General features: G+C 36.6%; 1 protein-coding gene across 2 annotated transcripts; it reads right to left on the reverse strand.

Moving 5' to 3' along the window:
* Nucleotides 1-4,822: 4,822 nt before the first annotated feature.
* lrrc24 (leucine rich repeat containing 24) lies at nucleotides 4,823-42,089 on the reverse strand. 2 transcript variants are annotated; one of them, XM_030161241.1, is made up of 5 exons: nucleotides 41,600-42,089; nucleotides 29,805-29,986; nucleotides 28,608-28,886; nucleotides 26,301-26,469; nucleotides 4,823-6,349 (listed from the first exon to the last, which is right to left on the reverse strand). In XM_030161241.1, the coding sequence occupies exons 2-5, from the start codon at nucleotides 29,964-29,966 to the stop codon at nucleotides 5,094-5,096; spliced, it is 1,866 nt and encodes a 621-aa protein (XP_030017101.1). In that variant the 5' UTR covers nucleotides 29,967-29,986; nucleotides 41,600-42,089; the 3' UTR covers nucleotides 4,823-5,093. The 2 variants fall into 2 exon arrangements, with proteins under 2 accessions (XP_030017101.1, XP_030017100.1); XM_030161240.1 differs by having other exon boundaries at nucleotides 29,805-30,007.
* Between the last annotated feature and the right edge of the window lie 30,000 nt (nucleotides 42,090-72,089).

The following is a 72,089-nucleotide window of genomic DNA, read 5'->3' on the forward strand; positions in this document are numbered from 1 at the left end:
GCCGCATCGCTATGACATCCACGTACTGTAAAGTTGGTAGTATCCTGTAATGGAAACGGTCTCCAGGAATAAGACCTGGTATCCGAGTCGAGTCAAGTCGAGTCGAGCCAGTTCCATGTAGTGGAAACGTGGCATGAGTATGGAATAAGGATGGGAATCGAGAACCAGTTCTTGTTGAGAACCAGTTCCCAGCAGCTCGATTCCTTGGAATTGCTTGCCTGCCTGCTTAACGATTCTGCTTATCGATTCTGCCTCCGTTGCGCATGCACGATGATGTCCCACGCACGCTGCATTGTTCTGGTCAGAATGTAGCCAACATGGTGTTGAGGCAGAAACGCTCCAAAAGGACGACACCAGGGCCACTGGAACACTGTCAAAGCTTCCATTTCTTCAGAAGGGGAAAATCCCTCCAATCTGTTCAAACATTTGTCCACAGCATGCAGTTCATTTGCAGGAATGTCACGTATTTGATGCGCTACCTAGCAACGCATGTGAATCTAGCGGCAGAGCGAACACCAGGGCATCATCTGAGCCTGGTTTTGGTGCGGCTAACAAACGTCCTGCCCCCTCAAATAAAAGTTTCCGAAGGTAGGGGAAAGGAAACGAGGTGCACAACAACAAGAGACATACAGGGTGGGGAAGCAAAATTTACAATATTTTGAGGCAGGGATTGAAAGACAGTGTATGACCAATTAGTTTATTGAAAGTCATGAGAATTTATTTGCCACAAGAAAATTTACACAATAGAAAATGTTTTTATTACCTCCACCAAGGAGGTTATGTTTTTGCCAAGGTTTGTTTGTTTGTTTGTTTGTCTGTTTGTTTGTTTGTTTGTTTGTCTGTCCGTTAGTGTGCAACATAACTCAAAAAGTTATGGACAGATTTTGATGAAATTTTCAGGGTTTGTTGGAAATGGGATAAGGAAGAAATGATTAAATTTTGGTGGTGATCGGGGGTGGGGGGGCCCATTTCCAACAAACCCTGAAAATTTCATCAAAATCTGTCCATAACTTTTTGAGTTATGTTGCACACTAACGGACAGACAAACAGACAAACAAACAAACAAACCCTGGCAAAAACATAACCTCCTTGGTGTGGGGGGGGCCCACAGGGGGGGCCACTGATCAGCCTTGGCGGAGGTCTGTGCTCTCCGAGTGCTTCTAGTTCTATATGTCCTTCTTTCTCAATAACTGCCTTCACACGCTTCCTGAAACTTGCGCAAGTGTTCCTCAAATATTCGGGTGACAGCTTCTCCCATTCTTCTTTAATAGTATCTTCTAGACTTTCTGGTAATAGTTTTGCTCATAGTCATTCTCTTCTTTCCATTATAAACAGTCTTTATGGACACTCCAACTATTTTTGAAATCTCCTTTGGTGTGACGAGTGCATTCAGCAAATCACACACTCTTTGACGTTTGCTTTCCTGATTACTCATATGGGCAAAAGTTTCTGAAAAGGTATGGATAATAGTGTTAGGTATGATTATGACATCAATATATGTTTGGTTTCAAAACAATTGACGTAGTGCCTGCTGAGAAAAAGCAACTAAATGTTCATTGTAAATTTTGCTTCCCCACCCTGTAGAGGAATTAGTAAAGCGTGTTAAGTTTCACTTTGACTATACGGTGCCCCCCCAAACCGAGCCCTCCATCATCTGTTATTGTTATTTGTTCGTACTATGTTATACTTTCTGTGCAGAGATGAAAATATAAAAGACCGTCAACGCAAACACACCTGTTTTTACTCTTTTATTCCCTCACTGAAAATCGATAAGAGATCAGATCAGTCAGCAAAATCGATAACGGAATCGTTCATTTCTTATCGATTCCAATCCCTGTTAAGTATAAAGTTGGGATCAGATTTCTTCAGACTGGAAAAATTGCGGAATTATCTTTCTTAGCTGTTCTTAAAATGCAAGAACCCACCATTTCACCCAGTGCTTCTATACAGAACAAATCTGTCGCAGTGATTGTCCACGTTGTCTGAAAAAAATCAAAGTGTAAACACGCTCTTTAGTCTTGTTTCTTTTCGAGCTTTCATGAAACATCTGAGGCATTTTATAAGGTTGACAGCAATAAAAGCCAAAATAGCTGCTATTTGAAAGGATTATTGACTTTCTAAAATTGAGAATCAATACAAGTCCTGATCCTGCGGTGAAGATCAGGTTATTTGGTGTTTTAAAGCCCTTTTCCAATAGCGCTATACCATCTCAGTGCAGAAGGAGCTCTGAAAACACACCTGATAAAGAAATGCTAAGTGGTAGAAGTAAAAAAAAAAAAAAAAAAAAAAGAGAAGACTTAATGAACTGTGGACATTTCATAGACTGACCTCTACACAGTGACTGAATGCCACAGTCTTCCTGTAAAAACACGTCTTTCAGATTCACAGCTCAACTCAGGAGCTACAGGAACGAAAAAAAAAAAAAAAAAAAAGCAGACGGAGGAAATAGGATTTGACTATATAATCAGCATCAACAGCTGTGTTAAATAAACCATTTGACCTTGCTAGAAAAGACACGGTGAATCTTTTAAAATACCATTTATTACTGGATGTAGAAACCAAAGACAAAATGTACAATATTCACAGTAGAATGATTGTTACAGGTTGAATTAAGTTCACCAGTGATTCAGTTTTCGACCATGGAAATGTTATATCCATGCTCTACTGCTGCAAAGAACAGTAGAAAAGGGCATGTTAACATCAAGGAACACAATGAAATGGTAGAAATGTTAGGAAACAAAAAAAAAAAAGGCTTGTTTTTGCATTCGGAATGAACCTCTTTTAACAAATCCACCCACCCACCCCCACTCGTATAGATAATGATAATGCAGTCTCAGTAAGAGGATTGTTAGGGTCTAATTCTAACGGGATCTGCAACAAAGTGCACAAAACAGCTGTACTTCACAGTGAAAATGAGCTTCCAGTATATTTACACAAAACACAGACACAATACACAAAATGGAAAGAAAAAAAAAAAAAAAGTACAAAACATTAATTGCTGTTTTACAGTAATCCGCGTTAAGGTTGTTGCTGCTATCTGCTGCACATTTTTAGCCTCTCGTGAGGATTTGCTTGAAATGTCATAGTAACCGTTTCTGATAAGGTTAGACATTGTTAAAGGGTTGATTTATATGGAAGTAAATCTGTCTCATCAGATTTTGAATGATAAAAGCCACTGAATTTCTAGCACTGAATTTTTTTGCACTGAAATTAAGTATCTGAATTTTTTTTTGCACTGAAATTAGGTACCTGATTTTTTTTTTTTTTGCACTGAAATTAAGTATCTGAATTTTTTTTGCACTGAAATTAGGTACCTGAATTTTTTTTTTTTTTGCACTGAAATTAAGTATCTGAATTTTTTTTGCACTGAAATTAGGTACCTGATTTTTTTTTTTTTGCACTGAAATTAAGTATCTGAATTTTTTTTTTTGCACTGAAATTAAGTATCTGAATTTTTTTTTTTGCACTGAAATTACGTATCTGAATTTTTTTTTTTGCACTGAAATTAAGTATCTGAATTTTTTTTTGCATTGAAATTAGGTATCTGATTTTTTTTTTTTTTTTGCACTGAAATTAAGTATCTGAATTTTTTCGGCGTCACATGACCACCCTAACGTAACTCGATTGGCTGGCTGTCAGTTCAACTTGAGACAGAATCATTGCTTATCCTTGGTGTCCCGGTTGTGTGATCGGAATTTTTTGCTTCTGAATTTTTTGCATCTGATTTTGTTGGGTCTGAATTTTTTGCGCCTGAATTTTTTGCATCTGAATTTTCTGCGCCTGAATTTTTTGCATCTGAATTTTTTGTATCTGATTTTTTTGTGTCTGATTTTTTTGCGTCTGAATTTTTTGTGTCTGAATTTTTTGCATCTGAATTTTTTACATTTGAATTTTTTTTAATTCAAAATTTATGAACATAGTAAAATTGAGAGACAAAAAATTCCGATACTTAATTTCAGTGCAAAAAAAAAATTCAGATACTTAATTTCAGTGCAAAAACTAATCATTGCTAGAAATTCAATGGCTTTTATAATTCAAAATCTGATGACACAGATTTACTTCCATAATTTAGAGACTTGAGAATTGCATGTTTCAATTGTTTTTCCATTTTTTTTTTTTTTTTTTTACTATTTGTCTCTCTGGACTATCCTAAAGTTAAACAATCAATCAGATAAGGCTCTCTAAAAGCTCCTGTGAGGTTTCTTCCATTCCTACTTTGACATTCTTACAATCTTCAATCCTATGAAGATAACAATCTGACGCTTCAAATCACCTCTTCAAGGTAATTTCCTTTAATGTCATTAATTAAGTCCATCCACATAAAATTTTATATTAAGGCTCTTTAACCTTTTAGCAGTGGATCTCGTAGGCAGCCTGTGATCCGAAAAGGAGACTGACTAAGGAAAAGCCACTGAATTTCTAGCACTGAAATTAAGTATCTGAATTTTTTTTTTTTTTTGCACTGAATTTAAGTATCTGAATTTTTTCAGCGTCACATGACCAACCTAATGTAACTCGATTGGCTGGCTGTCAGTTTGACTTGAGATAGAAGATAGAATCATTGCTTATCCTTGGTGTCCCAGATGTGTGATCGGAATTTTTTTGCATCTGATTTGTTTGCGTCTGAATTTTTTGCATCTGAGTTTTTTGCTTCTAAATTTTTTGCATCTGAATTTTTTTAAATTCTAAATTTATGAACATAGTAAAATTGAGAGACAAAAAATTTGGACACTTAATTTTAGTGCAAAAAAATTCAGTGCTAGAAATTCAATGGCTTTTATAATTCAAAATCTGATGACACAGATTTACTTCCATAATTTAGAAACTTGAGAATTGCATGTTTCAATTATTATCCATTTAATTTTTTTTACTATTTGTCTCTCTGGACTATCCTAAAGTTAAACAATCAATCAGATAAGGCTCTCTAAAAGCTCCTGTGAGGTTTCTTCCATTCCTACTTTGACATTCTTACAATCTTCAATCCTATGAAGATAACAATCTGACGCTTCAAATCACCTCTTCAAGGTAATTTCCTTTAATGTCTTTAATTAAGTCCATCCACATAAAATTTTATATTCAGGCTCTTTAACCTTTTAGCAGTGGATCTCGTAGGCAACCTGTGATCCGAAAAGGAGACTCTGACTAAGGAAAAGCTCCTCTGGGTCTGTTGTTAGGGGTCCCTCTCCACCATCTCCTGGGTTTCTACGAATCCCCATTCCCCCTGATCTGGTCAGTGTCTGGACCATTTCATGATCTAGAAGAGCCTCCTTTATACCCTTCTGCTGGACAAACCCGCTGATCATGGGACACCTGGATGACCCCGGTCCCATCACCGGCTTGGCTCGGTTGAGTACGTACATCTCGTGGCCGTGGTCGTCGCGATACTCCTCCAGCTGCGCAAAAGTAGTAGGTCCGTCAGAGTAGTCGTTGACGTAAAGGATGCTCTCCTCCTTGCTTGAACAATAGCAGCCACCTTCTTCCTTCTGGTACTGCTGGTGGCGAGTGTAGATCATAATTAACAGGAGCACAGCGGTGAGAGCCAGCAAGGAGATGCCGACAGCGATGGCGGTCTGCGTGGCAGGACCCAGAGCGTTAAAATCCATGCTGTCCTGTTCGTACAGAGGCTCCTGACTCACGTCCAGAACCTCTGGCTGATAGAAGGAGTTGGATGAAGACGAAACAAACGAGTGTGTGTTGAGACGAGGCCAGAACTGGGATGAATAGGAGGAAGAGGACATGTTCACGGCCAGATGAAAGGTAACTTTAGCAACACCACCAGGGTTCCAGGCTTCACATTCGTAGCGACCCGCATGCGCCACTGTCACATTACTGAGGAATAACATGCCGCTGCCTGTGTCTGGGTCAAAGCTGTCCCTCTCACCTCCTTCCTCAGTGCCACGTACAAGCCCGTTGATACCTCCAACCCCTCCGACACCGACAACTTTGGTCTTACTGCTACTGGGCAGGGCCGTCACTACTCCTCCAGCTCCAGGCCTGAACAGCTCGCCGTTAGGTCCCAGTTCTTGAACGAGGCCTCGGGGCGACAGCTGGGCTTTGCCGTGGGACGCTTTCTTCCAGGTGACCTGTGGTTGAGGGTATCCCGAGGCTTGGCAGGAGACCCTGAGGCTCTCCCCCAACCGTACGGTCAGGTGGCTGGGCTCCAGCTGCACCACGGGAGGGATGCAGACCAGGCTGTTGGGGGCCACCTCCACCAGACTGAGGTGCGAGAGGCGGGGCGGTTCCGAACACATCAGACGACGCTGTTCTGCAGAACTCAGGAGACGCTGGCCATCTTCGCTGATCCAGGTCCTCAGCCAGCCCAGAGCGCAATCACAGCGCCATGGATTCTCTGGAACAGGAGACATGATGGGGTGAGTTTTCAGCAGCAAATGCAGGAAGACACATAAATGTGTTACTTGGTATTTTTATTTAACTGTTTTTACATCTTTTTAATCTATTCTTGTATTTTAGTCTATCATTTTGCTTTTTTATTCTTCTGTACCAGTGGCGGCTGCTCGTCTTTCAGACAGGGGAAGCTCATTGTCAGCTTACATCAAAAAAAAAACAAAAGTCAGGTTATTTAAACATAAATTCCGCCCTCTGTTCCTTTTTAAGAAAATGGTCAGTGACCTTATCGTACCAAGTAAACAAGAAAATGTTGAAATTATGTTAAATTGAAACGAGGAAGTACAATGAGTGTGTTTTATTTACAGTGTAAGAAATGAACAAGTAATTTCGTGGTGGTTTCTCTCTTGATTTCACAGCAGAATGGGCGACGGTATTAAACTGAACTCTGTCAGTGAAGGAGTAGATCTCAAACTAGCTGTCAATCAAACGGGATTCAGCCTTTCGACTGATCCTCCAATCAGCACGTGGAATCCTGGCGTCCAGCCTGGCCAAGCTCTGCCCACAGCTCCGCCCACAGCTCCATTCACCCCCAGAGACGCCGAGCGTCCGAGGGCGGGACAACATCGTGGCATTTATCCAATTACCGTCCAGTTTTGAGGCAATGAATAAAAACTGTTCGACTCAGTCCCACTGAAGTGCATGGACACTGAGCGTCTACGGACAAATGCACTGAGCAGAGATCGAATGAGAAAACAGCGCAACAGGAATGTATGAGAAGTGAACAACATTGAGTCTGTTGATTTGTGATAAAGCTGATTCTGAATGAACTCGTCTGTGAGATGAACGTGTTCTAAAACATTCATAGTCAATAAAATGTCAACACAACCGTACATATTTAACTATTTAATTTTTGTAATTTTAGGGGAAGCTGAGCTTCCCTTGCAGTCTATGAGAAATTGCCTCTGTTCTGTATGCCACTGTTTTAATTGTACAGTTGTTTTGTCTTTTTAATCTATTCTTGTATTTTTCTTTTCTTTTTGGTTTTTCCTCTGTTAGTCACTTTGGAAAACAGCGTCTAAATGTTTTACGTTTAAACAGTAACAATCTCAACCGAAAGTGCTAAAGTGGCGTTGCATTTTCACTTTTAATTCTGCATTTAGATGTGTATTTTGGGGGAAAATCTGCATGCAGACGGACACACAAAAGTGTGTGAAATTTACAATTCATCGATGTAGTATGGACGCCAGGTGGCTAGGTGGCATCACCACCACCAAGACCAAACGCCTACATAGAACATTCAGATCTGCACTGTTTCTTTTAAGCTAAAAGTTTTTATCTTTTTTGTCTGCTTATCTGTTTTATCTATTTATCCAATTTTTTTTGTTTTTTTTGTTTGTTTGTTTTTCTCATGCCTATACTTTTCAATGCTTCCATGCTGTAATGCTTTTAATGTTTTATGTAAAGCACTTTGAATTGTGTTGTACATGAAATGTGCTATAGAAATAAACCAGCCTTGCCTTGCCTTGCTTTGCCTAGTGCCAAATATACTTAACGCCATTAAAAACGCACAGGTCAGAATAACATGTATATTTGGAGATATATTAAATTAATTGGTTTGGGGTTACCTTCATATTAAAGAAGGAAACATTGGTCATTAGAGAATGAATTTAGATGTATCCCTCTTCCAACGCACCTGATTCAAATGATAAACCTATCATCAAGCTCTCCGGAAGCCTGATAATGACCGTTCGGTGTGTTGGAAGAGGGAAACATCGAAAACATGCAGGACAGTAGATCTCGAAGACCAGGATTGGTGACCCCTGCTTTAGACGGTGATGTGAGAGTGGAGCGTTTTTAAGATTTCCACTCTGGAATGTTTCACTTTTTTGTGTTTTCACCCCCCAAAAAATCCATCGGCATCTAAACAAAAGCCACATCTGATAATATATTTTGTCGTTTTCCCCCCTAGAATTGGCCCTTAATGTGTTGTTGTCCTTAAAGTTGATTCGACTGATATTTAAACATTCAGAATGTGATTTTATGAAATAGCATGAGGTCTTGAAAATTTACCACTAATGGAAAAAACAAATGTCAACCTCTACCTCCGCCGCTACCTCGGGCACTAATGACTTCTTCTAATTATGTTTAATTTTAATGCATACATATTATATTCACCCTGTGTCATTTAATTCTATTACAATAGCTGGAAGTGACATTAAACATTACCAAGGTTATGACTCCACTGACAGACAACAAAATGAAACAGGCCATTTATTAAAATTAACGATTTCCCTCAATGTATATGTTGTTGGAAACGTGGAATATAATGTATTTACACAAGTCACCAAAATATAACACATTGACATGGGCTTTTTAGTCATTTTCAGAAAAAAAGAGTAGCATCTCTTTTCTGAAATACATCCCTCCCCAATCCATTTAAATCTCCTAATTGTCACTTCATCTACAGTCACACAGATCTTTCGTAAACATCCTACTGTTGTAAAGTTTCATATCTTATGTAAATGAGTCTTCATCAACAGATTTAGCTATTAATCTGCATGATAATAATAACAGCAAAGATACGACTGCTTTCATCCAGATATAAACACACTTGACTTCTAAAGGGTTCAAGGTGTACGCAAAGAATTCAAAGAAGTGGAGTTTAATGAAATTCTCCAGAAATTTACAAAAACACAGTAAAAATAAGCATCTCTACTCATTAACATACACAGTCAAAAACAATTAAGACCTTCTATCAACCTTAAATTGCATATTTTTAGTGCTTGCTCGTCAGAAAATAGCTCAAGGATGCATCATTTTACTCAGCGACTTTAAATACAACTATAAAGCAGCGCCTTCATGTATTAACCCTTTAATCCCTGACGTGTCTGTGGTGAGCGTTCGGAATCTGTTATTTATTTTAAATGTTCATAAAAATTCAACCGTTTGCTCAATAGGAAAAAATTCAAAACGTGCTGATAGAATAGACAGTGTTCTTTCCATAGACATCTGAGCATGCTCAGTGCACCCCCCCACCGCCTGTGTAATGGGGGGGTAAAACACAGAGCAGTGAGTGAGACTGACTCGCTATAAAAATAGATCATTTGGGCTTTTTTGTTGGTTTTTTTTTCATTGTTTTCCTTGCATTTTTTTTTTTTTGTTTTTACTGTTGTTTTCAGTGTTGTGGTGATTTTTCTTTACTTTTTAAAATTGTGTTTTTACTGAGTTTTGTCCGTGTAACTGCTTTTTTGGAATTTAACCAGGTGCCAAAAAGAAACTGGACTGATTTAGAGAAAAAGAGCCCCAAATAAAATTCCAAATCCTTGTTGTTCAGTGTGTTCCATTTCACAGTTCATGTTCAGCATCCTAAATCTCTTATTGATGTACATTCTGAGTGCCTTATTTAGTAAAAACCTGTCAAACATCAATTCCTCTCTGTGTTTTTTTTTTCTGTTATTTCACCCTGTTTTGACCCTAAAACACCAGTAAAACAAAACCAATGAAGAAAAGGAACACAACACTGTAAAAAAAAATCTGTAATTTAACAGAATTTTCACGGTTTATTTTACAGATTTTTCCTGTATTTTTAAGATACAGGAACATATCAATGAAATGACAAAAATAGACTGTGATTTTTACATGTCAACTGTAAAATAACACGAAAAAACTGTAACTGTGAATAACCATAAAATTTCCATTTTTTAAAAGAAATTTTTTCTTTGTCACTGAAAAATAAAGTTAAAATACTTTTGCAAATATATCATAATTTCACAAATATTTATTTTCTATTTATGAGATTAAACTGTTAATTTAAAGTTTAATACTGTAAAAATAAAGAAAATATCATAAAACAAGATAAAATTACTGACAATTAACTGTAAAAGAAGTTTTTGTTCTGTAAGTTTAACCAGACTTGTTTGTTAATTGACAAATATCTTGCATAATTATGGGAGATTTCACAAGAAAAATGTTGAATAAATGTATTTATGTGAATGTATAACATGTATAAGCACTGATAAACTGTCCAAATACAGTTTTTAACAGTGGATTGTACAACTTAGTCTCATTGAAAATTATTTAGATATGTATTTATAGGTAATTTGATTGTTTTAATACATGCAAATATTCTTTATTAAACATTAAAAAGTAAAAAAAAAAAAAAAAAAGCAAAATGTCATGTAAAGTTAGGGCAAAAAACTGTATTTTAATTATGGAAAATTATTGTATTTTTATGAGATGGTTATTTTCCGTTGTTTTACAATATTTTTTCGGCACCCCAGCTGCCGGATTATTACTGTTTTTTTTTTTTTTACATTTTTTTTTTTTTTTTTACAGTGAAGCACACACTCACAGCAGCTTTTATGAACCTGAAACAGACGGTAATTCACAGCAGCGCGTTTACCTGGAATAATGTCTCAGGAATTAAAGGGTTAAAAACCAAAAGGGTGGTGGAGTTTGAATTTTTATTGACAGAAATCTTAAGAGTCTGAAGGAAAAAGGTCAGAATTTCAAGCGTTTTCTCAGAGAAATGCCAAGTTCTTGTACTTTTGGAGGGCAACATGCAATTATTGGTCGTATTTATCATCTTCCTGTTAATTATGTGGGTTTGTTTAATGATGTTTTTGTCCTCTACTCTGGAGGATCATCTCAGAGACTTAAACACTGACCTTATTAAAAGTGAGCTGAATGAGCATGAATATTTTATGCATCTTACCTTTACCCTCTTATCTATAAACCAACAAGGATAATCCATTCAGTTACAACTAGTTATTTACAATGGAGTCAACTCGGGTTCACTGTTAATGGATACGTCTTATCGTTTTCTAATTTTTTTTTTTTTTTTTTTTTTTTTTTTTTAAAGAAAGTACAGCAGTCTACATAACCCCAATACACAAGATTTCATGGGAAGAAGTTTTCAGCCGTACCAATACAGATCTAATTTATCAAACATTTATGAAAATATTTGTATCTATATTTGATAAATGTTTTCCACGCCTTCAATTTTGCAGTAAATATAAGTTTAAAAACTCTAAGCCCTGGAGCAATCAGTCCAAAGAGACCTTCTATTACAAAAAAAAAAAAAAAAAAAAAAAAAAGATATTAAAAAATTAATTACATAAATAAATAAATAAATGAAATAAAAGGTGTTTTAGTCCCAGTCCATTTAATATTAAACACTGCAAAAAAAAAAAAAAAAAGAATAATGAGAATCTGTTCAGTAAATTTCTACAAACTGCAAAAAAAAAATTACTTTTCACAAAAAGATTGAAGCTTGTAATGATATAAAAATCCCAGACTCATGAATGCATTGAAAAGAAATCGATGAATTGTTTAAAAATTAATCCTTCCTCAGGTGGAATGAATCCTTCTTAGTCATTTTCAAGGAGCTGTATCCTTAGTATAAGAACATTTCACGCTCTTACCTGAAAAGAGGTGAATGAATTGAAGGCTTTCTCTTCAGGAGAACCTTGTAGACTAATATCCTCTCTCATTGAGATCTTACAGTAGCTACAGTAATTAACCCATAAAGACCCAGTGCTATTATTATGGCCATTCCAAAATATTTTTTTTTCTCTATATTTAACTTTTCTTAAGTGATTTATCACCATTTATTATGACATTATCCTCTGTATTTTGTGTTTTTCAGTAAACATTGTGTATTTTCCTATATTTAATTTATTAATCTACTAATTTACTAATAAATTAACAAATGTTCATAAAAGCTCAGACTAAAGTTGATGGTTATTGTATGAAAAACTTGTGGGCTATTGATCTTTAAACATAATTAAGGTAGTCCTGTAAAAACTCTACCTCCAAGAATATAATCTTCATTTCCTGCTGAAATTTATGAAGACTTTATTACATTATTCAGATTTTTAAGGAAACAATGTCGATATAAACATTATCATAATGTAATTTTACTTTTTTCACTGGTATTATTTTACTGGTCCGGCCCACTTGAGATCATATTGGGGTGAATGTGGCCCCTGAACTAAAATGAGTTTGACACCCCTGATGTAGATGTTCATTATAGCTCAGTTTAACCCTTTCATGCACGAATTATGAGAACCTTAGTCAAGATTTTTTTTCTTCAGTGTTTAGCCATGAAAAAAACAATGCGATCAAGTTTTTTTTTTTCTATGGAGTTACAAAAATATCCATGCATTTAATTTTTGAAGTAAAGAAACGTGTTTAAAACCAAATATCAGAAAGTGATATGAAAACAATGAAATAAAAACATTTTTAATGCTGCTAATCTGACGTCTTCTCACATTTTAACATATTCTAATGCTAGTAATTACTCACTTCATGGAGATAAAATGCAAAAAAAAAACCTTCTTGTCTAACAAATCACAATTGATTTCCACTCAAACATGTTACTGCAGATCAGGTTTATGAAGAACAGCAAAGTTACAGTAATGATCTGAATTACAGTGTATGGGATGGTGCATAAGTGTCCACTGTGTTGGCTGATATGGAACTAAAACAACAAAATCCATGAATATACAAGAGAACAGCTGGAGAAGAACTGTCCACTGGAGTGGACAGTGCATGAAAGGGTTAAAGTTGAGGATTATTTTATTAGAAACAGAGAAAACTGAAGAAAAAGTGACTTTTAAAGCAAAATATATCCATAACTGAACATAAAACATTTCTTTGTACTTTGCACATAATCAGCATAATAATAAACTCAGAAACAAGTCCTTTTACACATCAGCTTGGTTACTTATTACACAGTATTGTGTACTATTGATTTTTGAACATAATTAAGGTAGTCCTGCAAAAACTCTAACTCCAAGAATATAATCTTCATTTCCTGCTGAAATGTATGTAGAGTTGTGCTCATTAAATTTCATAAGTGTTTTTGGAAGCTGTAGTGTATTGACATATTGATCTACAGTATAATTTGTTCATCAATTTGCCCAACTTATATTAACCCATAAAAACCCCGTGTTACTTTTGTTGTAGTTTCCATGATTTTTTTCTGTATATTTAACCTTGATTAAGTGATTTATCACCATTTACTTTATTGTGTATTTTGCATTTTTAAGTGAAACTAAAGTATTTTTCTATATTTAATGTACTGATCATGTAGATGTTCATAAAAACTCAAATGAAAAGTTGGTTATTATACCAAAAAAAAAAAAAAAAAACAAAACAGAGAAAACTGAAGAACAAGTGACTTTTTCTGTTAAATATATCATTAACTGAATATAAACCCAGTGTCTTCATCCACTGTCATTGATCCAACTCTATGGGTTTTACTGGGGAATCAATGTTGTAGAAGATGACGGTGTTTCCACGGTAACTACGGTACCTCTGAACATCCGAATGGGTCATATCTGATGACTATGAAAAGATGACAAACTGTATTTTACATCAATTATTTACATGGATTGATAGAATTAGTGGATCCACAGGTATTATTAATCATTTTACACAGGAGATGGTTTTGGTCATCGGTGGCTGTTTGGGTGTTTATGCGTTAAATGGTTGACGAAGGATATTCCAGCACACTTAGGAATCATCTCTCTCTCTCTCTCTCTCTGTTTTTTGGCTTTTTTTCCACTAATGGGCAACATATTATGTAACCACAAGTAATAGTGCTTTTGAAAAATACAGTATGTCATCACAAATATCTGTTTTGTCAAGTGTGTTCACAAAACTTCCACAGCTTTAGGCAATAACGTTATCTTTTGGCATATTTTTTGGACCTGTCTAAAGCATTTGACACTACTGATATCTATTTCCTCACTGAAAAATTCATGATGTTGTTCTAAAATAGCTGCAGGATTATCTGTAAGACAGAGAGGCATATATGTCTTCTAATTCAAATAGAGATAAGTACATTTGTCAGGTACCTCAAGGCTCCGTTCTTGGACCTATCTTGTTTTTGACATATATAGCCTATGAGATTTACAGAATATTTTTTTTTGCGTCTTTTGTTTGCCGACGACAAAGGTCTAACTGTGTCACATGAAATGTTAGTAAAGTGATTTGAGAAACCAATGACGGCCTATCTTCCACTTTAAAGTCTCTTTTACTGGAGGGCATATCCTGATTTAATCTAAGATGCATGTTTATTTTAGTTTTATGTACTTTTCTACTTCTCTTACCATCTGTGTTTTATTATTTTCCGTTTTATTAATTTCCTTTCTCAAGTACCTAGTGCTTTGAAAATTGCTCTATAAATAAAGACAATATTTATTTGCATGAACACAGAAGCTGCCAACAGGTCAAACAAGCTGTTCTTCATTGTACATAAATCTGTTGTAATAGAAAAATTGAAGATTCCCAGATGACTTTTCCTAAATTGTGTTGGGTTTCATTCTCTATTGTTAAATATAATCAATATTAAGAGTAAAACATAAAGATTAATATATCAGCATTTATAGTGATAACAACGACTGGGTCAAATTTACCCCAACACAAGTACATTTATTTTTACATCCTTTATATTTAAACATTCTAGGTGATTTTAACCCTGTAAAGCCTGAACCATTAAATCATTGACAGAAAATTCCAGTTCTTTGAAACTGGAGCCTTTACTGGTCCTTCTGAACATCCAAAACCTTTTTTTTTTTTTTTTTTTAAATAGCAATTTCCATGTATGAGTTTCAATTTTGTATCATATTTGATACATCGGGTCTCAATGCTCACAAATTGTTATTTTTGAACAAACAAAAACATAATATAACATAAACATGTCTAACAAATTGTTAATTCCTTTTCAAAATTGTCACAATTCTTCCTCCTTCCTCATTAATGACAGTCTTGTAGTGTCACTGGAAAGGCCTCTGGTGAACGAATTCCTCCCCCTGGAGGGTTATCTGTGTATTGCATGTATCTAATTGTATACATCAGGTTTTTAAAGAAAAAAATGTCACACTGATCATGTAGAGGGCTTCAAAACTCATGTATCAAATATAATATGTTTGGCATTATAGGATTTAATTTTTTTCATTTTTTATTTATTAAGATCCCCATTAGCAACTGAATCATCAGTTGCTATTCTTTCTGGGGTCTCCTCTACATTACATTACAATTTTAATTATTTACATTAATGTTACACCATTCATGCCCACACACCTACACACACACACACACACACACACACACACACACAAACGGGACATATACAACAGCCCAAAGCAATAAAAATACATAAAAAAACAAAATAAGTATAATACATTTGTACTCCTTCACCAACCAATAGCTGTCTTATACAAATCATAAGACATCTTTCAATATTATCAGTACTCTTTCTATTTCATGTCTGCTGTGTAAACAAAAAAAGTTTTAATTTCTTTTGGAAACATTTTCTGTTATTTTCCAACAACAGAAACCCTGGCAATTCATTCCATGCAACCATGGCCAGATAAAAACAGTTCGCTGTAACTGTTGTGTTCTGCCTAAAGGCAGAGCACACCGTGTTTCACTTGTTTTTGTCTTGCACAATAATTATGTTGATCAGCAAAAAAAAAAAAAAAAGTTTTCTGTGAATAATTTCTGGAGTTTGTGTTGCTATAATGTTAAGAATAAATGATAATAAAAAATATTTCAATCTAGATTTTACAGTTAACCATGCCAAAATGTTGTGCATTGTGGTTATATTAGGGCTGTATGGGCAACCCAAAACAATTCGTGCTGCTTTGTTCTGTGCAACTTGCAATTTGTGTAAATTATTTTCATTAGTATTTGACCAAACAACTGAGGCATAATCCACATGAGGGTTAAATATATATCAAGTCATTCATCAAAAGATTACGATGGATAATAAACCCAAATTAACAGTATGAACTATTCAAATATTCGGATATTTTCTTCCACCACCCACTTTCACTGACACTTCATATTGATTTCTACTGGCATCTACAATGATTAATGTTGTCAAAGATCCTTTAATTATAAAAGTAGACACCGAAAACATACACAGAGAATGATTGAATAAACTCATGTTATAACTTGAGGCCATTCCTTCGTGAAGACACTGACTTAATTAACTTCAAACATTGACAGAGAACAGTTTTCTGGGCTACAAATGGTGTGTGGGTAGAAAGTAAAGCATCCGTACAAAGATCATGAAGTCAATCAATATTTGAGCAGAGAGTTCATTATTGTTTTACATTCCTGCATTTTGGCTTCTGCATTTTTAATTTACCCTTCTATCAACTATTGTAATACATGCCCCTCTTATCTAAATAAGATGTTCCCAATCGAAAGGGAACTTTTGAAAATGATTGGCTTTGCCTCTGTTCTTTTTTTCAGCTTTTAATATGGCATTTACCAGACCTGTGACTTGTCTAAACTTAACTCATGAGGGCATCTTCTAGAATTTATTCAAGACATTTACAACTATTCCTCAAGATACTTTCATTCTCAGTAATTCCACACATCCCTTAATCAGTATTCATTGAAATCCTGGAACAATCTACTTAAACCAAACGCTACATTATCTGAAAAAGACTGAAATTTGTTGAAATTTATTTCGTCTCATAATTTTCTCTGTATTACATCTTTTAAACAAGATTTTGTTAAGGCTGTAATTTTCTTTGAATGTTATCTTGATGGAACTTTTTAAATGAGTTAAATTTTTCGAAGTGGCTATTTCCACAGTATTATGGGACTACTTTCTCATTTGTCTATTACCACAGAGCCAATCAGTGCCCTTGTTCTATCATGTGTAGACTGGTAACCTGTCACCCTGCTGCTACAGTACCATGGAAATAAGCATCGTACATGCCTTGGGCCTATCTGGTTACAGGAAAAGGACAGGGGACCAGTTACTGGCTACGTCCAGACCACAATGCTCGTGATATTTGTCTTTTGTGGATTCTTAAAGTTTCAGTTGTTTCAAGCAACAGAGGAAATGCACATACGTCACTTCCCCCCTGGGCCACGCCCCTCTAAGTCAGACCGAGTGGCAAAAACAAACCGGCTCAACACGACGGAGCATAGCAGTAACTACAGCGAGACCGGGAAAAATGTGGAATATAACATGAAATTAAAGACAATTGGACTGGACATGGATCCATACAAGCTACCAAACAACAAGTGGTCTACGAACATTGATATGTGGCAGAAATCACGTATTCTGACATTTATATGAACCTGAATTCAACGCCGGGAAAATACCCAATGCAAAGGCTGAAAGCATACAAAAGCCAAAGAGTTGATGACATCCTCGTCATCGTTAATTAGAGGATTACAGCTGGTGAGTGCTTTCAATTCAACATACTATTGTTTTTGAAGTTTTATGTCAGTGCAGACGTATTTTCTTGGCGGTGATAGCCAAGGTAAAGGCCCAGCAGTAGTGCTCACAGTTCACTACTGATTTACTGGAGTTGAACCCTTAGTATTGACCCAAGTGAGTGGATGATCTACTGGTACTGTGGAGATTTAAGTAGAGTTAACATCAAATACTTGATCCAACACAGCTACAACAGCTTTGTGCTAGAGTACCCCCTTATTTGGAAAAGTAGGTTAGCCTCAGTTTAAGCTAGTTCACAAATTATGTAGAGCACAAGGTTCAGAATCACACAATTGAAGACAAAAACGTTTCAGTTATCAAATATAGAACTAAATGACAGATGCTAACATTAAGAGCTTTACTAAGAAGTAACGTTAGCCAAAACGATATGTAATTTAAGGTATAATTTTACGCAAGAATACAACATAAATTAACGTTACCTGACACGAATCCAGGTTTCATTGTCTGGATTCCAGTTATTTCTATGAATTGCAGCGATCCATCTGCTTCTTCTGTCTTTGGCTTTAGGTCGCTGCTAAAACGATAGCTCCGAGTGCTTTTTAAACGTATTTGTGTGATCAATGGCACAACAGCTCTTCCCCATTTTTTTGACTGTTCTAAAGTTTTCTCAGTATTCAAGCCAAAGCCGCTACTCATCTCCCTCTTTCTGCCACTCAGTGGACATAACCGCGGTGACTTCCGCTAGCAGTGACGTCACGTGCATACTCTCTATATCTGCGTCCAGGTGGAAACGGGAAAACTGTGCTAAAACAATGTAATATGTATGTCAGACCTATATGTGGCGCTGTACACAAACACAGACAGAGCCTATGGCAGGATATACTCAAATCAAAGACGAATGCAGCGAGCAGGCACATGAGTTTACGTAGCATGTTCATTCCTATGCAATATTCTATGTAATGGTAGTAGGCTAGTATCGGAAGAGTTTGGTTCGGCTCGGAGGAAGATGGTGTGTTCAATGAGAAACAGACATAATATTTCGATGCAAACAGGGCGGGGTGCGGCAGCCCTATTTGTAAAGTACAGTGGACCAAATCTTGCGATACCAGCATAAAGTCTCGTGATATCTGCGTAAAGTCTGGCGATATTTTAGACAGTGCAGGGACCGAGAGGAAGACAGATATGGACCAGAGCACAAAATTACCTGGTCATGTGGTACTATGGCGTAATCGTTTCCATAAAGTGGTGTTTTGCCTATCCACATGCCAGCGTGACGGTGGTGTTGTGAGATTTTTCCGCTCTGGGACCTGCTCTCCAAAAACACCGTTTCAGGGCACCGACAACGCTGGTGTCATGTGGACGAAAGACTGAAACAATATTAAACTAGAAAAGCACTCGGAGAGCACAGACCTCCACCAAGCGCAAAAATTACCCACATAATCGGTGATACAAATCCTACATTTATTTTTTAAAATAAAATCCGCCTTTTGGATCAGATCCGGATCAGCCTTTGAAATGTGATAGAGGACCCCATTGTCAATTCCTGAGTTAAATTTCATGAGTTTTGGTCAATAATTAAGCGAGATATTGGGAAACGAAAATTTTGGCCCCATTTACCACAATGTTAACGAAAATTTCAAAGTGATCCAGAATCCAGGATTTCTTCCGGATCACCCCCAAAAGTTAATCATTTCTTCCTTATCCCATTTCCAACAAACCCTGAAAATTTCATCCAAATCTGTCCGTAACTTTTTGAGTTATGTTGCACACTAACGGACAGACAAACAGACAGACAGACAAACAAACCCTGGCAAAAACATAACCTCCTTGGCGGAGGTAACTATGGGGTGGCAGTGGCTCAGGAGGTAGAGCGGGTCGTCCAATAACCAAAGGGTTGGCGGTTTGAATCCTGCTCTGTCCTAGTCAATCTGTTGTGTCCTTGGGCAAGACACTGGTGTATGGATGTTCGGTGGTGGTTGGAGGGGCCAGTTGGCAGCCATGCTTCCGAGCGAATGAATAATGGATCAATAATGTAAAGCGCTTTGGGTGCCTTGAAAAGCGCTATAGAAATCTAATCCATTATTATTGTGAGGGCTGACGGTTCACTGAGCGAAGTTTTCTTTACTCATGCTGTAGACTAATGCCACGTTTCCACTGCGTGGTACCGGCTCGACTCGACTCGACTCGGCCTTTTTGCGTTTCCATTACAAAAAAGGACCTGGAATCTGGTACCCGGTACTAGTTTTTTGGTATCACCTCCGCCGAGGTTCCAAGCGATACTAAACTGTGACATATAACACTGCAGACCACTATTTGGTCAGACAGTTTTCTCTGTGACCCGCTGTTTTACAAAAAAACAAATGCGGAAGTGGACAGTAAATATAGCGGTACATTAATCCACATGATAACAGCCCAAAACTATACCATGGTCGGTCGAGGAGATTCAGTCTTTGGTAGGGATGCACTGATACCACTTTTTTCCAGATCGAGTATGAGCACAAGTACTTACATTTGAGTACTTGCCGATACCGAGTACCGATACGAGTACTTAATAATCCCATTCCAGTTCTTAGTTCCTTTTGTAAATGTGCTTTATTGTCGTTGTCATTAGTCTGACTGGAAAAAAGTGCTGCTACTGACATTTAATGTGTTGGAATGAGCGTTTCTCAATTAATCCACCAGGGGGCGCCGCTCTGAATTAACCATACTGGACAAATACCACGAAGAAGGGGAAAGTTTTTTGAGAAGAAGAAGAAAGTCAGTAATAACAAACATGGAGACGACAGAGGTAACAGTAATGTGATACTAATATTGCAGCGTTTTCACTGGTAAGGTTTAACAGCTCAGCTTCAGCAGGAAGAGAAAAGAGAAATGAGCGATAAGTTTCGTTTTCACTTCTGTTGGCGGCGGTCCGCACTGCTCCGTACACCCGCTGGTATTCTCATTCTGTTTATTCATCTGCCAGCACCTGGAAAACGGATGGAATGTATGCAGAGGACAGACAGAACGCTGCTTCTGTATCTGTCTGTGTCTGTAACGTTACTTGCAGTCAGCGTTACTTTTATCACCGTCATTTATTTTGAAAAATCTCCACACTCTTCACACTCCCCACACATTATTCCTGCTGCACTGAACTGTGAATGTCAAACGGCCGTAAGTGGTATCAGGGCATTTGTATTGGATGTCTTTTATGAGTACGAGTACATACACTGAGTATCGGAGCCGATGCCGATACTCGTATCGGTATCGGTGCATCCCTAGTCTTTAGTGGCCGATGTAAAAAGTCAGACGAGACAACACGCAACGAGCGAGTTTATTAGCAACTCTCTGAACAGACGACACGGAAATAACGCACCGCATCGCTATGACGTCCAGGTACTGTAAAGTCAAATAATAATAATAATAATGGATTGGATTTATGTAGCGCTTTTCTAGACACCCAAAGCGCTTTACATTATTGACCCATTATTGATTCGCTCTCACATTCTCCCTCTGGTGGTGGTAAACTACATATGTAGCCACAGCTGCCCTGGGACAGACTGACAGAAGCGTGGCTGCCATTTTGCGCCGACCACCACCAAACATTCATACACCAGTGTGGGTGGCACTGGAGGCAGGGAGGGTGAAGTGTCTTGCCCAAGGACACAACAGACTGACTAGGAAAGAGCGGGATTCGAACCACCAACCCTTCAGTTATTGGACGACCCGCTCTACCATCTGAGCCACAGCAACAAGAGGCTAATGAGTATCCCTGCCCAGGATACTACAGTCAGTAGTATCCTGTAATGGAAAGGGTCTCCAGGAATACTGAGTCGAGCCGAGCCGAGCCGAGTCGAGCTGGTTCCACGTAGTGCGTATGTTCTGAAGGAAAAATCTCCACGGTACTCCAATGTAAAAGGATGACGATAACAACATTTATTCTCTTCCACAGGCGAAATCCTTGTACAGGAGTGTTTAAAATATATTTCCTTATTATAACTAAGAACTTTTACAGATAAGTTACAGCTACGGTACAAAAACTGCGTAGCTTCAGTCCTCTTCACCGCCAGCACGACACTGACTCCTCTACTCATGCTCTAGCGCGAACATCCGGTCTCGTAAAGGGACAGCCGCACCCAGTCTCAAAGCAAATTCTAAACCAATCAAAACCTTTTATTAGCTTATCCATAACACAATATCACTCCTAAAGTTAACTACATTCTACAGTTATGAATATAAACATGAATGTAAGCATATTAACCCTTTCATGCACGAATTATGAGAACCTTAGTCAAGATTTTTTTTCTTCAGTGTTTAGCCATGAAAAAAACAATGCGATCGAGTTTTTTTTTTTCTATGGAGTTACAAAAATATCCATGCATTTAATTTTTGAAGTAAAGAAACGTGTTTAAAACCAAATATCAGAAAGTGATATGAAAACAATGAAATAAAAACATTTTTAATGCTGCTAATCTGACGTCTTCTCACATTTTAACATATTCTAATGCTAGTAATTACTCACTTCGTGGAGATAAAATGCAAAAAACAAAAAAACCTTCTTGTCTAACAAATAATTGATTTCCACTCAAACATGTTACTGCAGATCAGGTTTATGAAGAACAGCAAAGTTACAGTAATGATCTGAATTACAGTGTATGGGATGGTGCATAAGCGTCCACTGTGTTGGCTGATATGGAACTAAAACAACAAAACCCATGAATATACAAGAGAACAGCTGGAGAAGAACGTGCATGAAAGGGTTAAACATTAATTGGAATAAACAAGAATATAATTATCCTATCACTAAATACAGCTAGTGTTCTTTGGCTCCTATAATTATTATAAACTTTTGCGGATTGACATAATTTCGTTGTTGTGTGTACACCATATATCACCACGGTACTGTAGCAACAAGAGGCTAATGAGGTCATGTAACAGTATCCATGATTGACTGTGGCAACAAAATGTCATTACTGTTTATGGTCACAGTTCAAATGCTAACATCTGATTGGTTCTGTGGCAAAAGACAAATCAATATTTTGTGCCACAGTATTGTGACAGTAGCCATTGCCTTAGAGTTGCCTTATATTGCCTTTATTGGGGAGGTATTATAAAGTATTTTTGGATGTCCACCTCTCCTGCATGGTGTTTTAACTTTATGCATTTGTATGGCCTTGTTATGTGTATGAGCAAAAAACAAACAAACAACAGCTCCATATTTTAAATACTTAACATAAATAGTTGAATGCAGAACTATTTCTCATTACATTATGGACTTTTAATTAGGGCTGTAAGAAAATATCGGTTCTGCAATATATCACGATATTTCATTTCACAAATACTGTATTGATATTAAAAAGTACTGTATCGATATTTTTAGGTATTTATTCAAATGCAGATATGGTGAAGTTTTATTTTTGTTTTTCTTTATTGTTTATATCTTATTTATTAGTATTTAACACTGTTTTATTAAATAATGGTTATTTAAAGCATCCTAAAAGCAGATGTGAGTTCCTTTGTCGGGATTGCACAAAAATAATGTTATGATGTTAGTTCTGAACTAATAGAAAATGAACATTTGAACAGGATCTTCAACTGTAATATCTGTAAAGCATGATTTAAGTTTTAACACAGGAACATTTTGTGATATCGCATAAGATCCTGTTGTGATCAAATAAAAATGTGTTTAGTATTAGTGCATATTTCTGGTGTAATTCAATTCTTCCGGGAAATAATAATTAAAAAAAAAAGAAAAAGAAAAAAAGAAACATAAAAAGTTGCCTTTTTAACAGTATCATGATATATTGTGATATATCGTATCATGATCCTAGTATTGTGATTTGTATCATATCGCCAGATTCTTGCCAATACACCAAGGTTCTAATAGTTTTGGATTTTTCATTATAGTTTAGTTTTATTTAGTTTTGACTTTTTTTTCTCTAATTCAGTTAGTTTGAATTCGTTTTTAGAGCAGGTTTGCTAGTTTTTATTAGTTTTCGCTTTCCTCTAAATGCTTAGTTTTAGTTTCATCATATCTTTTCTCTTCTTCTCCGTCATATTCAAATAAATCCCAGACAGGACTCTGCTGTTTTCTCCCAACTTTGGTCTCCATGTTTCCAGGTAGAGTGGGGACCAAAAGACGACTAAACCACAAGTGATGAGAAGTGACGGATCGTGAAGTGTCGTTTTGGGGCTGCTAGCTAAAATTGCTCGAGTGAAAAAATTCGATTTCGTATCAATCTGAAATTGACAACGATGAAAACTAAGGGAATTTTAGACATAATTTTTATACGTTTTAGTTAGTTTTATAAGCACACAATACAGTTTCAGTTAGTTATCTTTTTTTTTTCTTTTAATTATAGTTTTTATTTATTTTGGTTAACGAAAATAGTCATTTTGTTGGTTTTTGTTAACGATAATAGCCTTGCAATACACACCCCTGCTTTTAATGACATAAATGGCAGTATATATTCTGTCTACTGGTTTATACACTGAACAAAAATATAAATGCAACACTTGTTTTTGCTCCCATTTTTCATGAGCTGAACTCAAAGATCTAAAACTTTTTCTGTGTACACACAAGGTTTATTTCTCCCAAATATTGTTCACAAATCTGTCTAAATTTGTGTTAGTGAACACTTCTCCTTTGCTGAGATAATCCATCCACCTCACAGGTGTGGCATATCAAGATGCTGATTAGACAGCAGGATTTTTGCACAGGTGTGCCTTAGGCTGGCCACAATAAAAGGCCACTCTAAAATGTGCAGTTTTATCACACAGCACAATGCCAAAGATGTCACAAGTTTTGAGGGAATATGCAGTTGGCATGCTGACTTCAGGAATGTCCACCAGAGCTTTTGCCTGTGAATTGAATGTTCATTTCTCTACCATAAGCCATCTGCAAAGGTGTTCCAGAGAATTCATGAAGAAGACTGTGCGAGGAAAATGGTGGTCACACCAAATACTGACTGGTTTTCTGACCCCCCTGGACCACCCAATACAGTAAAAGTGCACATTTTAGAGTGGCCTTTTATTGTGGCCAGCCTAAGGCACACCTGTGCAATAATCCTGCTGTCTAATCAGCATCTTGATATGCCACACCTGTGAGGTGGATGGATTATCTCAGCAAAGGACAAAGGAGAAGTGCTCACTAACAGATTTAGACAAATTTATGAACAATATTTGAGAGAAATAGGCCTTTTGTGTACCTAGAAAAAGTTTTAGATCTTTGAGTTCAGCTCATGAAAAATGGGAGCAAAAACAAAAGTGTTGCATTTATATTTTTGTTCAGTGTATGTAGTCTGTGATAATGTGTGATTTTTGTGAGTTCAAATAAGAGCTAACAGGGATTGTTAGAATGATAGAATTGTGGTATGAAGGAATTTCAGTGCACTTTGGTTTAATTATATACTCAGTGCCAATGAAAACGCAACTCTTGAATGTGTTTTATTGTTCCTGAGCTGCATCAATATGTTTCAGTTTCACCTGTATAAGATAATCCCAGACAATTTCTTAACAACCTGAGACGGGTTGAGCTATTGTCGCACTTGAATGAACTTGTCTGCATTCATAAGACTTGTTTTTCTCATTGCTCAGCAATGAACTGCTCAACTTAAGCAACTGTGGTCAGTTAAGCAGTGGTCATGTTCTGTATATAAAGGCAAGCTGAAAAGCACCAAAATCATTTGCAATAACTCAGCGATGCCTAGACTGACATGTGACCACAGATGCCATGCTATGGGGTTCCTGGAGGCCGGAATCTGTGCTTGGCAAGTGGCGCGCCGTTTTGGACGCAATGTGTCCACCATGGTCAGGATGCAACAGAGGCATGAAGAAACTGGCTCAACTGCAGACAGACCTCGCCCTGGACGAGCACATGTGACCACGCCCCAGCAGGATCGCTACATTGAGCTGCAGCACCTCCGGGACCGCTTTGTGACTTTCTGTTTTAGGGGTCCTTGAGTTTCTTTCTTTATCCTTATTTTTTGTCAACAAATTTGGATGTGATTTTTTATTTTTACCTCCGCCAAGGAGGTTATGTTTTTGCCAGGGTTTGTTTGTTTGTCTGTTTGTTTGTTTGTTTGTTTGTCTGTCCGTTAGTGTGCAACATAACTCAAAAAGTTATGGACAGATTTGGATGAAATTTTCAGGGTTTGTTGGAAATGGGATAAGGAAGAAATGATTAAATTTTGGTGGTGATCAGGGGTGGGGGGGCCCACGGGGGGGGGGCACTGATCGTTAGTGTGCAACATAACTCAAAAAGTTATGGACAGATTTGGATGAAATTTTCAGGGTTTGTTGGAAGTGGGATAAGGAAGAAATGATTAAATTTTGGTGGTGATCAGGGGTGGGGGGGCCCACGGGGGGGGGGGGGGGGGGGGGCACTGATTGTTAGTGTGCAACATAACTCAAAAAGTTATGGACAGATTTGGATGAAATTTTCAGGGTTTGTTGGAAGTGGGATAAGGAAGAAATGATTAAATTTTGGTGGTGATCAGGGGTGGGGGGGCCCACGGGGGGGGGGGGGGGGGGGGGGGGGGGGGGGGGGGCACTGATCAGCCTTGGCGGAGGTCTGCGCTCTCCTAGTGCTTCTAGTTACTGTATAGAAATGGCCTATGATTAATTCCAAAGAGCTTATGGAATAAAAATCCTCATCGATTTAAAAAAATTTAAGAATCTTCAAGTGTTGCTTTTTCATTGTCACTGAGTATAGCATTGGAGTCTAGATGTTTGAACTTTTATGAATTTAACCTTCACCCACCTGTCACACGGAGCACCTGCAGACTAACCAGCGGTTTAAGGGACGAGGCTCCAAGGGTACGAAGGTGATTTCTGCTGAGGTCCAACAGGGCCAGAGATGACAACCCAGACAGAGCCTGCTCCGCTAACAGCTCGATGCTGTTTTCCTGCAGGTGAAGTTCCTGCAGACGCTGTATACGGCAAAGAAGACATAAAGCAGAGTGAGTAAAAACATGAATAATGCCAGCTGGAAGAGGAGGAATAAAACTGTCAGATGCAGAGGGAAGACAACTAAATTCCACCTGAGTCAGTTTGTACAGTAACATTTACCGTATGGCAGGGATTAGTCCGACACGGTGCCATGAATTGGATTTACAGTTACAAGCATCATTCTATATAATCCCTATATTGGAGTAGTTTGCTTTGCTGGCAAAAGCTGAGCATTTTTCACTTCATGAAAAAGAATAATCCATCCATCCATCTGGTGCGGATCAATATTTTCATTGGCACTGTGATATGAAAATACATAATCAACAAATCACAAAATACTGCTTGAAATGTGATTAAATAACACAACAAAACAGGGATGGATCTCATGAGCTGTATAGTACAACCAGATATGCTTAAAATAGACATAGAAATGGAAATAGAAAGAGAAAGAAAAAGTAGATTATAGATTAATTTATCAAGGATAAGTAGATGTAAAATGTTGAAAAGGGGGGTCCTAAATTACACACAGTTGAAGTGTGTGTACCAGAGTATGTACAGTATGAATGGAAGTGTATTGGAAGGATGTGGACTGGTGAACTGTCTATGATTGACCTGTGTGTGTTTTCTGAAGGCTGCAGGTCAAACGGGTGGAAGGTTGATGTTGCTGAGGGACCAGTGTGGGCAGCAAGAAGTGTGGATGCTGATGTGTGGGATGGAATCTGTGGTAACAGAGCATTAGTGTTCACACCTTTGGCCAATCAAATGAAACGATCAGTGACCCCAACATCTGACATGATTTTGTAATTTGGCATTGTAATATTGAATAGTGTTCCATCCATCCATCCATCCATCCATCCATACAAACATACATCCTTCCATCCATCCATCCATCCATCCATCCATACATACATACATACATCATGCACCCAGCCTTCCATCCATCCATCCATCCATCCATCCATCCATCCATCCATCATGCACCCAGCCTTGCATCCATCCATCCATCCATCCATCATGCACCCAGCCTTGCATCCATCCATCCATCCATGCATCCATTCATTCATCCATCCATCCTTGTATCCATCCATCCATCCATCCATACAAACATACATCCTTCCATCCATCCATCCATCCATCCATACATACATACATACATACATCATGCACCCAGCCTTCCATCCATCCATCCATCCATCCATCCATCCATCATGCACCCAGCCTTCCATCCATCCATCCATCCATCCATCCATCCATACATACATACATACATACATCATGCACCCAGCCTTCCATCCATCCATCCATCCATCCATCCATCATGCACCCAGCCTTCCATCCATCCATCCATCCATCCATCCATCCATCCATCCATCATGCACCCAGCCTTGCATCCATCCATCCATCCATCCATCCATCATGCACCCAGCCTTGCATCCATCCATCCATCCATGCATCCATTCATTCATCCATCCATCCTTGTATCCATCCATCTATCCATCCATCCTTACCTGCAGTCCAGCAGATTGGCATTATAATATTGAATAGTGTTCCATCCATTCATCCATCCATCCTTGCATCCATCCATCCATCCATCCATACATCATCATCCATCCTTGCATCCATTCATCCACCCTTGTATCCATCCATCTATCCATCCATCCTTACCTGCAGTCCAGCAGTTTGGCATTGTAATATTGAATAGTGTTCCATCCATCCATCCTTGCATCCATCCATCCATCCATTCATCCACCCATCCATGCATCATCATCCATCCATCCTTGCATCCATCCATCCATCCATCCACCCATCCATGAATCATCCATCCATCCTTGCATCCATCCTTCCATCCATCCATCCATCCATCCATCCTTACATCCATCCATCCACCCTTGTATCCATCCATCCTTACCTGCAGTCCAGCAGTTTGGCATTGTAATATTGAATAGTGTTCCATCCATCCATCCTTGCATCCATCCATCCATCCATCCATCCTTGCATCCATCCATCCATCCATCCATCCAACCAACCTTGTATCCATCCATCCATCCATCCTTACCTGCAGTCCAGCAGTTTGGCATTGTAATATTGAATAGTGTTCCATCCATCCATCCATCCTTACCTGCAGTCCCCTGAAAGTATGATCCTGAACTCGGGTGATCTGGTTTCCGGCAAGATACAGGATCCTAAGGTGCTCCAGGCCTCGAAACATGTCTGCAGTGACCAGGTGGATTAGATTCCCATTGAGAGCTAGCTCCAGGAGCTGACCCTGGCTGACAAACGCCCCGGGCTCCACGGCTGAGATACTGTTGTTCTGGAGGTAGAGGTAATGAAGCTGGCCCAGACGAGTCAAGTCCTGAAGACGGATCTGCATTATTGAGTTGTCCTGGAGGAAGATGGTCTTTCGACGAGATGGAAGGAAAAAGAAATCAGTAAAGTAAGCACAAAATGACTGCATTAGAAAGACAGATAGTTGAATGGGATGTTTTGTTTTGTACAGAAAAGTTTGCACAGCCTGATGAAGGGCCGTATGAAGAAGAAATGTATTAACCATGAGGAGAGATTACATTTCAGTGGCTGCACCTTTAATGATATCTGTGCTCAGGGTGCTGTGAAGTGCTTTGGATGAAAGCATTTGCAAAGTGACATATGCTAATACAGGCAATATCAAATGAGCTAGTTCAGAATCATGATAATAATGACTCTGACAATACAGGTTGTGCAGGGTTTTTTTGGGTTTTTTTTTTTTTCGCTGTTCTATGGTTCAGTTCACTTGACAAATGCGGCAGAAAGTACAGGCCTGTCAAAAGTGCTTTCTGTGCTTGATCCACAATACAGGGCTGTCTATTTGATTGGTAATATGCATTCAGTGGTAATGTTTTCAAAGAAGAAAACACGGGCCATGAGGTAAAGTATGATGGACGAGATAGACCTACTGATTGAGGTTAATGGAACAATTTATGCGGGACATAATTTTCATTAATATTCATGAGCAGCAGTAATGTTGGAGGCCTGAACCCAAGAGGGAAAAGACGGTGTAATGTTGAACATCTCCTCAATAGATGATCAGAGGGTGTGCGAGAGTCACTTTCAGAGCAAGAATGAATAATTACACAGCCAGTAGCACGGCCCCTCCCTCAGGCTTACATCAAAGAGGGTCACGGTGAATTGATTAACCACAATCATTTGAGGGTAATAAGAATGGATCAGAGAGGAAGTCAACTGATGCAAAAATCACTGACGCAGGAACGGGGTCAGCTCCAATGCATCAGCAGACTGACTTATTCCCTAACTTATTGTAGTAAATCAGCTGACTGACCTCAGTTACGGGGGGAACACCCTGTGGGATTTCTTTGATCCCAAGAGATCCGCACTCCACGGTGAGGCTGTAGCATCGACAGCCGTAAGGGCATCCGAGCAAAAGTCTGGGTAAGCACGCCAGGACGATCAAGGTGAATCTGGAGATCCAAAGGAGGACCATGGTGTTTTTCACTTGTAGTCCTGCAGAGGCAAACACAAAACCTGATGAGAGAAGAAGGTGGAGAAGGGGATGAAAGTAAGCATTCCCTCAAAGTCTCAGCTGCAATAACAAAGTGACGTCTTCGCGGAAATGGATTTTCATCCTCATAGCAAAGACTGATGGGAGCTGCAGATATGCTGTGTATGCAGATGACTGAAAAATAGCGTGGAAAGACTGATAAAAATCACAGAACATAAGACTAAATTGCCTCATCCTTGGCTATTTTCCATTCAGCTGCATCTATTCAGTGCAATTGCAGCAGCTTCTATTATGGGCTTCAATTAATTAAAGATGTGATAAAAGATGTGCAGGTTGCCTCGAGGACCTCTCTCTTGTCTTTTTAATGCATGCACAAACACACACATTCTTTCTATTTCTGCCCCGTCTTTGTTTTCCACAGACACACACACACACACACACACACACACACACACACACACACACACACACACACAGACATACGTTCGTGCAAATGTGCAGCTGGGAAACAGAGGCTGTGTTTTGACCGTATAATCCTAGAAACTACATTACCTCCTCAAAACAAATCTCAAGTGGGACGTAGCAGCCAGCCTTAATCATCTGATCAAAAACATCAGCAGTGGCTGCTTTCTTCACCTAACAGCAATATCATCCTTTGATATAAACCCATCACTGAGCTACCCATCTATGCACTTTTTTTTTTTTTTATATATTTCTATACAGCCTGGAAGGGATTTATTGTTCCGCTTGAGTGTTCACATCAAAACAGCATCAGACTTGCTGTAGAATAACATGTAGCCTGGGAGTGTTTGTGGTTGTTGTTCATTGGGTACATATCACATGAAGAAATCGCAGGGTTTTAACAATAATACACGTTGAAATGTCACACTGAGCCTGTCATTCTGCTTCATTGGCAGTAGGTAGATTTATTGTGCTTCGCTGAGCTGTCTGCTTTGTACCAGGGACTCCTCATCCAGTAGAAAAGCAGACATCACATTGATCCAATTTTAAGGCTCGCATTGTTATAAAACATTCATGTGCACCCGGGCCATGTCTCCATATCCCATTAAGCTTGTCTGACTTGTAAAATTTCTAACTTGCTTAAGAAATCGGAATCGGCCAGACAGATAATTGATAGCATTTACATTCATCTCAGAGTGATGTGAAGATCATCTACTTTATTAATTATTAGAATGCATACAGATCTCATTACTGCTAAGTGATGAATAGGTCCTGCGCCTGAAATAAACTGTGACTCATAAATATTCAGTTTGGCGGATGTTTGACTGGCCTGTCAGATTGATATCAACAGCATTTCATTTGCAGAGTTATAATCCCGAGCAGTAATTTAATGCCTAAGTGCAAAAGCACCAACCAGGATCACAGTTTCAGCGGTAGGGAAGTCATTCTCACTGCTATAACACTGCATTATTAAGCAAATGAGCAATGAACTGGATTTTAATTTTGCATGTTTGATTTGGAGTGCATTTATGAGGATAGCCAGCTAGATTAATACAATGTGACCTACATAAGCTGTTCAATCGTCTTCTCTCAGCAAAAACATAGCGTCTTATTAACAAAAGCATACCATTTCCTCTCTAGAGCTCTCCAAACAACCATGGAAGGAAATTAATTATATTTCTATTGTTAGGGGAAGAAAGCACAAAAAAATGAATTTTGAAAAGGCCTTGGTCTGTCATTGAGCTTTTGTTACTTCTCATAGAGAGATGACTTTTAAATAGCTTTGACTTGTGTGAAAAGTGTCAGGAGGGAACCAGAGAAGAAGACACTTGGCTGCCCTAGGCTAAGAATACACACAGAACAGGATGCACAGTCTGATATTTGTTGTTAGAATATGAGCCAAACATCAATGCAAATGACACCCTGCCAGGTAGAGAAAATAGCTTATGCATTTCTGGGCTCAACTCAGTGTTATTCTGGCTTTAAAAAAAGTCTGAACGTCCGTGCGGCGCATTCGATGTCTAGGACAAGGCTGATGAGACATAGAGACAAGGATAAACTATGGAGTTATCACAAACGGATGCGAGACAACGACAGAAATAAAACAACTTTCAAGGAGAAGGTTTCATCAAATAACGAAGACGACAGCTTGTCTTACAGCAGGGGTGTCAAACTCATTTCATTTCAGGGGCCACATACAGTCTAATTTGATCTAAAGTGGGCCGGACCAGTAAAATGATATAAATAATAGGATAAGAATTTAGAAATAATGTCAACTCCAAAGTTTTTTTCTTTGTTTTTGAGTGAAAAAAGTCAAATTCCGTAATGAAAATGTTTACATCTACGAACCGTACTTGAACATAACATGAACGAATGTGAACAACCTGAAAATTCTTTAGTAAAATAAGTGCAATGTTAACAATATTACACCTTAGTTTATCATTTATGCATGTGCATCACAACTTACAGATCACAGTGGATCTACAAATAAACAAAACATTTAGTAAGAGGCGGAATATTGGTACAATTTCATATACTTCTCTGAAGAAATTTCAGGTTATTCACATTTTTTGCAAAAGGCTAGTCTGTAAATGTAAACATTTTTGTGTAATTTCACTCTTTTTTACACTACCACAAAAGAAAAAAATATTGTAGTTTTCATTATTTATAGGTTATTATGATAGTATTTTACTAGTTCTGACCCACTTTAGACTAAACTGACCTAAAATGATTTTAACATCTTTGATTGTTAATGTCTTCAGTGTAATTTTTGCATTTCACAAATTCATCCTAGGGGCCAGACTGGACCCTTTGGCGGGCCGGTTTTGGCCCCTGAGCCGCATGTTTGACATCTGTGTCTTACAGTATCCTCTACAATTCCACATTGCCTTCACTGTGCTGTACTTCCATCTTTTGTCATGCTGATGTGGGATTTGAGTGGTAAGAGGTCAATTTGTTCATTTCAGTCTCAGTAATCCTCTGTGGAACACACGTAATCTGCACAATCAGATGCTTGTTAGCTAAGCTGCTCTCAGCAATGTAGACGTTTTTATAGAAGGGGGTCTGCTTTGTTCAGTTTGAAAAATGAGGTCAGCGATGCATCTATTGACTGACTGAATATGTGTAAATAGGGTGATTAGGGCTTAATTTTGTGGACATAGTCGACTTCAATGCCAAAGCTGAGGTTAAAGGACAGCGGGTGAGAAGACCTGACCGTGTGCACGTCAGTCAACAAATGCCGAAGGGACTCTAATAAATCACAAACAAAGCAGCACGCTCAGCATTCGATGGCAGCGTTCAGCCTCAATCTCCTAAAACACATACACAAACGGAATCTCTGCAAACATTATTTTGAGCTGGACTCCAAAGTAGCTTGGATTTTGTTTATTTGGGTATTTCTGAAATTACTGTTTTCTCTTTACTCTTGACATACTGCTTTGTTTTCACACCACAAACCAATCATCCTCCGCTGAACAATCACAACCTGACCTGCGAATATTCACGCCATAGAAATGTATTGCTCGGCGGTGTTGTGATTGTGGTTATTGTTCCTAGGATAGTAGGTGTGAACGTGTCAGAAGTGCAGCAGACAGGCAGAGTGCTGCAGGCAGAAGCAAAGTTCACATCCCTGTGCTGCCACCGAAGCAGGTTGGCCTTATCCGTTGTTATGGTAACTCTTGTGATGAGGGAAGGTCTGCTCGTGGGGCCTGAAGGCCATGCACAGTTCCTGTGAGGTAATGTTAGGCAAACAACTCCACAGAAATAGAAGCTGTCATTTCCTCAGGAAATTGCTCCCAGGAACTTGAGCTATGTGATGACCCAGAGCTAAATCATAAATTCTCTTTTTCCTCAAATCTCTCTATCTCTTCTGCTGCGTTGAACTTTTTCCTTTCCTTTTTCTACCTCTTTTTTTTTTTTTTTTTGGTGCTTTTTACTCTCTTGCTTCCTTGACGATTCCACTGAAAGCCTCCATCATTTTGCTCCCTCGTCTCTGACCTCTTTCTTTTCTCATCTCTTGTCCTTCTGCTCTGACTGACAGGTGCTAAATCATTTGTCTCAGAGCATCCTTTTGTCCACAAATAGACTGAGGCCAAGGCACTGGAAGAACACTGTGGCACTAACCCAAGAGTAACACACTGACTTTGAGCGATAGTCTCAACCGTGCACACAAAAACACACACATATACTTAGACATGCAGAGCACGCCTACAAAGTACCACTTGTACACAAGCACTAGCCACCACCACTCAGGGACACACAAACACACAAACAGGAAGACACACAGATGCTTATGCACTCACACATCCTGCATATAACCAGTAGCAGCCATCACTCACACACCAAGTCAGATACAAACAGGCAGCCGTACACACACACACACATACACGCTTCCACATCTTGCACATTTTGCACGTGTCTTTTATTTCTTCTTCTTCTTTTTTTGTAAGCAGTAAAGGAAGCTCTGCTCAGTTAATAAGCCTGCATTGATTTCTTTATTTTTTCACTATTAGTCTGTCCAGCTGGGCCCTGCAGTCATTGATTTTTGCCATGAAAGCACATGTGTATGTTAGCAGGGGATAGATTCTGAATTGCATTTGTTCATGTCTGTCTCAGGGAGAAACTATCGGTGCTTGTTGCTTATTACCGGAATGATTGTGTGGTTGTGTCTGTTTCTGTCAATGTATGTGTGTTGTATTCATTGCCGAAGCTACTTCAAGCAGTGTCACTGTTCTGAGCAGATGCACTCTGCCACTTTTCCCAGTGGATCATTTAGTCCCTGCACTTAGACAAACTGGATAAATCTTCACTTTTAAGAGTTTAGATAATAAACTGCTGTGAAGGATAGGTGTTGCTGGTAACCTAAACTGACCAGCAGAAAATGTAAGAGATTATTTAAATAAACAGGAGGCTCCGAAACTCTGATTTTGTCTTGGGAGATATTACACTGTACGGGTGATAGCTATAATACCAGTACATTTTTTGCTTAACCCTGTAAAGCCTGAAACATTAAATCATTGACAGAAAATTCCAGTTCTTTGAAACTCAAGCCTTTTTTGGTCCTTCTGAACAACCACGATTAAAAAAAAAAAAAAAAATCAATTTCCATGTATGAGTTTCAATTTTGTGTCATATTTGATACATCTCAATGCTCAAATATTATTATTATTGAACAAACAAAAATATTATATAATCCAATCCAAACCAATTTTATTTATAAAACACTTTAAAACAACCACAGTGGACCGAAGTACTGTATAGAAGAATAAAAGCAAAATACAAATTAATAAAAGCATTAAAAACATTAAAATCAAATCAAATAAAACAAGTTAAAATATAAAAACAGAAACAAAATGTCAACATTTCACGAGTGTTAAAAGGCCGAGGAGAGCAGATGGGTTTTAAGAAGAGATTTAAAAACGGGCGAGGAGGAAGCCTGTCTGATATAACACAAACATGTCTAACAAATTGGTAATTCCTTTCCAAATTGGAAAGTTCTGTCTCCTTCCTCATTAATGACAGTCTTGTAGTGTCACTAGAAAGGCCTCTGGTGAACGAATTCCTCCCCCCTGGTGGATTATCTGTGTATTGCATGTATCTAATTGTATACATCAGGTTTTTCAAGAAAAAAAATATCACACTGATCATGTAGAGGGCTTCAAAACACATGTATCAAATATGATACGTTCACCTTTAAAGGGTTAAAGAAGTGATATTTTGCTTTTTAAAATGGTGTTATGCATTTTCAAACATTTCCCTGTGGTCTACATAAACTGTAAATGCTCTGCTTGGGTCTGAATTCTTCTTTAATTCAACTCCACAGGTCCATCTTCAGCTCTATTTCTGACTAATGACACCAGAAAAGGTTGTTTTGAGCGCTGGCCCTTTAAATGTGCATCGACCATGCCCCGCCCCCTCCAGGTTGTCGACCGTGCTTTCTGTCCCGTTCAGTCACTCGTGTTCGTTAATACAACCAACAACTGAACATTTTAGAACATATTTTCAGTTTTTACTACAACCAGTGTACTCAGAGAAATGCTCGTCGGAAGTCTTGACCTTCTATGTGCAAATGTTGTGACGTAACTAGTTAGAAATCATAACAAATTAAGCAGGAATTAAAACAGGTTGTAGAAATCCACTCCATTTTTGATAGCTTTGTGGCACCTGGAGGGTTCAAATTAAAAGTTTTTCAACTATTAGGGTCCAAATACACAAATAAATGAACCAAAGATTAATAAAAGTGGGTTTAGATAAATATGAACACTTTAACAGTAATGCAGTTACTCCCCTCAGATGGGAATACACACAAAAAAGCTCCCACCTGTACACTATTGTTGAGTTCTTTCAACAAGTTATATCAGACAACACAATCAATATCTTTTTCCCCAAGTGTGATCTGGTTGTTATATCATATACTTGCTATGGATAAAATAAATAAATAAATAAATAAATATATAAAAACCCTCCTTTACCCTTGTGACTGTTTCTTTTTCATTCTTTAGGGCAACATCTTCTCGGTCTGCAGTTGTTTTAATGCTGCGGCAACTGTACAAAAATGCAGCGTTAAAAAAATGTATGTCTTTAGAACAAAGTATTATGCATGGAAATAATATTGACATTGCACAGAAATTAAAATTTATTAAAAGCAGAAATTCAATACCACACACTGTCAGGCACTGGTTTCTGTTTAGAGGCACTTAGTAACTAACGGTTTCACGAAATTGTGAAAAATTCCTTTGGGTAATTGGACCATCTGACCATTTACTATCTGGAGTCAAGGCTCTGCATTAGAATTTCAGTCGATTTAAAAATAAGTCATTAAGGTTTTATTAATGACTTTCAAGTATTTATAGAAGCTGGAATAACTGCTAGAATTCCTGTTTATTAAAAAGATAAATATGGAGGAGGAAGCAATCCTTCTGCGGGAGAAGAGAATGATAAACTGTGTTTAGCTGTAATAGGGATTATTCTGCAATATGGTACATTTTATGCAATGAAGAAAGATAGTTACACTCTATTTTTATTCACCCTTGGAGAAGATCATTATACACAGAAAAAGCTCATTTATTTTGAATTTTGGAGTTAAAAGTTGGTAATGAATCTTGAAACACAATCCACTGGGGGCCAAAAAGCTTTGATTATTTTCATAACTCACAAAGAGTAATATATTGTACATTGAAAGTTTAAAAGGGTCAGAAAATCCAGCGACAGTGGTGAAAGTGTACAAGTATCAAATATTTAACCCTATAACGCCGAACGTATCATATTTGATACATGAGTTTTGAAGCCCTCTACATGATCAGTGTCATATTTTTTTCTTGAAAAACCTGATGTATACAATTAGATACATGCAATACACAGATAATCCACCAGGGGGGAGGAATTTGTTCATCAGAGGCCTTTCTAGTGACACTACAAGACTGTCATTAATGAGGAAGGAGGAAGAACTTTGCCAATTTTGAAAAGGAATTACCAATTTTTTAGACATGTTTGTGTTATATTATGTTTTTGTTTGTTAAAAAATAATAATATTTGAGCATTGAGACCCGATGTATCAAATATGATACAAAACTGAAGCTCATACGTGGAAATTAATATTAAAAAAAAAATTGGGGCTACTTCAAAAGGACCAATAAAGACTCCAGTTTCAAAGAACTGGAATTTTCTGTCAATGATTTAATGGTTCAGGCTTTACAGGGTTAAACAAAAAATGTACTGATGTGATAGCTATCGCCTGTACAGCGTAATATCTCCCAAGACAAAATCAGAGTTTCAGAGCCTCCAGTTTATCCAAATAATCTCTTAGATTTTCTGCTGGTCAGTTTAGGTTACCAGGAACACCTACCTGTCCCAGCAGTTTATTATCTAAACTCTTAAAAGTGAAAATGTATCAAGTTTGTCTAAGTGCAGGGACTACATGATCCAGTAACACCTACCCGTAAAAATTAGAAATTGATATTTAAAAAAAATAATAATAAAAATTGATGGTTGTTCAGAAGGATCAATAAAGGCTTCAATTTCAAAGAACTGGAATTTTTTGTCAATGATTTAATGTTTCAGGCTTTACAGGGTTAATGTTATCGAAAATAAGTCTGTGATTAAGTTATGATAGTTGAAAAGCATCAAAGACAAATGAGCAATGAGTTAAAACCTAATCAGAATGAAGCCCGAGGCAAAAGGATTTATCATTTTCACAAAAAATTGATGCATGATTACTGCATACGGGGGGTGAAATTATGTATGACGTGAAAAGTAATGGACCTATGATAGACCTCTGTGGCACACCACTGATTAGAAGTTGTCTCTGCTGCATTATCAATGTATAAACGAATAAATTTGTGGTAGGAAAATGAATAGCAGCATGATAAAGACCTAAAAATTGTGAATTGGTTGTAAGGTTTTGATATTGAAAAAGTAAAGGCTTTTGACAGCTCAAAAAAGCAAGCAATTTTAATCCAGAGAGGAACTATTGAGTACAGAAAGTGTAACTGTGACTGGAAAAAAAGCACATTGTCTGGATACTGTATTTTTTCATTTACTTTCTTTTGTAAAATACAAGCAATGGTAAATTATCCAAGATCTTGAAAATGTTCACCTACAATGGCAGCTCTACGTTCTTGGCAGGTGCACGACAAATATAACTTGTGTGTAGAAATTTACCTAATGGAAAAACGACAATTTCGCCAATCTCATTTTTCGATTAAAAGTTTTTGCGCTGGCAAGAGGTGGTTTTTCGGGTGTAGCGAAAATAGTATATCACACAAAACTGCAATGGAAAGACCTTTTTTCACAACTAGAGTCAGGTGAATAAAAAAAACCAGATGTTGACGTACGTTACAAGCGAAGAAGAAGAAACATGTCGTGATATGCGTGGACACACCAGGAAACCCAATCATTTTTAAAATTTAGTACGAGATAGAGGAGTAATATTTAATAATAATGAATATATCTGTAAATCAACACCATATTTACGTTCGTTGCCATGTTTATGGAATGACTTCTCATGTCATCTTGTGATAATAAATAAACAAATCATCGCATTTGGGATTTAATGGAAAAAACCGACAGTACGCACTTCTGTTTTTTCGACATTTAGTAAATATCGGTAAAGTTTTACGCAGATGTCCAATGGAAAAGCGACTATAGTTCACGTGTGTGTCCTTGTCACTTGTTTTATCAGTATTTACTAAACATACTGGCAGCCGTTTGAGATAAAGCTGTCACCGTTGTCCCGCTCTTTCTGTTTCAAATGAATCCCTCCTATGTGTCAAATATACCTGTCGAACACTGGCTCGTATGTTTACTTGTAATTTCTTTTGTGCATATTGCGTCTTTTCAAACGCCAATTTTCTCCGGTTTCGCTCTGTCTCTGTCTCTTTCTCACACACACATACACTGTCCATTCTATTTGTCAAGGTTGGTTGACGCAATCGATCACAGCAATTTCATTCACAGCAGCTTCATGTGACGGGCCTCAGTATTTATGAGTCAGTGAATTATGCCAGAGTAGAATGAGTGCTTTCATTAAAAAATTTTTTTTTCTTTCTTTTTTTGCTCCATTTTCATCAGTATGGTTACAACTCAGTACTCTCAGCTCTTTCTTATATGTGACTTGGGGAGACGCACTTGACAACCAATCACATTTGACGGTTGCTCAGTGTAGTTTTGTTTCACATTATAATGGACGAATGAGATGAGACAGGTTGTAAGATGGATGAAGGAGAGTCAAATCCTTCTCTATTGAGATGCAGAACCCAATTCCATTTAAATATTTTCCCCAATTTTGATAAAAGTTTTCACATGAATACATTTAAATGTGATGGCGTTTTCTTTTTAAGCTGTCGCGTTATTGCATTTTTTTTTTTTTTTTCCTACCTCCTATGTTCCAGATGAATGCATCTGAATTGTAAATATTATTCTTTTTATCGGAGTTCAATTGAAAGTGCAGGTATTATTGAAGCTGCAATAAAAGCGGTGATATTTCTACGTCTCAAAAACAAAATGAAAATGATGCTTTGATAACAATTGCTTATCACCTCCACTATATTGCATTCCTCTAATATTAAATGTGTAGTAGGAGTAGACTCATTGGATTCTCACCAAATATGATTCTTTGTTGCTATGGAAGTAGCAGCAGCAGGTGCTGACTGCAAGTGGTGGATGTCAAATTTATGTCAAACCCAGCTCTGTCATGTAGCCCATACTCTGGTTATGTGTGCAATGTAGCATATAGTCAGGAAATAATGAGACCGTACATGTAACCACCTTTCCCCCCTTCCATTCTTGTGCTTTTTCTTATTTCTGCTGATCCCTGTATCTGTCTCCGAACACGGCCAGAATCAGGGGGTTCAGTGCAATTACAGCCAAGAGAGATTTCAGTCATCATTGCCTGGCAGACAGTAGCCACTAAAAAATTAAAGATCTCTGCATGCGTAAGAAGTCAACTTGTCTGTAGGGATCTGTCCATGCAAGACAAATACCCCACCCTTGGAGTTAAACAAACGAGGCCCTATCTAGGGGCCCACTGTTTGGCTCCACACCGACTCGTGTCTAGAATAACAATTAACCAAAGGGACGTGCATTTGTGTAGAAATCTGACATTAACAAACAAAAAAAAAATCAGTCAGTAACAAACAGCACGTTAATGTAGAAGCCTTCTGTCAAATGCCACGCTCAACGCTGAGTTTGGCACGAGCAAATACTGAACAAATTATTCAATATTACACGTAGCATTTCCCATTTTGTCACTCCAGTATTTCCTTCTGGCTCAGGATGTGTGTGCTGTGCTCAGCATCGCTCTTATTACACTTCATTTGACAACAGTAGCCTCCGATAGCGCTGTGAGCTTTTAACATAAAGTGCAGCTCAGCAGAGGAATTGATTCAGTTTGTTTCTCAAATGTATTCAAAAAATTAGATTGCTGATGTTGTTGTAGTGGCACAGCATGCCACGGGCAAACTGCACATGCCTTCTTGTAAACCCTTGCAATTTTAAGGTGGGATCAGTAAGAAAAACAGCCAGAACCTTTTCAGCATTCATCATTGTATTCATATTGGGGTATAATTGCTTTTATTAGACTAACTAATAACTGGAATTGGCTTGAACAGCACTGCAATATATTCAGCCAGAGCATGTTGATTGAACTTTATGAGCTTTTCTGGAAGCTGTTAGGGGTGTTATTGCATCATAGTACATGTTTATATATCATAAAAGCTTGACTATATTGGAGTGATTCGTCAAAAACTGAGTCCAAACTAGACTTGTCTATTACTAAATACTAACATTCAGCTTGGGCTATATGAATCCAGTCTACAGCACTGACTCTCAATGTGAGGTCTGGGATTCTACATGGTACCTGGGTGTCGAAATGATGTCGTTTTATTTTATTTATCACACTGTCCATTCAACAGTGTAGATAATACATGGTCCACTCCCACTCTATAAGCTTCTGAAGTCCAGAACATCCAGTTTTTATACTTAGAAACCTCAACAAATTGCCATCTAAGACTCAGCTGTGCAAGACTGAATGTAGACAGAAGCTGACAAACCAAACAACATTTGAGAAGCCCCTGATGTTACTATCCCAGGCGCACAGTCACCTTTCCCCAACACTCAAATCTACCCCCCCCCCCCCCCCCCCCCCCCCCAAGACCTACCGTTTATTCCTTTGCGTGCTTGGACCAGATCTCAGCGGCGGTCTCCTCCTCACTTGCTCCGGCGACTTATAAGATACAATCAATATCAATGAAGCGAAAAAAAAAAAAAAAAAAAAAAATGAAAAATAGTAATATATGAATCCCACTTCAAATCACAGCAGACGGATGAGCCAGTGCATTGTTTCTCTCTCCAGCTCAGCTCCCCCTCTTTTATTCTTTTTCTTTCTTTCTTTCTTTCTTTCTTTCTTTCTTTTTTTTTTTTTTTTTCTCCCTTCACTCGCTTCTGACTGGGCAGCGGTTTAGAGTCCACAGGCTGAGCTCGTCCATTGTAATTGGACGCTGAAAGCCGGAGGAAACAGCTCGCATCTGCCAACCCTGGACGTCAGCGCGCTGATGATGGTCGATTTAGACTCTTATGTTCTGATATTGTTATGCGGCTTTGATTCGGTTCCTCCTTCTCTCCTTCTCTCTCTCTCTCTCTCTCTCTCTCTCTCTCCTTCTCTCTCTCTCTCTTTCTATCTCTCTCTGTGTGTGTGTGTTTCTCTCTATGTCTTTTCCCCCCTCAGCGTCGGATGTTATCTTCCAACAGTGACCCCCCCACCTCCTCTTCCTCTCCTCCTCCTTCTCCTCCTGTATTCTAATTATCCCTGTTTGAATCTCTCTCTCTCTCTCTCTCTCTCTCTCTCTCTCTCTCTCTCTCTCTCTCTCTCTCTCTCTCTCTCTCTTTTCCCTCCTTCTTTCTCAGGACATAAGCCAGTGTTTTTCAACCTTGGGGTCGGGACCCAAGTGGGGTCGCCTGGAATTCAAATGGGGGTCGCCTGATATTTACCTCCGCCAAGGAGGTTATGTTTTTGCCAGGGTTTGTTTGTTTGTTTGTCTGTCTGTCCGTTAGTGTGCAACATAACTCAAAAAGTTATGGACAGATTTTGATGAAATTTTCAGGGTTTGTTGGAAATGGGACAAGGAAGAAATGATTAAATTTTGGTGGTGATCAGGGGTGGGGGGGCCCACGGGGGGGGGGGGGGGGGGGGCGCAGACCAGAAAATTTCATCAAAATCTGTCCATAACTTTTTGAGTTATGTTGCACACTAACGGACAGACAAACAAACAAACAAACCCTGGCAAAAACATAACCTCCTTGGCGTGGGGGGGCCCACGGGGGGGGGGGGGGGGGGGGGGGGCACTGATCAGCCTTGGCGGAGGTCTGCGCTCTCCGAGTGCTTCTAGTTCTAGTAATTGATTAAAAAAAAAAAAAAACTTACTAAAGTGGAAAGGTTTCACTCTATTAGGATCAACATTATTCCAATGCAAACTTTGGTGCTGCTGGTGGTTCTACACCCCAGGTGAGCCTCTAAATAAGACCCTCTTTCCTCCTCATTTCAGTTTAACCCCTTCAATTCAATTCAATTCAGTTCAGTTCAATTCAATTCAGTTTTATTTGTATAGTCCAATATCACAACAAGGTTATCTCAAAGGGCTTTACAGAGTCAGTTGGGTGTAAACATCAACAGTCAAATAAACAGCAAGAAAATGAGTAATGTCCATGGCATTCCCCGTCCTTAGACCCTCCTTCTCGGCAAGGAAAAACTCTAAACCCTGTGGGAAAAGGGAGAAACACTGAACACTTGAACACTGGTTTCAGATGTTTGTGGTGCAAGATTTTATTTTATCAGTTTGAGAAAGAATAGACTGTACCACACAACTTAAAAAGGGGATTGGGAGCAGTTAATGCAGTGTTTTTGAACTTTAGGGTCGGGACCCCACGTAGGGTCGCCTGGAATTCAAATGGGATCGCCTGAAATTTCTAGCACTTGATTAAAAAAAAAAAAAAAAAATTAAAACTTACTAATAAAAATGTACATTATATAACCTAAATGTCGTATAAAATTAACGTTTAGTTGCAACATATTATAGCAAACTATTACATGATCAAAAACAAATTAATTTTAGCCAAAAAAAAAAAAAAGTCTCTGTTTTGAATGTCACCAGAAATTTGTGATGTTAAAATGGGGTCACGAGCCAAAAAAAAAACCGTTGGGAATGACATAAGCAGAAGGATGTTATTCCTGTCCGTCACACTTTTGAAATATACATGCGGTGATCTTGTCTATTCCTGGAACCGATTGTCATAGTTAAATGTAGGTTTAATTCCTGCAGCTAAGTGGGGAAAAAAACGCATAAACAGCGCAGCTTCTTCACTGTGAATGGCACATTTAAAGAGGGGCAGAGTCATTTCAGCACCACGGACAGCGGCCTTGTCTTTTTATATTATGAGAGATTAGGGCCGTGCAGATTTGATCCTCCACGCTCCGGCATTGACAGAGTGAACCTCGTCATTATATTTCCTGCAGGAGTTTGAGCAAAAGGGTGAAAAAAAAAAAAAAAAAAAACTACGAGAGGAAGTGAGTTGAAAAAGTGCCATTTCTTTTGTGACCAAGGGCAAAGTGAATTCAAGCTGAACTGCAGCCTTTCAGGATCCAGTTAAACCATATAGCTCAGCAGGCGGCCACAGTTCATTTCTGATTTTGAGGAGAGGATGAATTTAAGGAGAGGTTATAATGTATTTTCCAGCGGGTTTCTGAGGCTGTTGGGTATTGTACAGCACAAGAAAATGGTGGGTATAGTTTGTTTGTTCAGGCTTGGGGTTTCTAATCTTTACTGACGAGCCTCTGTGGGTCTGTCTGGTGATGGCTTGAACACACACTAATCACACTCACACACAGTATTTAACCCATAAAGACCCAGTGCTACTTCTCCCATCAATTTTTCCACAGTTTTTAACCCATAAAGACCCAAACAGCCACTGGCAACTCAAACCACCTACTGATGTAAACAGCTGAACCCTTTCATGCATAGTGGTCACTACAGTGGACAGTTCTTCTACAGCTGTTCTCTTGTATATTCATGGGTTTTGTTGTTTTAGTTGCATATCAGCCAACACAGTGGACACTTCTGCATCATTTCATACACTGCAATTTATACCATTACTGTAACTTTCCTGTTCTTGGTAAACCTGAACTGCAGTAACATATTTGAGTGTAAATCAATTGTTAATTGTTATTAGACTGTAATTAAGTTTTTTTTTTTTTTTTTTGACAAAATGTTGGGGTGTTTTTTTGCATATTATCTGAGTGAGTAATAATAGTAATATAATATAGTAATAGTAATAGTAATATAGTATGTTAAAATGTGAGAAAACATCAGATTAGCAGCATTTAAAAATGTTTTTATTTCATAGTTTTCATGCAGTATGTTAATAAATGCATGTTTCTTTGCTTCAAAAAATTAAACACATGGTGTCCAGCTGAGTGGACATTTTTGGGTTAGGTTCATAAAAAAATTTAATGACATTGTTTTTTTTTTCATGTCTAAAGAGGAAAAAAATCACTTCTTGCTTAAGGTTCTCATAATTCATGCATGACAGGGTTAATCCCTGTTCATCCACTTATCCTATCAATACATGTAAATAATTGGTGTAAAATACAGTTTTTCATCTTTTCATGGTCATCACATATGACCCATTTGGACGTTTAGAGGCTCTGTAGTTACCATGGAAACGCCGCCATCTTCTACAACATTGATTCACCAGTAAAACCCAAAAGTTGGATCAATGACAGTTGACGGAAACACTTATTTTATGTTAAGTTAATGATAGTTTTTGTGAAGAAAAATCATCTTTTTCTTCAGTTTTCTCTGTTTTGGATATAATCACCCTCAACTTCAATCAGAGTTTTTATGAACATCTTCATAATCGGTATATTAATTATGAAAAAAATGCCTGATTTTCACTTAGAAATGGAAAATACAAAGCATAATATTAGGATAAATGGTGATAAATCACTTTTGGGAACTGTTCATCCACTTATCCTATCAATACATGTAAATAATTGGTGTAAAATATAGTTATTCATCTTTTCATGGTCATCACATGTGACCCATTTGGACGTTTAGAGGCTCTGTAGTTACCATGGAAACACAGTCAGCTTCTACAACACTGATTTACCAGTAAAACCCATGGAGTTGGATCAATGACAGTGGATGGAGACACTGTGTTTATGTTCAGTTAATGAGAAATTAGGCTTCAGTTTTCTCTGTTTTTGATATAATAACCCTCCAATGTAATATCAGAATGATGATTAAAGTATATGGTCTGTCAATCAAACATAGGAAAATACCTGATTTTCACTCATAAAGTGCAAAAATAATTACTCTTCTTTGTCTTAATGTGCTAAGATGTTGACATGCATCTATTCATACAACTTGTCTGTAACAACTGAACACCTGTGCACTATGTTCTGGAAAACGAATACAAATATTTTTATTTTAAAAGTAAAAACACAAAACAACAAAAAGTGCAGAAATACATAGTGATAAATCACTTAAGAAAGGTTAACTAGAGAGAAAATTTGATTTGGAACTGATACAAAAGTACCTCTCTATGGCTTAATGTTTCTTAAGTGCATTACCACCATTTATTATTTTACTACCCTCTGTATTTTGTATTTTTTTTTCAGTAAAAATCAGGTATTTTCCTATATTTTATACACAAATCATGTAGATGGTCATAAAAGCTCAGAGTAAATTCAAAGGTTGATATATCAAAACAATGAAAACTGAAGAACAAAGTGAGTTTTTCAGCAAAATACATCATTAATTGAACATAACCAAAGTGTGTCCATCCACTGTCTATTTACTGGTGAATCAATGTTGTAGCCTCTGAACATCCAAATGAGTCATATCTGATGACCATGAAAAGACAACAAACTGTTTTTTACATCAATTATTTACAAGTATTGACAGGATTAGTGGATTAACAGGTATTAACCCTTTATAGGGCACTTAGAAAATACTAATATACTTAAAATACTAACATATTGGATAGAAACTCATCTGTGTTTTAACCCATACAGACCCAGTGCTACTTTTGTGACCATTCAAAAAAAATTTTTTCCACTATATTTAACTTTTTGTAAGTGATTTATCATCATTTATTGTAATACTATCCTCTCTATTTTGCATTTTTTCAGTTAAAATCAGGTATTTTCCTATATTTAATTCACTGATCATGTAGATGGTCATAAAAGCTCAGAGTAAATTCAATGATTAACATATTAAAACAATGAAAACTGAAGAAAAAAAGTGAGTTTTTCAGATAAATACATTATTAATTGAACATAAACCAAGTGTGTCCATCCACTGTCTATTTACTGGTGAATCAATGTTGTAGCCTCTGAACATCCAAATGAGTCATATCTGATGACCATGAAAAGACAACAAACTGTTTTTTACATCAATTATTTACAAGTATTGACAGGATTAGTGGATTAACAGGTATTAACCCTTTATAGGGCACTTAGAAAATACTAATATACTTAAAATACTAATATATTGGATAGAAACTCATCTGTGTTTTAACCCATACAGACCCAGTGCTACTTTTGTGGCCATTCCAAAATATTTTTTTCTCTACTGTATATTTAGCTTTTCTTAAATAATTTATAACCATTTATTGTAATATTATGCTCTGTATTTTACATTTTTTCAGTTAAAATCAGATATTTTCCTATATTTAATTCACTGATCGTGTAGATGGTCTTTTATGTAAATTCAGAGTAAATTCAGTGGTTAACATATTAAAACAATGAAAACTGAAGAAAAAAGTGAGTTTTTCAGCAAAATACATCCTTAATTGAACATAAACCAAGTGTGTGTCCATCCACTGTCTATTTACTGGTGAATCAATGTTGTAGAAGATGTGTTTCAATGTTCACTATAGAGTCTCTGAACGTCCAAATGGGTCATAGCTGATGACCATAAAAAGACGACAAACTGCATTTTACATCAATTATTTACATGTACTGATAGGATTAATGGATAAAAAGGTGTTAACCCTTTATAGGGCACTTAGAAAATACTAATATACTTAAAATACTAACATATTGGATAGAAACTCATCTGTGTTTTAACCCATACAGACCCAGTGCTACTTTTGTGGCCATTCCAAAATATTTTTTTCTCTATATTTAACTTTTGAAACTGATTTATCACCATATATTGTAATATTATGCTCTGTATTTTGCATTTTTTCAGTTAAAATCAAGTATTTTCCTATTTTTAATTAACTGATCATGTAGATGGTCATAAAAGCTCAGAGTAAATTCAGTGGTTAACATATTAAAACAACGAAAACTGAAGAAAAAAGTGAGTTTTTCAGCAAAATACATCATTAATTGAACATAAACCAAGCGTGTCCATCCACTGTCTATTTACTGGTGAATCAATGTTGTAGAAGATGTATTTCCACGGAAACTACAGAGCCTCTGAACATCCAAATGGTTCATATCTGATGACCATAAAAAGACGACAAACTGTTTTTTACATCAATTATTTACACGTATTGATAGGATTAGTGGATTAACAGGTATTAACCCTTTATAGGGCACTTAGAAAATACTAATATACTTAAAATACTAATATATTGGATAGAAACTCATCTGTGTTTTAACCCATACAGACCCAGTGCTACTTTTGTGGCCATTCCAAAATATTTTTTTCTCGACTCTATATTTAACTTTTTGTAAGTAATTTACAACCATATATTATAATATTATGCTCTGTCTTTTGCATTTTTTCAGTTAAAATCAGGTATTTTCCTATATTTAATTCACTGATCATGTAGATGGTCATAAAAGCTCAGAGTAAATTCAATGTTTGTATGTCAAAACAATGAAAATTGAAGAAAAAAGTGACTTTTTCAGCAAAATACATCATTCATTGAACATAAACCAAGTGTGTCCATCCACTTTCTGTTTACTGATGAATCAATGTTGTAGAATATGTGTTTCCACGTTCACTACAGAGCCTCTGAATGTCCAAATGGGTCATATCTGATGACCATGAAAAGACAAACTGTTTTTTACATCAATTATTTACAAGTATTGACAAGATTAACAGGTGTTAACCCTTTATAGGGCACTTAGAAAAATACTAATATACTTAAAATACGAACATATTGGATAGAAACTCATCTATGTTTTAACCCATACAGACCCAATGCTACTTTTGTGGCCATTCCAAAATGTTTTTTTCTCTATATTTAACTTTTCGTAAGTGATTTATCACCATACATTGTAATATTATGCTCTGTATTTTGCATTTTTTCAGTTAAAATCAGATATTTTCCTATTTTTAATTAACTGATCATGTAGATGGTCATAAAAGCTCAGAGTAAATTCAGTGGTTAACATATTAAAACAACGAAAACTAAAGAAAAAAGTGACTTTTTTTTTTTTTTAGCAAAATACATCATTAATTGAACATAAACCAAGTGTGTCCATCCACTGTCTATTTACTGGTGAATCAATGTTGTAGAAGATGTGTTTCCACGGTAACTACAGAGCCTCTGAACATCCAAATGGTTCATATCTGATGACCATAAAAAGACGACAAACTGTTTTTTACATCAATTATTTACACGTATTGATAGGATTAGTGGATCAACAGGTATTAAACAGTTTAGATCAGTGGATGCTTTGGGTTGATGGGGGTTGTTTGAGTCTTTATGGCTTAAGACCACTCTGACCCACATTTAGCAGCGTTTGATTAACGCCCGCGTGCACGTGTTTTCCGACTGGACGTGCACACACACACATATGCGTCATGCAGGACACCCATCCCTCGCTGCTTGCGTAAAAGTTCCCCATGCTTGAACAGGTACATTAGTTTGTGTCTAATTGCATGTCTTTGTGGTTCTCTGTGCGCCGCAGTGTGTGTTTGAGCTCAGATTTTAATGATCTCCTCCTACCCCCTCTGGGCCACGAACGAGCCTATTTCGACCCACATCAGGATAATTAACACCACACTCAAATGTCTGTAAGAGCACAGGGCTCCTTTCCCTATCTTTCCTCTCATCCCGCTGCTCTTTGCTCTCCCTTTTGGCAACAGAAGAGAAGCAACAAATGTTAAATTACATCCCAGAGTCTATTTGTATGCACGCAAAGTCGCATCCACATTTTTATTTGCACATAAATTGGTCCATAAACTTTGCTAACAAGTTGTGTTTTTCAGCCATAAAGCCAAAAGCACCTTATTAAACAGCTCTAGTGTTAGACAGTTGGCTTAACGTCATGGTTGCCAGTTTGAATTCCCGAATCAACAGGGAAATCAGTCCTCCATACTCACTCACTACACTGTCCAACTGTCTAAGTGTACTTGAACTAGCCACAGTTGCATTAGTGTTGCTCTGCTCAAAACCCTAGTCGTAGTGTGAGGTTCTCTGGGCTGTTTCCAGGAGTGTGTGTTTGTGTGTGTGTGTGTGTGTGTGTGTGTGTGTGTGTGTGTGTGTGTGTGTGCGTGTGTAAAAGGCTTCCATCCCTTTGCAGCTACTCCCACTCCCACAGGGATTGACTTTAATTAGGAATGTTCTCTCTCCCTCTCTCTCAACTTGCCTTGCAAATGAAAACACCTTTGTATCAAAGAGGGAACACATTGGATGCCGCCCTCTTCTAGAGGCTTTTCTACCTCTGCTATTGAAATGATGCGCCTTTTGCCGGCAGTTAATGCCTTTACTTTCCAGGAAATCAAAAAAAAAACAAAAAAAAAACAAAACATGAAGTTCTTTTGATTGATTCACAGCATGTAGAAAGAAAAAGCCTGTATTGAGGCCCAAAATAAAATGTACCACAAAAACACAGGCCACTTGTCAACTGTGAAAAATATAATTGTGCGTGAATCATCCATCTCTTTGTCACTAAAATCGACGGTTTGAGCTATTTTCAAAATGACAAGCAAAGATAAACTCTGATGACTTGATTCACTGTCACAGAGACAGATGGAGATGGGAGAGATACTGACTAAACCAAATTTCCAACAGGCCAGTGTAATTTCAATTTACATATTTTTATGGTGGAACATAACTGTGGAAAATCTCCATATAAATGTTTCTTAAAAATCCAGATGAGGAAAAAAAAACCCCAACATGATTTCTTTGCAATGTGTTCCGAATTAGTAACATGCACAGACAGATGCTGGGGAGATAACAGTGATTTAAAGTAAACACACACCCACACATATGCACACACACACATGCACACTCACACAAACACTGTGTAATGAGATCATCTCCCAATGAAAAGCATGCAGGACATGAAAGCTTTACAAATGGCCAAACAACAGCTGTAATGCGACAGGCAGACATTTGTTCCACTAATCACAGAGGGGGATTGTCAGATAGGAGCGAATGGAGGCTAAGCGAGACTTATGTTATCAGGTCCTGCTCCACAGCGTACACTGTAAAAAATAAACCCCGTAAAAAAACAGTAATATTCCGGCAGCAGGGGTGCTGAAAAAATATTGAAAAGTAACGGAAAATAACCATCTCATAAAAATACAGTAATTTTCCATAATTAAAATACAGTTTTTTGCCCTTACTTTCCATGAGATTTTGAATATTTAAATGAGTTTTTAATGTTTGATAAAGAATATTTTCATGTATTAAAACAATCAAATTATCTATCTATCTATCTATCTATCTATCTATCTATCTATCTATCTATCTATCTATCTATCTATCTATCTATCTATCTATCTATCTATCTATCTATCTATCTATCTATCTATCTATCTATCTATCTATCTATCTATATGTAAAATTTTCAATGAGACTAAGTTGTACAATCCACTGATAAAAACTGTATTTGGACAGTTTATCAGTGCTTATACATGTTATACATTCACAAAAATACATTTATTCAACATTTTTGTTGTGAAACCTCCCATAATTACACAAGATTTTTGTCAGTTAACAAACAAGTTTTGTTAAACTTACAGAACAAATACTTCTTTTACGGTTAATTGTCAGTAATTTTATCTTTTTTTCTTTTTCTTTTTTTTTTTTTTTTTTACAGTATTAAACTTTAAATTGACAGTTTAACCTCATAAATAGAAAAGAAATATTTGTGAAATTACAATACATTTGCAAATGTATTTTAACTGTGTTTTTCTGTGAAGAAAGAAAAAATTCTTTTGAAAAATGGAAATTTTATGGTTATTCAGAGTTACAGTTTTTTCATGTTATTTTTTACATTTAACATGTAAAGTCACAGTCTATTTTTGTCATTTCATTGATCTTTTCCTGTATCTTAAAAATACAGGAAAAAACTGTAATATAAACAGTGAAAATTCTGTTAAATTACAGATTTTTTTTTTTTTTTTTTTTACAGTGTACCAAACAGCCTCAGAAACCGCTGGAAAATACAGTATAACCTCTCCTTGAACTCATCCTCTCCTCAAAATCAGAAATGAACTGTGGCCGCCTGCTGAGCTGTGAACAGTGAAAATTCTGTTAAATTACAGATTTTTTTTTTACAGTGTACACACATATGGATGAGGACCATTGTCCATCATCCTCTTGCCTCGGCCCTCACACCTTGACAGCTGTCAGTGGTTTTGACATGTGACTTCACAGAATAAAGGGATTACACTGATCTGTGAGGGAGAAGTTATATCCACCAGAATTTCAAAAGGTGCACTGTATACTCAAAGTAAACAACGAGAACAGCCTCACAATACTGGTGGATTTATGAGTTAGGTTCAAGTCGTTTTATAAGAAATCACATTTTCTCTTCTATCTCTGCAGTAGTTTCTCTTATCTAACAGTTTTGCCCCGAAGGTTTTCAAATAGTTTTTTCCTGAGATCTCTGATTCCACCGCAATACAACGGAGTGAAAGAAAATCATTAGTAGTGCTAACGGCGCTGAAAAATTACTTACAAAACAAAAAGTCAACCGCAACATGTCTTTGTTACATGCATTAAGAGACAGAGAAAAAAAGATGAGATTTAACCCATAAAGACCCAAAGAGTCACTGGCAATTAAAACCGTTTACTGATAAAAAATGTTTAATAACTGTTGATCCACTAATACATAAACATATATTACAGTTAAATATATGTTTGTTTGTTTTTTTGTTTGTTTGGGTTTTTTTTACAAAGTTTTGACGATATAAACAGACACCTTTTGCATGGGGACAAATTTTGCCTAATTTTAAAAATGCTGAAGTGAGAGTTAGGGGTACTTGGCTAAAAAAATATATATTTTAGGGGGTAATCCACTGTAAAAAGTCTGAGAACCACTAACCTACAGTATTTGTCAATGTTTTTTATTTATTTATTTATTTATTTTCAATATCTTTTTATTTCACAAAAGAAAATCATCCAGATACAGTATATACATAGTGATACTGGGTCTTACTTTTTGCAATTCTCCCTAGTGCACTCTTCCCACCTCCCACACCAAAAGGAATAAACCAACTAAACACACGCCAAAGTAACAGGCCAAAAACAGAAAAGTCTGAATATATATAAAAAAAAAAAAAAAATCATCATCATCATCATCATCATCATCATCATCATTGGCACAATAATAACAGTAATAAGAGTAACAACATAAGCATGAGTTTAGTGACACATGCTGTGACATAAATAGCAGTACTAGGGCAGTATTCATGGTGTACAAACTCAAACTTTCTCCATACCAGAGAATAAAGTAAAGTATTAAAGAGTTGGCCACGATTATATTTATCCAAAGTCAGTTTTTCTAAAGGTAAAAAAGAAGACAATTGATCGTGGAAAATCTTAAAAGATGGAGGGGAGTCATTCTTTCAAAATAAAAGTACACATTTCTTTGCGAAGTCAGTTATCAAAATTAGTATCCTGCATTTTTTTTTTTTATGATCTAACTCCTTTTTTTTTTTTTTTTTTTTTACAAAGTTTTGAAGATATAAACAGACACCTTTTGCACAGGAACAAATTTTGCCTAATTTTCAAAATGCTGAAGTGAGAGTTAGGGGTATTTGGCTAAAAAAAAAGAAGTATATTTCAGGGGGTACTCCACTGTAAAAAGTTTGAGAACCACTAACCTACAGTATTTGTCAATGTTTTTTATTTATTTATTTTTTAAATATCTTTTTATTTCACAAAAGAAAATCATCCAGATACAGTATATACATAGTGATACTGGGTCTTACTTTTTGCAATTCTCCCTAGTGCACTCTTCCCACCTCCCACACCAAAAGGAATAAACCAACTAAACACACGCCAAAGTAACAGGCCAAAAACAGAAAAGTCTGAATATATCAAAAAAAAAAAAAAAAAATCATCATCATCATCATCATCATCATCATCATCATCATCATCATTGGCACAATAATAACAGTAATAACAGTAACAACATAAGCATGAGTTTAGTGACACATGCTGTGACATAAATAGCAGTACTAGGGCAGTATTCATGGTGTACAAACTCAAACTTTCTCCATACCAGAGAATAAAGTAAAGTATTAAAGAGTTGGCCACGATTATATTTATCCAAAGTCAGTTTTTCTAAAGGTAAAAAAGAAGACAATTGATCGTGGAAAATCTTAAAAGATGGAGGGGAGTCATTCTTTCAAAATAAAAGTACACATTTCTTTGCGAAGTCAGTTATCAAAATTAGTATCCTGCATTTTTTTTTTTTATGATCTAACTCCTTTTTTTTTTTTTTTTTTTTACAAAGTTTTGAAGATATAAACAGACACCTTTTGCACAGGAACAAATTTTGCCTAATTTTCAAAATGCTGAAGTGAGAGTTAGGGGTATTTGGCTAAAAAAAAAGAAGTATATTTCAGGGGGTACTCCACTGTAAAAAGTTTGAGAACCACTAACCTACAGTATTTGTCAATGTTTTTTATTTATTTATTTTTTAAATATCTTTTTATTTCACAAAAGAAAATCATCCAGATACAGTATATACATAGTGATACTGGGTCTTACTTTTTGCAATTCTCCCTAGTGCACTCTTCCCACCTCCCACACCAAAAGGAATAAACCAACTAAACACACGCCAAAGTAACAGGCCAAAACAGAAAAGTCTGAATATATCAAAAAAAAAAAAAAAAAATCATCATCATCATCATCATCATCATCATCATCATCATCATCATTGGCACAATAATAACAGTAATAACAGTAACAACATAAGCATGAGTTTAGTGACACATGCTGTGACATAAATAGCAGTACTAGGCCAGTATTCATGGTGTACAAACTCAAACTTTCTCCATACCAGAGAATAAAGTAAAGTATTAAAGAGTTGGCCACGATTATATTTATCCAAAGTCAGTTTTTCTAAAGGTAAAAAAGAAGACAATTGATCGTGGAAAATCTTAAAAGATGGAGGGGAGTCATTCTTTCAAAATAAAAGTACACATTTCTTTGCGAAGTCAGTTATCAAAATTAGTATCCTGCATTTTTTTTTTTTTTATGATCTAACTCCTTTTTTTTTTTTTTTTTTTTTTTTACAAAGTTTTGAAGATATAAACAGACACCTTTTGCACAGGAACAAATTTTGCCTAATTTTCAAAATGCTGAAGTGAGAGTTAGGGGTATTTGGCTAAAAAAAAAAAGAAGTATATTTCAGGGGGTACTCCACTGTAAAAAGTTTGAGAACCACTAACCTACAGTATTTGTCAATGTTTTTTATTTATTTATTTTTTTTTTAAATATCTTTTTATTTCACAAAAGAAAATCATCCAGATACAGTATATACATAGTGATACTGGGTCTTACTTTTTGCAATTCTCCCTAGTGCACTCTTCCCACCTCCCACACCAAAAGGAATAAACCAACTAAACACACGCCAAAGTAACAGGCCAAAAACAGAAAAGTCTGAATATATTAAAAAAAAAAAAAAAATCATCATCATCATCATCATCATCATCATCATTGGCACAATAATAACAGTAATAAGAGTAACAACATAAGCATGAGTTTAGTGACACATGCTGTGACATAAATAGCAGTACTAGGGCAGTATTCATGGTGTACAAACTCAAACTTTCTCCATACCAGAGAGTAAAGTAAAGTATTAAAGAGTTGGCCACGATTATATTTATCCAAAGTCAGTTTTTCTAAAGGTAAAAAAGAAGACAATTGATCGTGGAAAATCTTAAAAGATGGAGGGGGGTCATTCTTTCAAAATAAAAGTACACATTTCTTTGCGAAGTCAGTTATCAAAATTAGTATCCTGCATTTTTTTTTTTATGATCTAACTCCTTTTTTTTTTTTTTTTTTTTTTTTTTTACAAAGTTTTGAAGATATAAACAGACACCTTTTGCACAGGAACAAATTTTGCCTAATTTTCAAAATGCTGAAGTGAGAGTTAGGGGTATTTGGCTAAAAAAAAAAGAAGTATATTTCAGGGGGTACTCTACTGTAAAAAGTTTGAGAACCACTAACCTATAGTATTTGTCAATGTTTTTTATTTATTTATTTATTTTTTAAATATCTTTTTATTTCACAAAAGAAAATCATCCAGATACAGTATATACATAGTGATACTGGGTCTTACTTTTTGCAATTCTCCCTAGTGCACTCTTCCCACCTCCCACACCAAAAGGAATAAACCAACTAAACACACGCCAAAGTAACAGGCCAAAAACAGAAAAGTCTGAATATATTAAAAAAAAAAAAAAAAATCATCATCATCATCATCATCATCATCATCATCATTGGCACAATAATAACAGTAATAAGAGTAACAACATAAGCATGAGTTTAGTGACACATGCTGTGACATAAATAGCAGTAATAGAGCAGTATTCATGGTGTACAAACTCAAACTTTGTCCATACCAGAGAATAAAGTAAAGTATTAAAGAGTTGGCCACGATTATATTTATCCAAAGTCAGTTTTTCTAAAGGTAAAAAAGAAGACAATTGATCGTGGAAAATCTTAAAAGATGGAGGGGAGTCATTCTTTCAAAATAAAAGTACACATTTCTTTGCGAAGTCAGTTATCAAAATTAGTATCCTGCATTTTTTTTTTTTTTTTATGATCTAACTCCTTTTTTTATTTTTATTTTTTTTACAAAGTTCTGAAGATATAAACAGACACCTTTTGCACAGGAACAAATTTTGCCTAATTTTCAAAATGCTGAAGTGAGAGTTAGGGGTATTTGGCTAAAAAAAAAGAAGTATATTTCAGGGGGTACTCCACTGTAAAAAGTTTGAGAACCACTGATCTACAATATACTTATTTGTCAATTTGACCACTTTATATTAAGACAGTTGACTAATCTGGAGCGATAGCAGCAAATTAAGTGCAGTTAAACAGACTCCACATCTAGTTTATTGTAAAAGAAACAAAAGACAAATGCAGCTGTAACTGCAATTTCAAGCTTTTCTCAAGTCTGTGCTGTATAGAAACCACAAAGGATGATTTTTTTTTTTTTTTTTTTTGACATTTGACTGAATTCCAGTGTGTTTGTGCTTTTCTTCTTCCATCAAACCACCTTACACAGTGTGCAGGTGAACACACATACAAAGAGATAACAAGGTGCTAACAGGTAGTGTCTTCCTTTTCTTCGATATCCCCTGATGCCTTTTCATCGCTGATTTCTCAGGAAGTCCATTACTATTGCAGACGGGTATCGTGCTTCTGCACCACAATCAATACTGTTCCATTAAGGTGATGAACGGTCCGTTTCCCCAACGTCCTGCAGTCAAGACAAATTCCCGGGACCTACTGATCCAAATCAGTCAGTGTGGGCATGACAGCACTACACTGAGGCAATGTAAAGGGTAGAGAGAGAAAGTGATTGACTGGGAGAGTTTGACCAACACTTCTATCCCCACCGGAACACACCCTGTCTTTTTCCTGAACAGCAATCGATTCATACAGTGACATTTATCCTCCAAATTTAGAATGAGGGATGACTCGCACAGGGTTAAGTTTTTATCTTGTCCTCAAGTTCAATTCCAACTCGTTTGAAGATGATACGTTGGGAACCTGAAGTTATTTGGTCTGTTAATGAATGTAAGGTGAGGTGGGCCAGATGGAATTTCCATTTTTTCCAGTGTGGATAATTGTGCTTTGACTTTTGTTGAAACAAGAGCACAGTTTCACAATTTGACAATTCAGAAAATGAAAATTATTATCTTTGTGTTTGTTTTATATTTAGTTTTTTGAGCATCGATGTTACGTGGTGCGTAGTATATATATTCATGGTTCATAGTGTTCAAATAATGACAGAAGTTCAGTCAAACAATGCTCATCCCTTTTTTTTAATTTTTTTTCTTCCGATAATTCACCCCCTATACCCCAACTCCTCCAAGAACATGCAGGACACTAACCCACAGAACATTAAAATAAAATAAAATAAAATAAAATAAATAGGGGTGCCAGGCACAACAAACCCCGCTCCCTGAATGTATTTCGCCCATTATAAGTGAATGAGAATTCTTTTTTAAAAATCATTAAAAAATTGATGTAAATTTAACCAATAGGTTTGCTTCTAAAGTGTTAACAAACAAACAAACAAACAAACAAACAAACAAACAAACAAACAAACAAACAAACAATACCCCTTGCCTCCCCTTTGGGGGGTAATAATAATAATAATAATAATAATAATAATAATAATAATAATAATAAGTGGTGCCAGGCACATCAAACCCCGCCCCTTGCACATATTGTAGCGTATTTTGGCATCGATCCAGCTGATGTCAGTATAGACATAGACAGCATAGACAAATTTCAGCCATTAGAAGTAAATGCGGAAAAAAAAAAAAAAAAAAGATTTAAAAAATTCATTAGAAATTTGAACATTGACCTACTTTTCCCAAAATGTAATCACATCTATTCTGGGTCCCTGGCAATCTATAAACCAAATTTGGTAAGAATTCAACCAATAGTTTTGCTGCTAAAGTGTTAACAAACAAACCAAACCAAAAACAATAACCCTTGCCTCCCCTTCGGGAGGCGGGATAATAATAATAATAATAATAATAATAATAATAATAATAATAATAATAATAATAATAATAATAATAATAATAATAATAATAATAATAATAATAATAATAATATTGGGGCGACACGGTGGTGCAGTGGTTAGCACTCGTGCCTCACAGAAAGAAGGTCCTGGGTTCGATTCCAACACCAGTCGACAGGGGGTGGGACCTTTCTGTGTGGAGTTTGCATGTTCTCCCCGTGTCTGCGTGGGTTCTCTCCGGGTACTCCGGCTTCCTCCCACCATCCAAAGACATGCACTAATAGGTTAATTGGTTAATGTAAATTGCCCATAGGTGTGAATGTGAGAGTGATTGTTTGTCTCTATATGTTCAGCCCTGTGATGAACTGGCGACTTGTCCAGGGTGTACCCCGCGTTCGCCCCGATGTAGTTGGGATAGGCTCCAAGCGACCCCCGTGACCCTAGTGAGGATAAAGCGGGTTCAGATAATGAATGAATGAATAATAATAATAATAATAATAATAATAATAATCACAAGTGGTGCCAGGCACATCAAACCCCGCCCCTTGCACATATTGTAGCGTATTTTGGCATCGATCCAGCTGATGTCAGTATAGACATAGACAGCATCGACAAATTTCAGCCATTACAAGTAAATGGGAATAAAAAAAATAAATAAAAATTCATTAAAATTCGAACTTTTACCTACTTTTCCCAAAATGTAAAAACATCTATTCTGGGTCACTGGCACACTATAAACCAAATTTGGGATGAATTCAACCAATAGTTTTGCTGCTAAAGTATTAAACAAACAAACAAACAAACAAACCTTTGAGGGGCAGGGTACAAAAAAAAAAAAAAAAAAAAAGAAGAAAAAAAAAATTATAATTCTCTTTTGTTTTTTGATGAAAGGCTGGGATTTTCATTCAAAACCCAAATGTGTGGAGGTTGTTCCATTCACACAGTGTTCTGGCATCAACAAGGTGATACTGAAGCTGATGTGACTGTGAAAGAGAGAAGCAAACAGTTCTGCGCCAAGAGAGCACATTTCACCACCGTGTTGTCAGTAAACATCAGTGTCTTTGGACGCTTACAGGCTGACACGAAGGTTTCTTGGTGTTTAATTTACACAGGAAATGCAAAGTCACCCTTCATGATACTGGAACACAGCGGTGGATGTGTTGAACAAACCTTGGCAAAGGCAGTTCGATGTTAATTCAATAAATCAATGCTGTTATCTCGCTTTGGAAACAATTTTCCTTCGATTTAACAGCTGACATGTCCTACTATCCTTTAGCTCTCTGGAAGAAAATGCAGAGGGCCAAAGTAATTATCTGGTGACTGACAGGCTCACAGTTGAACATTTAGCTAAGCCAACAAAGCAAATTGTGCATAATGGGCCAACAAGTTAAAACCCTTTCATGAAATGTCAACAATGGGATGGAAACTGATACATGGTGTTTCAAATGCACCGGTGAATTAGTCGTTCATGTCTGTACATATTTTAACCCATAAAGATCCCAATTTTGTGGCGGTTCCCAAATGAATTTTTCTCTCTATTTAACCTTTCTTAAGTGATTTATCACCATTTATTATAATATTATCCTCTGTATTTTGCTTTTTTTTTCCCCAGTGAGAATCATGTATTTTCTTGTGTTTAATTCACTGATTATGTAGATCACAGGTGTCAAACATGTGGCCCGGGGACCAAATCCAACCCGCCAAAGGGTCCAATCTGGCCCGTAGGATGAATTTGTCAAATACAAAAACTACATTAAAGATATTAACAATCAATAGTTTAAAAATAAATAATTTTATTTCAGGTTCCATACATACACCAGACCAAACCAGAGAAATACTGTCATAATAACCTATTAATAATAACAACTGCAGATTTTATTTTTGTTTTAGTGTAAAAAAAAAAAAAAAAAAATGCCTGAAAATGTTTACATTAATCAACTATCCTTTTACAAAAAATGTGAATAACCAGAAGAAATATGAACATGTCTTGAGAAAAGTAAATGCAATTTTATCAATATTATGTGTATTTGTAACTGTAATGTAAGTTGTAATGCACATGTGTAAATGATAAACTGATAACCTGATGCAGAATATCGTTAAAACTGCACTTGTTTTTCTTAAGACACTTCAAGTTGTTCATGTTATTCAGATTTTTAAGGAAACAATGTCGATATAAACATTATCATAATGGAATTTTACTTTTTTTCACTGGTATTATTTTACTGGTCCGGCCCACTTGAGATCATATTGGGGTGAATGTGGCCCTGTTGAGCCGCATTATGTACAGGGGTTGGACAAAATAATGGAAACACCTTAAAAAATCAACAAAATATAATTTAATATGGTGTAGGTCCGCCTTTTGCGGCAATTACAGCCTCAATTCTCCAAGGTATTGATTCATACAACTTGTGAATTGTTTCCAAAGGAATTTGAAGCCATTCTTCAGTTAGAATACCCTCCAACTCTTTTAGAGACGATGGCGGTGGAAATCGACGTCTTACTTGAATCTCTAAAACTGACCATAAATGCTCAATAATGTTGAGGTCTGGGGACTGTGCCGGCCATACGAGATGCTCAACTTCATTAGAATGTTCCTCATGCCATTCTTTGACAATTCTAGCTGTATGGATTGGGGCATTATCATCTTGAGGTGAAGGTGTTTCCATTATTTTGTCCAACCCCTGTAGATCACAGGTGTCAAACATGTGGCCCGGGGACCAAATCCAACCCGCCAAAGGGTCCAATCTGGCCCGTAGGATGAATTTGTCAAATACAAAAACTACATTAAAGATATTAACAATCAATAGTGTAAAAATAAATAATTTTATTTCAGGTTCCATACATACACCAGACCAAACCAGAGAAATACTGTCATAATAACCTATTAATAATAACAACTGCAGATTTTATTTTTGTTTTAGTGTAAAAAAAAAAAAAAAAAAAATGCCTGAAAATGTTTACATTAATCAACTATCCTTTTACAAAAAATGTGAATAACCAGAAGAAATATGAACATGTCTTGAGAAAAGTAAATGCAATTTTATCAATATTATGTGTATTTGTAACTGTAATGTAAGTTGTAATGCACATGTGTAAATGATAAACTGATAACCTGATGCAGAATATCGTTAAAACTGCACTTGTTTTTCTTAAGACACTTCAAGTTGTTCACGTTATTCAGATTTTTAAGGAAACAATGTCGATATAAACATTATCATAATGGAATTTTACTTTTTTTCACTGGTATTATTTTACTGGTCCGGCCCACTTGAGATCATATTGGGGTGAATGTGGCCCTGTTGAGCCGCATTATGTACAGGGGTTGGACAAAATAATGGAAACACCTTAAAAAATCAACAAAATATAATTTAATATGGTGTAGGTCCGCCTTTTGCGGCAATTACAGCCTCAATTCTCTGAGGTATTGATTCATACAACTTGTGAATTGTTTCCAAAGGAATTTTAAGCCATTCTTCAGTTAGAATACCCTCCAACTCTTTTAGAGACGATGGCGGTGGAAATCGACGTCTTACTTGAATCTCTAAAACTGACCATAAATGCTCAATAATGTTGAGGTCTGGGGACTGTGCCGGCCATACGAGATGCTCAACTTCATTAGAATGTTCCTCATGCCATTCTTTGACAATTCTAGCTGTATGGATTGGGGCATTATCATCTTGAGGTGAAGGTGTTTCCATTATTTTGTCCAACCCCTGTAGATCACAGGTGTCAAACATGTGGCCCGGGGACCAAATCCAACCCGCCAAAGGGTCCAATCTGGCCCGTAGGATGAATTTGTGAAATACAAAAACTACATTAAAGATATTAACAATCAATAGTGTAAAAATAAATAATTTTATTTCAGGTTCCATACATACACCAGACCAAACCAGAGAAATACTGTCATAATAACCTATTAATAATAACAACTGCAGATTTTATTTTTGTTTTAGTGTAAAAAAAAAAAAAAATTGCCTGAAAATGTTTACATTAATCAACTATCCTTTTACAAAAAATGTGAATAACCAGAAGAAATATGAACATGTTTTGAGAAAAGTAAATGCAATTTTATCAATATTATGTGTATTTGTAACTGTGATGTAAGTTGTAATGCACATGTGTAAATGATAAACTGATAAACTGATGCAGAATATCGTTAAAACTGCACTTGTTTTTCTTAAGACACTTCAAGTTGTTCACGTTATTCAGATTTTTAAGGAAACAATGTCGATATAAACATTATCATAATGGAATTTTACTTTTTTTCACTGGTATTATTTTACTGGTCCGGCCCACTTGAGATCATATTGGGGTGAATGTGGCCCTGTTGAGCCGCATGATGTAGTAAATTCCCATTATGTAATAAAAGTTCAAAATGTTTATGTTTATGCATTTGGCAGATGTTTTTTTCCAAAGCGACTTACAGGGGAAAACCAATTAAATCACTCAATCAATCAAATTTTATTTATATAGCGCCAGATTGCAACAAAAAAGTTATCTCATGACACTTTATATATAGAGTTGGTCAAAACCAGACTCTAAGCCAATTTACAGAAACCCAACAGAATCCTCCAGGAGCAAACACTTGTGACTGGTGACAGTGGCGAGGAAAAACTTCCCTTTAACAGCAGAAACCTCGAGCAGACCCAGATTCCTGGAGGATGGCCGTCTGCCTTGACCAGTAGGGGTTAAAGAGAGAGAGTAAAGAAAGAGAGAAAGAGAGAGCGATAGAGATAGAGACTGGGAGAGAGGGGGAAAAGGGGAGAAGGGGGAGACACATGGAGCCAGTTGAGGATAGGTGAGTGATGATGATGAAGGCAGGAGAGAGGCAGGACCACTGCAGCAGGTACAGAGATAATCCTGGGGAAATCTGTGATAAGCCTGGAAAGAACTTTATTAAAATATTTAAAATGGAATATCTGACAGTGCTAGGACAGGAGGTGCCCCTGGAAGAGCTGGGTCTTCAGAATGTAATAAGAATGTCACGTCATCTTGTAATAAAGCCGCATTATGTAATAAACTGACGCATTTTGTAATGAACTACCTCAATGAATTATATAGTAAATTTTTTCGCATTATGTAGTAAGTTATTACAATTTGAGAAATGTATTACAAAATGCACTTGACACATTTTTATTTTCAGGAAAATGTCATGTGCTAAATTAATCTTTTTACTGTGTGGTTAAAGTTCGGATTACATTACCTGTAGCTCCTGTGACTATGTTCTTCTAAATTGCTCTGAAATTATGTTAATTTGGATTGGTATTACATAATGAACCATGTTATTACTTTTTTTTTTTTTTAAATAAAAATGTGTCAAGTGCATTTTGTAATAAATTTCTCAAACTGTAATAACTTACAACATAATGTGAAAAAATTTACTATATAATGCATTGAGGTAGTTTATTACAAAATGCATCAGTTTATTACATAATGTGACATGTAATTTGACATCCCTATTACATTTTGAACTTTTATTAAAAAATGGGAATTTATTACATAATGCAGCTCCACAGGCCCCTGAACTAAAATGAGTTTGACACCCCTGATGTAGATGTTCATTATAGCTCCGTTTAAAGTTGAGGATTATTATATTAGAAACAGAGAAAACTGAAGAAAAAGTGACTTTTAAAGCAAAATATATCCATAACTGAACATAAAACATTTCTTTGTACTTTGCACATAATCGGCATAATAATAAACTCAGAAACAAGTCCTTTTACACATCAGCTTGGTTACTTATTACACAGTATTGTGTACAATTGATCTTTGAACATAATTAAGGTAGTCCTGCAAAAACTCTAACTCCAAGAATATAATCTTCATTTCCTGCTGAAATGTATGTAGAGTTGTGCTCATTAAATTTCATAAGTGTTTTTGGAAAGCTGTAGTGTGTTGACATATTGATCTACAGTATAATTTGTTTGTCAATTTGCCCAACTTATATTAACCCATGAAGACCCAGTTTTACTTTTGTGGTAGTTTCCATATGAATTTTTCTCTATATTTAACCTTTCTTAAGTGATTTATCACCATTTACTATATTGTGTATTTTGCATTTTTAAGTGAAACTAAAGTATTTTTCTATATTTAATGTACTGATCATGTAGATGTTCATAAAAACTCGAATGAAAAGTTGATTATATATAAAAAAAAAACAAAAAAAACAGAGAAAACAGAAGAACAAGTGAGTTTTTCAGTGAAATATATAATTACCTGAATATAAACCAAGTGTGTCTATCCACTGTCATTGATCCAACTCTATGGGTTTTACTGGTGAATCAATGTTGTAGAAGATGACGGTGTTTCCACGGTAACTACGGAGCCTCTGAACGTCCAAATGGATCATATCTGATGACCATGAAAAGACGACAAACTGCATTTTACACCAATTATTTACATGGATTGATAGAATTAGTGGATCAACAGGTATTAACCCTTTATAGGACACTCATAGAAATACTCTGAAATTCAAATATTTAACTTTAATGTGTTATCGGAGGACATAAGACTTTATTCCTTTTGTGAAATTTTTCAAAAAAATGTATTGTTATGTAGAAAATCAAGGTCAATGAAGTTGCCATATTTGGTTCTTTACATGTAAGTAGCAAAAAAATAAATAAATAAATAAATCTAAGAAGTAAATATTTTAAAAAAAATCAAAACAAGATAAACACATGTAAGGTGATAGGAACATGTATTTTAGAACGTTAGAACATCACTTTTAGAACATTAGACCAACATAAGTGCTGATCCAGACATGTCAATATACACGTTATCCCGTTGAACATCATTCCTTACATTAGTACCATTACTTCATGGTACCTAACAAAGCAGCAGTGTCGGCTGCTCGTTTTTCAGAGAGGGGAAGCTCATTGTCGGCTTACATCAAAAAAATTGTCAAGTTATTTAAACATAAATTCGGCCCTCCGTTCCTTTTTAAGAAAATGGCCAGTGACCTTATCGTACTGAGTAGGCGTCTTTTCCAGGGACTTGATAGCTAGTTCACTCCGACCTAGCCAACAGTATGATTGATTTAACTATCTACAAAACGATATTAAACTCAAACAAGAAATTATTAAATTATGTAAATGAAACAAGAAAACGTTGAAATTATGTTAAATTGAAACAAGGAAGTAAAATGAGTGTGTTTTATTTACAGTGCAAGAAACGAACGAGTAATTTCGTAGTGGTTTCTCTGATTTCACAGCAGAATGTGCGACGGTATTAAACTGAACTGTGTCAGTGAAGGAGTAGATCTCAAACTAGCTGTCAATCAAACGGGATTCAGCCTTTCGACTGATCCTCCAATCAGCACGTGGAAGCCCAGCATCCAACCCGGCCAAGCTCCGCCCACAGCTCCATTCACCCCCAGAGACGCCGAGCGTCCGGGGGCGGGACAACATCGTGGCATTTATCCAATTACCGTCCAGTTTTGAGGCAATGAAAAAAACTGTTCCACTCAGTCCCATTGAAGTGCATGGACACTGAGTGTCTACGGACAAATGCACTGAGCAGAGATCGAATGAGAAAACAGCGCAACGGGAATGTATGAGAAGTGAACAACATCAAGTCCAATGATTTGTGATAAAGCTGATTCTGAACAAACTCATCTGTGAGATGAATGTGTTCTAACACATTTGTAGTCAATGAAATGTCAACACAACTGTACATATTTGACCATTTAATTTGAGTAATTTTAGGGGAAGCTGAGCTTCCCTTGCAGTCTATGAGAAATCATCACTGCAAAGCAGGTCCACTCACTGTTCATGCAGTGTTCATGTTCACCTTACAGACCCTGTAGACCACATTAGACCTGAGATTGTTGACTCACTGTCCTCACTGTAAATGTTGCTGTCACTGTCTTCTAATGTATGCTGAAGCTATTAAAAAAAAAACAAAAAAACACTTGCCCGATAAAGGGTTAAACATATTAGATTAGTAGATGGTTTTGGTTGTCAGTTATTGTTTGGGTCTTTATGGGTTAATTCAGTAGTTTTTACCACTGTCTGCATGATAAAATTCACTCACTGGAGCTGCCTACAACACATACCAACACATGTATAAACTCAACAAAAGACCATTTTCAGAGGTAGACGACCAAAGTCTAAAACACTACAGGGAGCTTTTTACAGATGCTCTTGAAATTACCTTTAACACTTCAGAAACATACACCGAATAAAAAAAAAATTACTTTGCACTCCAGTACCAAAGGCTGTTGGCGACTACTTGAAATCACCTTAGAAACTACCTTAATTACCTTTCAAATCTGGGATACTTTCTCTAAAGCAAAAAAAAGCACATTGTGTCTAATTAAAGGCGTATTCAGAGAGAGTGTGACTCACTTTGAAGCTCCTATAGTACAATCAATATTTGTACATTAAAAATGCTGAGTTCTCGGATGTCAAGGCAGCTGCTGGTGACAAACTCAGTGGGAATTATTACCCACCTCTGCAGTTTCCTTAATTTACAGATCATTTCAGCATCTTTCAGGTCAGTGTTTTTGTTTTTCTGGCATGCAGCTTTAATACCTTCATCTATATTGTTGTTGTGCACACTTGAACTGAGCTGGAATTCAGCATCCGAAGAGGGATAGAAGAATAAATATCGGACTTCAATCAGTTGGACCAAATTATTATGCACCGTAGCACATCAGATGAAGGATTGCTCATTTAATCTATTAATCTCTGACTGCCACACAATCCGAGCATATTAAAAACAACAAGAATTTGGTGCAGCACTGCTCATACACATTCTATCGGAGCAGACCAGAGTAGAGAACCAGCAGCTGTAGTTCACTGTGACCCTGTGAGGTGGCTGTATTTGGATTCTGGTGAACAGAATGACTGGCTTTCCAGAACTTGAGTCACTCGTCCAGCAAAATGTAACAATGGTCCCCCATGCAGCAAAATTGCTTTTGTGTGACTAGGAAATGTCCTTCAGCCACCCCTGACACTGAGGCTGTACCACTCCACTCGACTGCAGGGTTGTTCTGAGCACAATAAGAACTGTATAGAAAGAAAATGATCAACAGTTATGCCCACACACTTCTCCTGTGTCTGTCTGCGTGAAACAGCTCTTATAGAGACTGGACTATGAAATGATTACAAGGGAAATCTGTCATGTCTCTGTCTATCACTGTTTGTATGTATGTAATGTATGTATGTATGTATGTGTATATATATGTATGTATATGTGTATATATGTATGTATATATGTATTGTGAAACTCCGATCCTGCCAGTAGAAGGGTTAGGGTTAGGGTTCGGATCGGATCGGAGTTTCTACCAGTAGAGACTACGATCGGAGTCTCTACTGGTAGAATCGCCGATCCTACCAGATCGCAGTCTCTACCCTGACATATATATGTATGTGTGTATATATATATATATATATATATATATATATATATATATATATATATATATATATATATATATATACCAGGGTGTTTTGGTGACCACATGAAAAAACCTTGGAAACATCTAGAAAACACTGTAGGAGTACTAGTTAATGCATTAGCAATGATCTAAAACACTGTGGAAAGCTATATAAAATTTGTCAAAATCAACATTTTTCATTATATACACTGTAACAAATTACTGTAAAAAAACGGTAAATTTTGTACAGTATCATACTGTTACTTGTAAATACAGTATAATGCTGTAAATAATGAGGTCTTTAAGGAGGACATTTAAAACAGTAATCTACTGTAAAATTGGACAGTATTCTCCAGTATTTTCTTCAGTTCCTCCACTGCTGTCCGCCCAGAACTGTTCTGAACAAAGTCATCTGGCATCAAGTCCCACCAGCTGATTTAGAAAAAGATTCAATCTAACGAATGTTAACTATAGACTTACTGCATCAAAGGTTAGTGGTTCTTTTACGAAACAGAAGGAAAAAAAATAAATACAGAAAAAACGACTCTTTTCCCCCGGACCATCCAGCAGTGGAACAGAGGCCACCTGATGCTTTCATCCTTCTGCCTACACTGCCATCGCTCCATCCTGCTCCAGTTGGTCATTTATCAGGTAAATGTGATTTTATCAGTGGAACTGTCACCATGCTGTGGCATTTTGGGTTCATTAAACATTAAATTGCCTCTATAAACTGCGTTCACACTGGACACAACTTATGCGGTGTAACAGGCGGTGTAATACTGTTCATATTTGGGGGTGTTAGCCTTATGTAGCTAACATGCAGCTAATTTAAGATGAAGCATACTAGCTAGCTGTGAAGTGGACACAGTTAAACTAAACAGTGTGTCAATTTATGTGGTTTTCGCTGCCCCAGGGTTACATTTCTAAGACATTAAATCTGTAAAGTGGAATTTACTAACTTGGACATCCATATTAACTGAGATAATTAACCAGTGTTTTAATAAAAGTAAGTGACTAAGGCTAATTTTTCCCTCTTTGTTGGGCAGTTTGTATAGGATGTGTAGCATTATTGAATGTCTGTATGCTTTACAGTTCTAGAAACACAGTGTCATTCATAACTGATCTCCCATTGTCCAAATGTCTTCCACTGCAGCTGATACTGAGCTCACCCTGACCCTCCAGCCAGTCCCAGACTAATACTGCTGGAAGTGTCTATATGTGTGTGTTTATGTGTGGATGTGTGTCAGTCTGTGTCTGTCTGTCATTCAGTCTGCCTATTAGCTGTCTGTCTATATCCGTGTAATAACATAACTGCTTTTGCCCTTCCATGACAGTGTCTACCACTGTAAGACAAGAATAGCCGTAAGTGGTAGCAGTATAACTTATGATACCAAATTTAAATAAAGTACGAAAAAAGTATAGAATAAATGTATCCCTCAGAATTTTGGGTTCATCGTAACCAATTTTCATACCTTTACAGTGACTACATAGGTTCTTGGTAAACAATATATCTGATAATGTTTTGGGACATTAACCCAGTTCTTGTCTCCATCAGTTGCAGGTGATGAAGTCACATCTGGAAGTTGGATGATGAGCATTGAAAGCCATGTTGTCTGTGAAGGCCTCCAACCAAACTTCATCACAATGCTTACTGCTGTGGCAGTGAATTTAATAAAAGCTCAGTGTTATAAGGTCATCTCTTGTTTGAGCTTTTTCTATCAATGTTCATGATTTTGTATTTTAAAATGTAATGTGAAATGTTAAAATCCTAGCTTTTTCCTGTGTTATACCGTAAATATTACATTAAATACATTTTACAGTAATATATTGTTTCTGGGAATACGGTAGTTACTGTAAAATGCAGCAACTGTGGCTAATAGTATTTTACTGTAAAAGGAATATTAAATACAGCCCAGTACTGTAATACTTTTTACAGTAAGAAACTGCATTTGTAGATTACATTAGAGATACTGTAGAATAACAGTAGCATGCTGGCAACTCTAGCTGCCAGTATTTTACTGTTATTTAAGGGTAAAATTTATTACAGTGTAGCCTTATCACTTTTTCACCAGGGTGTTTCGGTAACCACATGAAAAAACCTTGGAAACATCTAAAAAAAAAACCACTGAAGGAGCACTATTAATGCATTAGCAATAATCTAAACCACTTTGTAAAGGTTTATAAAAACTGGTATAAAAATCAATATTTTGCCTTACTATAGCCTTACTATTTTTTCATCAGGGTGTTTTGGTGACCACATGAAAAAACCTTGAAAACATCTAGAAAACACTGCAGCAGTACTAGTTAATGCATTAGCAATTATCTAAATCGCTTTGGAAAGGTTTATAAAAATTTGTCAAATTCTACTTTTTGCCTTACTACTTTTTCACCAGGGTGTTTTGGTGACAACATGAAAAAACCTTGGAAACATCTTGAAAACACTGCAGGAGTACTAGTTAATGCTTTGGCAGTCATTTAAAACACTTTGCAAAGGTTTATAAAAAATTGGTCAAATTCAAAACTTTGCCTTACTATATTCTTATTACTTTAACACCAGGGTGTTTTGGTGACCAAATGAAAAAACCTTGGAAACATCTAGAAAACACTGCAGCAGTACTAGTTAATACCTTAACAATGATCTAAACCACTTTGGAAAGGTGAATAAAAATTGGTCAAAATCAACATTTTGCCTTACTATAGCCTTCCTATTTTTTCATCAGGGTGTTTTGGTGACCACATGAAAAAACCTTGGAAACATCTAGAAAACACTGTCGGAGTACTAGTTAATGCTTTGGCAGTCATGTAAACCACTTTGGAAAGGTTTATAAAAATTGGTCAAAATCAATATTTTGCCTTACTATATAGCCTTCCTATTTTTTCATCAGGGTGTTTTGGTGACCACATGAAAAAACCTTGAGAACATCTAGAAAACACTGCAGTGTGCTAGTTAATGCTTTGGCAGTCATGTAAACTACTTTGGAAAGGTTTATAAAAATTGGTCAAAATCAATATTTTGCCTTACCATAATTAGCATTCCTATTTTTTCATCAGGGTGTTTCGGTAACCACATGAAAAAACCTTGGAAACATCTAAAAAAAAAAAAAAAAAAAAAACACTTCAGGAGTACTATTAATGCATTAGCAATCATCTAAACCACTTTGGAAAGGTTTATAAAGATTAATAAAAAAATCAAAATTTTTCCTTACTATATCCTTACTATTTTTTGAAAACATCTAGAAAACACTGCAGCAGTACTAGTTAATGCATTAGCAATTATCTAAATCACCTTGGAAAGGTTTATAAAAATTTGTAAAATTCAACTTTTTGCCTTACAATAGCATTATCAATTTCTCATCAGGGTGTTTTGGTGACCACATGAGAAAACCTTGGAAACATCTAGAAAACACTGTAGTGTGCTAGTTAATGCTTTGGCAGTCATGTAAACCACTTTGGAAAAGTTTATAAAAATTGGTCAAAATCAATATTTTGCCTTACTATATAGCCTTCCAATTTTTTCCATCAGGGTATTTTGATGACCACATGAAAAAACCTTGAGAACATCTAGAAAACACTGTAGTGTGCTAGTTAATGCTTTGGCAGTCATGTAAACTACTTTGGAAAGGTTTATAAAAAATTGGTCAAATTCTCCTTTTTGCCTTACTATAGCCTTACTATTTTTTCATCAGGGTGTTTCGGTAACCACATGAAAAAACCTTGGAAACATCTAAAAAAAAAAAAAAAAAAAAACACTGCAGGAGTACTATTAATGCATTAGCAATCATCTAAACTACTTTGGAAAGATTTATAAAGATTTATAAAAAAAATCAAAATTGGTATAAAAATCCAAATTTTTCCTTACTATAGCCTTACTATTTTTTGAAAACATCTAGAAAACACTGCAGCAGTACTAGTTAATGCATTAGCAATTATCTAAATCACCTTGGAAACGTTTATAAAAATTTGTCAAATTCAACTTTTTGCCTTACTATATCATTATCAATTTTTCATCAGGGTGTTTTGGTGACCACATGAAAAAACCTTGGAAACATCTAGAAAACACTGTCGGAGTACTAGTTAATGCTTTGGCAGTCATGTAAACCACTTTGGAAAGGTTTATAAAAATTGGTCAAAAGCAATATTTTGCCTTACTATATAGCCTTCCTATTTTTTCATCAGGGTGTTTTGGTGACCACATGACAAAACCTTGAGAACATCTAGAAAACACTGCAGAAGTACTAGTTAATGCTTTGGCAGTCATGTAAACCACTTTGGAAAGGTTTATAAAAAATTGGTCAAATTCAAA

Source organism: Sphaeramia orbicularis, chromosome 17 (assembly GCF_902148855.1).
Source record: "Sphaeramia orbicularis chromosome 17, fSphaOr1.1, whole genome shotgun sequence".
In the NCBI taxonomy this organism is placed as follows: Eukaryota; Metazoa; Chordata; class Actinopteri; order Kurtiformes; family Apogonidae; genus Sphaeramia; species Sphaeramia orbicularis.

Bases quoted from the DNA above. Each gene is read 5' to 3' on its own strand.
- lrrc24 (XM_030161241.1), bottom strand. From the start codon at position 29,966: ATGGTCCTCCTTTGGATCTCCAGATTCACCTTGATCGTCCTGGCGTGC. The intron at 28,887-29,804 runs GTCAGTCAGCTG...TCTCGTCGAAAG, and splicing joins GTGTTCCCCCCGTAACTGAG to ACCATCTTCCTCCAGGACAA. The intron at 26,470-28,607 runs GTAAGGATGGAT...TGCCGTATACAG, and splicing joins ATACTTTCAGGGGACTGCAG to CGTCTGCAGGAACTTCACCT.